General features: G+C 37.3%; 1 long non-coding RNA gene across 1 annotated transcript; it reads right to left on the bottom strand.

Annotated features, from left to right (window-relative positions):
* Positions 1-22270: 22270 nt before the first annotated feature.
* LOC118855302 lies at positions 22271-62831 on the bottom strand. Its single transcript, XR_005010736.1, has 3 exons — positions 62674-62831; positions 37133-37181; positions 22271-22338 (listed from the first exon to the last, which is right to left on the bottom strand). It is a non-coding gene; the product is annotated as an uncharacterized LOC118855302 (long non-coding RNA).
* Positions 62832-72089: the final 9258 nt, after the last annotated feature.

The following is a 72089-nucleotide window of genomic DNA, read 5'->3' as shown; positions in this document are numbered from 1 at the left end:
GTTAGAGAAGTAGAGCAAAAATTGGGAAGAGAAATGAGAAATATGTGAGAAAACCATGAAAAACAAGTCAATGACTTGTGAAAGGAGACCCAAAAAAATACTGAAAAATATACTGAAGAAAACAACACCTTAAAAAATAGACTAACTCAAATGGCAAAAGAGCTCCAAAAAGCCGATGAGGAGAAGAATGCCTTGAAAGGCAGAATTAGCCAAATGGAAAAGGAGATCCAAAAGACCATGGAAGAAAATACTAGCTTAAAATTAGATTGGAGCAAGTGGAAGCTAGTGACTTTAGGAGAAATCAAGATATTATAAAACAGAACCAAAGGAATGACAAAGTGGAAGACAATGTGAAATATCTCATTGGAAAAACCGCTGACCTGGAAAATAGATCCAAGAAAGATAATGGAAAAATCATTGGACTACCTGAAAGCCATAATGAAAAAAAGAGCCTAGATATGAGCTTTCAAGGAATTATCAAGGAAAACTGCCCTGATATTCTAGAGCCAGAGGGTAAAATAGAAATTGAAAGAATCCACAGATTGCCTCCTCAAATAAATCCCAAAAAGGAAACTCCTAGGAATATTGCCACCAAATTCCAGAGGTGCCGGATCAAGGAGAAAATACTGCAAGCAGCCAGAAAGAAAGTATTGGAGTATTGTGGAAACACAATCAGGATAACCCAAGATCTAGCAGCTTCTACATGAAGAGTTTGAAGGGCTTGGAATACAGTATTCCGGAGGTCAGTGGAGCTAGGATTAAAATCAAGAATCACCTACCCAGCAAAACTGAGTATCATGTTCCAAGGCAAAAAGTGGATTTTCAATAAAATAGAGGACTTTCAAACTTTCTCAGTGAAAAGACCAGAGCTGAATAGAAAATTTGACTTTCAAACACAAAATTCAAGAGAAGCATGAAAAGGTATTCAAGAAAAAGAACAAGAAAAAGAAATTGCAAAGGACTTACTAAAGTTGAAATGTTTTGTTTACATTCCTACTTGGAATATGATGTGTATGATTCATGAGACCTCAGTATTAGGGTAACTGAAGGGAATATGCATATATATGTATATATATATATATATATATATATATATATATATATATATATATATATGTGTGTGTGTGTGTGTGTGTGTGTGTGTGTATGTATATGTGTATGAGTGTACATGTATATGTATATATATATATATATACGTATATATATATATATATATATATATATATATATATATATATATATATATATACACAGAGGGCATAGGGGGAGTTGAATATGAAGGGATGATATATAAAAGAAAATAAAATTAAGGGATGAGAGATAAATATATTGAAAGAGGGATAAAGGGAGAGATAGAATGGGGTAAATTATCTCACACAAAAGTGGCAAGAAAAAGCAGTTCTGTAGGAAGGGAAGAGGAGGCAGGTGAGGGGGAATGAGTGAATCTTGCTCTCATCAGATTTGACCTGAGGAGGGAATACCATACACACTCAATTGGATATCTTACCCCACAGGAAAGAAGGAGGAAGAAGATAGAAAAGGGGGATGATATAAGGGAGGGCAGATGGGGGTGGAGGTAATAAAAAACAAACACTTTCAGAAAGGGACAGGATCAAGGGAGAAAATTCAATAAAGGGGGATAGATTAGGAAGAAGCAAGACATAGTTAGTCTTTCACTACATGAGTATAGTGGAAGGGTTTTATGTAATGATACACATGTAGCCTATGTTGAATTGCTTGACTTCTTAGGGAGGGTGGGTGGGAAGGGAAGAGAGGAGAGAATTTGGAACTCAAAGTTTTTAAAAACAGATGTTCAAAAACAAAAAAAAAATTGTATGCAACTAGGATATAAGACACACAGGCAATAGGGCATAGAAATTTATGTTGCCATACAAGAAAAGAAGGGAAAAGGGGATGGGAGGGAAATGGGGTGACAGAAGGAAGGGCTGACTGGGGAACAGGGCAACCAGGATATACGCCATCTTGGAGTGGGGGGGAGGGTAGAAATGAGGAGAAAATTCATAATTCAAACTCTCGTGAAAATCAATGCTGAAAAGTAAATATATTAAATAAAAAAAACACAAAAAAAGATTGTAGCATTAAAACTGGAAGGAACTTGATTGGCCAGGTCCAGTTGACTTCATTTACTAGGATATCTTGCTCTAGATCAGTACCCACACTATTATTCTTAGTGAGGATGCTAAGATCTTTCTTATGTAGTTCTTTTGTATAGTCTTGCATCTCTTTTTAATCTTCTTCTCTTAAATCCCTACATTTTTTGTCTTTTATCATGCCCATTTTTGCATAAAATTTCTCTTGATAGCTCTAATTTTCTCAAAAGATCTCTTGTCTTTCCCATTAGATTATTTTCTTCTATTTCTTGGTATGCTCATTTAAGAAAACCATCCTATCTCTCTTTGCTAGTCTCTGGAATTCTGTACCTAGTTGGTCATATCTTTCCCTTTCTCCCTTTCCTTCCCTTTTTCTCCTTTTCTCAGCTTTTTGTAAATCCTAATCAGATAGCCGTATTGTTTTCTTGCTCTTTTTCTTTGAATTCATTGTTGTTGTTGCAGCATCCTGTACAATATTGGAAACTTCTGTACGTAGTTCTTCAGATACTCTATCGACCAAATTTAGTCTCATATCTATTCATTATTTCTACTTTGTATTAATAAGTGATGTTATTTAGATATATAAGTATATGGTCTGATGGTTTTCCCTACATCTGTTTATTATTTGGGCTTAATTCAAATTTTCATTCATTTCATGAGACTTTTTATTTTTTGGAACATACATAACCTATCATTAGAATCTGGTGTTTTGTTATAGACTCCTCATTTCAAGGAATGTGTGTGCATTTTTCACTGCTTTTCTGTAGAGCAATGTGGTATTCCAGAATGATTGTTAGCAGCTAGATCAATGCTGTTCCTCCAGTGATCAAATGTCAAAAAACATTTAGTTCATTTCACAGGTTACAGAAGTGAGCAATATCATTAATGTTTATAATATGACCTGAAGCTCTCTTAAGGAATAATTAACACTTTAATTACCTTGAGCTCACTTTTTCTGAGATCACATTTTTTTTATAAGTGCTGTGCAAGAGGCCCAAGACAAAAAGCACCACTTGTTTCAGGTTAAAAAAAAACAAACCTCAAAACTATTGGATTCCCAGGAAAGACTATTCACAAGTTCTTCTTACCTTGTTTAACATATCAAAGTATTTTACAATCACGATATTCATTCCTGTTGACAGCAATTATCAACTTAGAAAATTGCCCTAATCCTCAGGAAGTAGGAGTGATTGCATCATAACAATTTTTATTTTATTTTATTTTTAACTATAATTACATTGGTTTAGAGAACTCCTGATGAAGAACTGCCTTCTATGCCACTCCCTACCCTCCACTCCTGGCTCTACACTTTAAAGTTTAGAGGACTGCCTGGGAGCCGTTGTATTAAATGACTTTCCCACAGTTATATAGCCAGCATTCCTCAAAGGTGGAACTTGATCTTGGGTCTTCTTTACTCCACAGGTGACTTTGCAATGCCTATGCTGCTGCCTCAAAAACCAACAGTATTACCCTTAAAAGAGAGATTCTGATATCAGTATATACAATAAACTGATGTGAATTTTGTGCTATGTCACTGAATTAATTTAGGTTAGGCCTTTCTATAAGTGAATTATGTTTGCTTCTAAAATATCTGAATCTTAAAGTGGTGCTTTCTAAAAGAAAGCAACCCGTGAAGAGCATTGACACATATTCTTGGCACTTTTTGCAAATTGCCATTTGTGTTCAGGTCCGGAGTTCACCAATCATTTTTTTTTTCGTTAGATTATTTTATATTTTTGCTAGTTAGTGGTTTGCAACAAGTAGATTAATTAGTTGAAAAAAGAGCCATTCATCTGGTGTACTCTCCTGTAAAATGCTGCTCAGAAATGGATGAAAGGTTACAATTAAAAATGCAATTGCTAAGATTAGTTATTCTTCATGTACAGATCAAATGGAAATTTACTTTCTTGAAATTTCATGCTGAAAAATAAAAGTTTGCCAGGAATGTCTGCTTATATTATACAGATTTCTTTTGAATAATAATGTATTTCATGTTTAAAACTAGAATATCGTTAAATTTGTCCTGCACAAATTGGGCATCATTGAACCATAAGTAAAATGACAGCTATATTCATTGGGTTGCTTATAAGGCTGCAAGTTGAAGTTCTATATGCTGACTCTAAGTCTTTTCATAGGCTCTCCCCATAGGTGGAATGTACTCTATCCTAACCTCCACCTCAAAGAATCCCTAGCTGTCACTAGAGCACAATTTAGGTGTTATCTACTCCACGAGGCTTTTTTTTTAATGCCCCAAGTTATTAGAACTTCCTCCATTTTGAAATTATTTTACATATACCTTGTATACACTTGTATGCCTGCCAGTAGAATGCAAACTCCTTGAGGGAACAAACTGTTTTCTTACAGTCTTCTCATCCCCAAAGCTTAGCAATGTACCTGGAAGTAGCTGAAACTTCACTAAAGTTTGCTGAATTGAATTGGTGTAGGCTTTGTGTGCATTGAATTGGTGTACAAATTTTCTATGATGTATGCAGTGGATGATTTTCTAGAGCTACTGTGGCTGAAAAGTGATCACTCTAAGGCTGACCTGGAAATAAACTTTTACGAATTAAGCTGGTCTGCTTCTTAGATAATAAACATATAGTCTGTCCATCACCTGATTCAGATTCAAAGCATTTCCTTCTGGCTAGAGACTTCCAGAGATTATAATCCACATATACACCCTTTGAGAAGTCATGTTCTTCTTCTTTTTTTTTTTTTTTTTTCCTTTATTTATTTTTAGTTTACCACACACGGTTCTACATAGTTTTGAGTTCCAGTTTTTCTCTCCTCCCTCCCCCCTCCCTCCCCAAGACGGCATGAAGTCTCATATAACTGTCATGTATAACTTCGCATTGAATTAATTTATGCTCTATTCAAGTCGTGGAGAAGAATTTTGACCAATGGAATGAATCATAAGAAAGAAGAAACAGAACCAAAAAAAAAAAAAAAAACAACAAAACCAAAAACAAAAGAGAAGCAGAAAAGGCGAGCATGTAGTGTGCCTCAGTCTGTATTCAAGCTTCGCAGTTCTTTCTCTGAATGAAGATAGCATTCTCCATCGTGAGTCCCCTGGATTTGTCCTTGCCCCTTTAGGTTGCTGAGAGAAGCGCAGTATGTCAGGGTTGGTCCTCACGGAATCCACATATCTGTGGCTGTGCACAACGTTCTCCTGGCTCTGCTCCGCTCACTCAGCATTATGTCGTGTAGGTTTTTCCAGGTTGTTATGAAGTCTGCATCATCCCCATTTCTTATGGCACAATAGTATTCCATCACCTTCATATACCACAGCTTGTTCAGCCATTCCCCAATTGATGGGCATCCCTTTGCTTTCCAATTCTTGGCTACCACAAAGAGAGCTGCTATAAATATTCTTGTACATATGGGTCCTTTTCCCGCTTGCGTGATTTCTTTGGGATACAACCCTAGAAGTGGTATTGCTGGGTCAAAGGGTATGAACATTTCTATAGCCCTTTGGGCATAGTTCCACACCGCCCTCCAAAATGGCTGGATCAGCTCGCAACTCCACCAGCAATGCAACAATGTTCCAATTTCCCCACATCCTTTCCAGCATTTATCATTCTCCTGATTTGTTATTTTAGCCAATCTGACAGGAGAGATGTGGTATCTAAGAGTTGTTTTGATTTGCATTTCTCTAATCAGCAGCGATCCAGAGCATTTTTCCATATGCCTGTAGATAGCTTTAATTTCTTCCTCTGAAAACTGCCTGTTCATATCCTTTGACCATTTCTCAATTGGGGAATGGCTTGTATTCCTATATATTTGGCTTAGCTCCCTGTATATTTTAGAAATGAGGCCTTTATCAGAGATACTAGTTGCAAAGATTTTCTCCCAATTTTCTGCTTCCCTCCTAATTCTTGTTGCATTGGCTTTTTTTGTACAAAAACGTTTCAATTTGACATAATCAAAATTATCCATTTTGCATTTTGTAATGCTCTCTATCTCTTGTTGGGTCATGAATTCTTTACTTTTCCACAAATCTGATAAGTAAACTATTCCTTGCTTTCCCAAATTACTTAGAGTATCAACTTTTACTCCTAAATCATGAACCCATTTTGACTTTATTTTGGTATATGGTGTAAGATATTGGTCTATGCCCAGTTTTTGCCCTACCATTTTCCAATTTTCCCAACAGTTTTTGTGAAATAGTGAATTATTAGCCCAGAAACTGGCTTCTTTGGGTTTATCAAAGAGTAGATTGCTAAACTTGTTGATTTCACCTACTTGTGTACCTATCCTATACCACTGATCCACACCCCTGTTTCTTAACCAGTACCAGGCAGTTTTGATGACTGCTGCTGTGTAGTACAGTTTAATATCTGGTGTGGCTAAACCACCATCCCTAGCATGTCTTTTCATTAATATCCTAGATACTCTAGACCTCTTGTTTTTCCAAATGAATTTTGTTATTATTTTGTCCAGCTCAGCAAAAAAAAATTTTGGTAGTTCGATTGGTATGGCACTGAATAGATAGATTAATTTAGGTAGAATTGTCATTTTTATTATATTAGCTCGGCCTAACCATGAGCAACTGATATTTCTCCATTTATTTAGATCTGATTTTATTCGCGTGAAAAGTGTTTCATAGTTATGTTCATATAGGCCCTGGGTTTGTCTTGGCAAATAGACTCCCAAATATTTTATAGTGCCTTCAGTAACTTTGAATGGAATTTCTCTTTCTATCTCTTGCTGTTGGGCTTTGTCAGTAATGTATAGGAATGCTGAGGATTTATGTGGATTTATTTTATATCCTGCAACTTTGCTAAAGTTGTTTATTATTTCAAGTAGTTTTTTACTTGATTCTCTAGGATTCTCTAGATAAATCATCATATCATCTGCAAAAAGTGATAATTTAGTTTCTTCTTTTCCTATTCTAATTCCTTCAATTTCTTTTTCTTTTCTTATTGCTACAGCTAATGTTTCTAGAACCAAATTGAATGATAGGGGTGATAATGGACATCCTTGTTTCACCCCTGATCTTATTGGGAATGCATCTAGTTTATCCCCATTACAAATAATGCTTGTTGATGGTTTTAGGTAGATGCTATTTATAATTTTGAGGAAGGTTCCCCTTATTCCTATGCTTTCTAGTGTTTTTAATAGGAATGGGTGTTGTACTTTGTCAAAGGCTTTTTCTGCGTCTATTGAGATGATCATATGGTTTTTGCTAGTTTTGTTGTTGATATGGTCAATTATGCTAATAGTTTTCCTAATATTGAACCAGCCTTGCATTCCTGGAATAAATCCTACCTGGTCATGGTGTATTATTCTCGTAATGAGTTGCTGCAATCTTTTTGCTAATATTTTATTTAAAATTTTTGCATCAATATTCATTAGAGAAATTGGTCTATAATTTTCTTTCTCTGTTTTAACTCTACCTGGTTTAGGTATTAGTACCATATTTGTGTCATAAAAAGAATTTGGTAGGACTCCTTCTTCTCCTATTTTCCCAAATAGTCTGCAAAGTATTGGAATTAGTTGTTCTTTAAATGTTTGATAGAATTCACATGTAAAACCATCTGGCCCTGGAGATTTTTTCCTAGGGAGTTCGTTGATGGCCTGCTCAATTTCTTTTTCTGATATGGGGTCATTAAGAAATTTCACTTCCTTCTCTGTTAGTCTGGGCAGTTTATGTTTTTGTAGATATTCATCCATATCTCTAAGGTTGTCAAATTTATGGGCATACAGTTGGGCGAAATAATTCCTAAGTATTGTTTTGATTTCCTCTTCATTAGAGGTGACCTCACCCTTTTCATTTTTTATACTAGTAATTTGATTTTCTTCTTTCTTTTTTTTAATCAAATTGGCCAAAGGTTTGTCAATTTTATTGGTTTTTTCATAAAACCAGCTCTTTGTTTTATTTATTAATTCAATAGTTTTCTTGGTTTCAATTTTATTAATCTCTCCTTTGATTTTCAGTATTTCTAATTTGGTATTTAATTGGGGGTTTTCAATTTGCTCTTTTTCTAGCTTTTTCAGCTGTATGCCCAGATCATTGATCTCCTCTTTCCCTATTTTATTCGTGTAGGCATTTAGAGATATAAAACTTCCCCTAAGAACTGCTTTTGCTGCATTCCATAAGTTTTGGTATGTTGTTTCATTATTGTCATTCTCTTGAATGAAATTATTGATTGTTTCTCTGATTTGATCTTTGGCCCACTCACTCTTTAGAATTAAATTATTTAGTTTCCAATTAGTTTTTAGCTTATTTTGCATGGTTCTTTATTAAAAATGATTCTTATTGCATCATGATCTGAAAAGGATGCATTGACTACTTCTGCTTTTCTGCACTGGATTGTGAGGTTTTTATGCCCTAGTACATGGTCAATTTTTGAGTATGTGCCATGTACTTTTGAGAAGAAAGTATATTCCTTTTTATCCCCATTCAGTTTTCTCCAGAGGTCTATCATATGTGCCTTTTCTAAAATTCTGTTTACCTCCTTAACTTTTTTCTTATTTATTTTGAGGTTAGATTTATCAAGTTCAGAAAGGGGGAGGTTGAGGTCTCCCAATATTATAGTTTTGCTGTCTATTTCTTCCTGTAACTCCCTTAACCTCTCCTCTAAGAATTTGTATGCCTTACCACTTGGTGCATATATGTTAAGCAATGATATTGCTTCATTGTTTATGGTGCCTTTCAGCAGGATATAATGTCCTTCCTTATCTCTTCTAATTAGATCTATCTTTACTTTTGCTTTGTCTGAGATTAGGATTGCTACACCTGCTTTTTTTACTTTAGCTGAGGCACAATATATTTTACTCCAGCCTTTTACCTTAACCCTATGTGTATCCCCCTGTTTCAGATGTGTTTCTTGTAAACAGCATATTGTAGGATTATGGTTTTTAATCCATTCTGCTATCTGCTTCTGTTTTGTGAGAATGTTCATCCCCTGCACGTTCAGGGTTATGATTTCTATCTGTGTCTTTTTCTCCATCCTAATTCCCCCTGTTTATGCTTTTATTTCTCCCTTTCCCCTTCTCCTCCCCAACAAAGTTTTGCTTTTGACCGCCGCTTTCCCCAGTTAACCCTCCCTCTTTATTCCCCTCCCTTATCTAACCGTTACCCACTTGCTACTTCTCTTCTTCCTTCTGCCCTCCCCCCTCCCTTTTTCCCCCCTTTCCCTCCCACTTCCCGTAGGACAAGTTAGATTTCTAAACTTATCCGAGTATGTTATTCCCTTCTTGAACTAGATCAGATGACAGTAAAGCTCAAATACTGCTCTTCTCCCTCCCTTCTTTCCCTCTACTATAATATGTTTTTTTGCCACTTCCTTTGGTGTAATTTACCCTTTTCTACAACCTTCTTACCACTTCCCTCATAGCCCTCCCTTTATATCTCTTATTTATATTTTATATCTTTACATCAGTCAATTTATACAGGCATTCACAACCTATGTATATCCCTTTCATTTGTCACAATAGTTGTACCATTCACAAGAATGACTTACATATGTATATGTATATATATATATACATAAAAAACATACATAAGATGATATAATCCCACATAAAGATGTAAACAACCTAAGCTTATTGGTTAATGAAGTTTGTGGGGTTTTTCCCCCTGGTTACCTTTTTATGTCTCTCTTGAGGTTTGTATTTGGAGATCAAATTTGCCATTGAGTTCTGGCCTTTTCATCAGGAAGGTCTGGAATTCCCTTATTTCATTGAATGTCCATCGCCTTGCCTGGAAAATTATGCTTAGTTTTGCTGGGTAGTTGATCCTTGGTTGTAGTCCCAGCTCCTTTGCCCTTCGGAATATCATATTCCAATTTCTCCTGTCTTTTAATGTGGAAGCTGAGAGATCCTGCGTGATCCTGACTGTAGTTCCACGATATTTGAATTGCTTCTTTTTGGCTGCTTGCAGTATTTTCTCCTTAAGTTTATAGCTCTGAAATTTGGCTACAATATGTCTTGGTGTTTTCAGTTTGGGATCTCTTTCAGGGGGTGATCGGTGAATTCTTTCAATGACTATTTTGCCCTCTGGTTCTAGGACCTCTGGGCAGTTGTCTTTGATAATTTCTTCGAAGATACTGTCAAGGCTCCTTTTTTCATCGTGGATTTCCGGTAGACCAATAACTCTCAAATTGTCTCTCCTGGATCTATTTTCCAGGTCAGTTGTTTTGCCAATCAGATATTTCACATTTTTTTCTATTTTTTCATTCTTTACATTTTGTTTTATTACTTCTTGATGCCTCATAGATTCATTAGCTTCCACTTGCTCAAGTCTAATTTTAAATGAGTTAGTGTTTACATTTTGCTTTTGAGCATCCATTTTCAATTGGTTGATTTCACCTCTCAGGGTGTCCTTTTCTCTCTCTAGATTCTGAATCTCCATAGCCATTTCGCCAATCTTATTCTTTAGGGACTTGATTTCGTCAGTGGATTTTTTCTCCCTTTTTTCCATTTTTTCCATATTTTCTTTTAGCTCCCTAATTTGGTTTTTAAAATCCTCTTTTAGCTCTTCCAGCAGTGCTTTTTGGGCTGGAGACCAGATCATATTAGCTTTTGAGGTATCTGATGTATCTACCGTGTCATTGCTATCTTCTTCTAAGTCGATATTTTGATCCTGCCTGTCTCCATAAAAAGAATCTATTGTCCTCGGTTTTTTTGTGTTCTTCTTCATGTTGGATTGCCTTTTGCTGGCGTTAGAACGAATTTCTATCTGTGAGTCTCAGGGCTTTCTGTCCCAGCTTTCTTATTCTGGGGGTTGTGAGTCTAAAATTATAACCTTCAGTTTCCTGAGGTGTGGGGGAGGGGTCTGGCTCACTGGCGTCTCACTCCCTATGGGTGCTCTCCAGCACTTGCTTTTCAGCAATGGTCTCAGCTGTTTGTTGTTTGAGCTGATGACTGGCGCTTCCCCTGGGGGAGCAAGATTACGTCTGGGCTCCTGGCTTGGCCCCCTGCCGACTCTTCCCCTCTGGGACTAATGAGCTTCTAGTATTTGTCCTGTGAAGCCCCGCTACTCTCTCCTCTGTTTCAGTTCTCTTTTTTTTTTTTTTTTCCCCGAGGAATTCTCTGGGTGAGGGGGGGAGGGGTTAGAGCCTTTTTCCTGGCCATTGAGTCTTCCGGAAGTTCAAGAGGCCGAAATCCTGGGTTTTGCAAGCGGCAGGACTGGGTGTTTTCGTGGCTGGTGGCGTTGCGCTGCCTCTCGTCGCTCCCAGAGACTGCCGTCCTGTGTTGGGAGGCCTGGGGATCTCTGCCGGTTTTGGGCGCCCAGCTTTCTCCCAGCCCGTCTCCCACGTGGATTTCCCAGCCAGCCGCTTCCGCCTTGGTCTGGAGCAGCTCCGCACCGGGCACTCTCCGAGCTTGCAGGTTCGTTCCTCCGGCCTTTCAAACTCTCCCGGCTCGGAAATTTGCCCCACGCAGACTGCTCGCGGTTTCTGACTCTCTCAAATCTGCTCAAATTCACTTTTTTATGGGAATCTGACAGACCTTGTGAGAGAGCTCCGGTAAGAGGCTGCCTTCATGCGGCCATCTTGGCTCCGACCCCCCCATGTTCTTCTTCTTATGATGAAACATCAGGGCAGGATTTGAGTGGAAAACTCTGCCAAGGCTTTTTTTGTTTGGCAGTTCATTTCAGCTAATTATATTCATTGATTCCCCCTTTGAACAGAGAACAGTAAAATACAAGTTCATCTCTTTGTTTTTTTCAGGCATGGAATATGCTATCTCACTAGTTCTATAGCTACTGCTTCCCATTATAAGTTAATGCAATGATAAATATTATCTATAATTTTCTTCCATATCTTTTCCCCCTTCCTCTTCTTATATTCAGGTATGAATTTTATTTTGAGAGAACAACTTTTATTTATTACAAACTGCATTTGCAATTGAAAAACTCAGTTCCTGGTTTTACTTACATGGCCACTCCTGTTATTTTCATGTTTTCTTCAAGGTTTTAAGATATGCTTCCAGGCACATCTCTCTCACCTTCAGGTAAATTTGAAAACTCAGACTAATTTTATTAGTACCTGATTGTTACTAAATCAGAGTTTTAAGTTTTGACAATCATTTCTCCCTTCCTTATATCCTAGGCACTAAATAAGTTATTTTTTTCACATCTTCAGAATCAGTTTGAATAAAACTTGAGGAGCTTGAAATGAATTGCTCAAAAAAGAAGGTCTTGCCCATAACACATGTAGAAGGATTATAGTAGAGAATTGTAAAAGATGGACATTTAGTTATAGTAGAAAGAATAAGGAGAAAGCAGTATTCTTCTAGAGTGCTGGCAGGAGGGGAGAGATCATGGAACCGTGGATTTAGAGAGGAAAATGATCTTAGAGGACATCAAGTCCAAATCCTTCATTTCACAGATGAGACAAGCAAAGTTTATGTGACTTGCCCAGGGTCACACAGCCAGTAAATTTCTGTGCCAAGACTGAAATCATCTGCCTGCATCTGACTCCCCCACAGTATCCACAAAAGTACTTATCTGCCATCAAGATTCACAGGAGTAGTCAAAGATGTAGATGGATAAAAAGTAGAGTGCAACTTAATGGAAGCCAAGGGACAAGAAGATCAAGAGAAAGAAATGGTGTCCCACGATGTCAAATGACACAGATAAGTTAGAGAGGATGAATATTTTTAAAAGGCACATTTAATTTAGTGATAAAGGCTTCAAGTTTATTCATATTACCGATTATTCATGCTCTTGGCTTTTAGATAGATACTATTTATCATTTTTAAAAGGTTCCATTTGTTCCTATGCTTTCTAGTGTTTTCAGTGGGAATAGGTGTTGTATTTTGTCAAAAGACTTTCTGCATCTATTGATAATATCTTGTGAACTTTGTTGGTTTTGTTATTGATATGGTCAATTATGTGAGATTTTTTTTTTTAAATTTTGAACCTGCCCTGGCTTCCTGCTATAATTTCTACATTATCTATCTATCTATCTATCTATCTATCTATCTATCTATCTATGTGTTATACAAACACAATTCATAGTGTACGGTTTTGTAATATGTTGCTATAACTTCCTTGCTATTACTTTATTAAAAATTTTTGCTTTGGCATTCATTAAGGAAATTGGTCTATAGTTTATTCTCTCTGCTTTTGCTCTCCTTAATTTAAGTATCAAAACCACATTTGTGCCAAAGAGGAATTTGGTAGGATTCACTCTTTACCTATTTTTTCAAATAGCTTATATAGGATTAGAATTAATTTTTACTTAAATTTTTGTTAGAATTAATTTGCAAATTCATCTAGTTTTGGTGAATTTTTCTTAGGCAGCTCATTGATGACTTGTTCAATTTCTTTGTGTAAGATTGGGTTATATAAGTATTTTATTTCCTCTTCTTTTATTCTGGGCAGTTTATATGTTTGTACATATTCATTTATTTCAATTAGACTGATGGTTTTACTGGTATGTGGTTGGGCAAAATTGTTTCTAATGAAGTGTTTTAATTTCATCTTTATTGGTGGTATATTCACCTTTTTCATTTTTTCTATTAATAATTTGGTTTTCTTCTTTTTATTTGAAATGAATTTAACCAATGGTTTATATATTTTGTGGATTTTTTTTCTCATAAAACCAGTTCCTAGTTTTATTTATTATGATGCCTAGACTTTCTTTGACCATGACTTCCAGGTAATCCAAGAATTCTTGAATTATCTCTCCTTGGTCTCTTCTCCAGTTCTTTTTTTCCTCAAAGGAATAATTGACATCTTTTAATTTTTATTCTTTTTATTTTGATTGTTTCTTTATGTCTCATGGAGTCTTTAGTTTCTATTCACCAAATTCTAATTTTTAAAGTTTTTTTTTTCCTCAGTGGGCTTTTTTTTAACCTTTTTTCCATTTGGCCAGTTCTGCTTTTTAAGAGTTCTTTTCATCAGTGAAGTTCTGCACCTTTTATTTTAAATCATTTAACCAATTCTTTTTCTAAAGTTATTATTTTCTTCTATATTTTGTGTCTCTTTTACCAAGCTGTTGTCTTTCATGTTTTTCTTCCTTTGCTCTCTTTTATTTACACATTTTTCCTCTCCAACTCATATTTGATTTTTCAAATTAATTTTTTTGTTCGTTGATTAATTCTTGTTGAGCTTGTATCAAATTTGCCTTATCTTTGATGCTTTGCTTGTAGAGATTTTTATGTTGTTTTCTTTTTCTGAATTTGTGTCTTGATTGGTGTCACCATAGTAGCTTTCTTACTATCAGGTTAATTTTTATTTTTTGCTCTTTTTTCCAGCCTAATTCTTAATTTGAACTTCATGTTTATGTTGGGCTCTGTTTCCCTGGGGATAGCGGTGGGGGTAGCATTGTCCCCAGATTATACATTTTTTGTGCTGCTGTTTTTAGAGCTAGTTCTGGGGATTTGAAAGTTGTTGGTGCTTCCAACACAGTGTGATCCAGAAAGAGGGTTTGGTTACTGCTCTAGTTTTCACTGTAGTCCTTAATCAGGAAGTGCCTCTGCTTCCTTTTGCCTGAAGCTGTTACTGTTTCTCTGGGCATCCCTTCCCTTTTGATCAAAAATGCTCCTTTCTGTGCTGCAACTGTGACCTAGAAGTGGTCATGAAAAATGGTACTTGCCAAACAACACTTGGTCCTCTACCCAGTGCTAGAACAGAAGTCCCTGTCATCTTTCTGACCAATTTTCTAATCTCCTTAACTGTATCTGAGCTGAGAGCTCTTGATGCTGCTATGGCTGCTATCACTGTCCCCAGGACCCACAACTGATATTGCCACCATGTGTGCTCCAGGACAGCTTCCACCCCAGTATTATAGACCACTTCTGATCTCCTACATTGTCTTGTGCTGGGAAAATATCTCACTCTCACCTTTTGTTTGTTTTGCTAATCCAGAATTCAATTTCAGGTATTATTTTAAAGTTGTTTCATATGAAATGTTGGAGAGCGTGGCTATAATGCTTCCTCTACACTGCAATCTTGTCTCTACCCTCACTTCTTTCATTTTTGATGTGAATTTTTATACCAGATCATGGATCCATTTGGGGATTTTGTGGCATATGGTTTGAGATATTAATATAAACTTAATTTCTTTCAGATTACTTTGCAGTTTTCCTCTTGTTGAATAGATTCCTTGTCCCAATATTTGGAGCTTTTGAGTTTATCAGACTCTATGCTGCTGGGTTTATTTGCTTCTATATGATGTATAATTTTACTATGACCAGTTCTTTTATTTTTAAAAATTAGTATCGACTAATTTTGATGATAATGACTTTTTAGCATAGTTTTAGATCTGGCATTTCCGGGCCCCTTCCTTCCTACTTCTTTATTCCTAAGGTCCTTTTGGGATGAACTGATGTCTAGCCATATGTCTAACCTGTGATTATTAAGTCAATTATTCAAATTCAAGAGAAGATTTACTGCTATTCAATTCTACTTTTATGATATTTGGTATGATCTTTTAGTTGTTTTAGATCTTTTTGGAACATGAAGGCATCATCTATTGTCTAATGTCTCTCCTCTGTTTTTTCGGTTACTTGAAAATTTGATAGTAATGCTCTGTATGCCCGTACATGACAATCCCCCTCCTGTTCTTTATGTCTAACACAAGTAGTCTCAATGCCTGTAATGCATTTTTCCCCTCATCTCCTCCATGGAGAATCCCTAGGCTTCCATCAGATGGTAGCTCAGTATGCCTTGCTACATGAAACTTTGCTAATTAGCATGCTCCCTCCTGAATTACTTTTTATGTAGCTCTGGGATCCATAACCTCTCAAGTAAACTACAGCTTTAGCTTGCTAATTGGGCTTCCTGCTTTCAGTCTTTCCACTCTCCAATTTATCTTCCACACAGCAGCCAAATCAAAGTGTTTGATACTGGATGTTATTATCTTTGTAGTGGACCCCATCAGTACAACATTGTTATTTCCTCCAGTAGTTTTAAGTCACCCAGGAGTAGGAGCTGAGAAGTTAGCAGGGTAGGAATAGTAAAAGGCCAAAGGGTAAATAGATCCAAGGAAAGAAGATTTTACTTTTTCCATCCATAGCCTGATTCTGAGTCCTGACTCCCAACATTTGCTAGTTGTGTGCCCGTAGGCAAATCAGTTCAACTCAGATATGGGAAAGTGAAACAATGGGAATGAAATAACTAGTAAGTGATCAAATCGTAAGTTCTGGCTTCAATTACAGACTTCTTGCTGCTACATCATGCTGCGTATAACATTGCTGTAGAGCATTTTTACTTTGTTTGAATATCCCATATAATATAGAACCATCTGTAACATAGAACTATTTACATTTTCTGTATATTTATGAAATAAAGTATTTTGAATATATATTTAATTTCAGTTTGACTCAACTTCATACTTTCTTGAGATATATGAAGTTGGACAGAAAAAATACCTTAATTTTCACTAATCTTTAACTGAAATTTAGCATTTCTTCAAACTATGAATTTAGGCAGCACCAAATTATGCTGAGAAGGAGTTCACAGGCTATAACAGACTGCCAAAGGTGTCTGGGACCCCTTTCCCCACAAACCAAAAGATAAGAACCCCTGTACTAGAGACAGATTGAGCATTTTGTTTTCATTTTTCTATTCAAAATCTTAATTATAATGAAGAACGGCATTCGATTTCATAATTTTTATCTTTCATTCCTTTGCTTATTCTTTATATGCCATTTATAAGCTAAAGATAACCATAGGAATGTACACTTCATATTATTGTCTTTGTAAGCAAGATGTCATGAAGCTTATATACAAACAAAACAGATAGACATTTAGTGATTTTTTTAAACCTATGCATACCAGTAAGGTGAGAATAAATGAAAGATGTCATCGTTCTTGAAACTCATCCTCATCCATAGATGTAATTATTTTAAAAACCTATGTAGATGTATCTATTGATGTTTAAATAAGAAACCATTTCATCTTTAATTGTGATTGTGTGAAAAGAGGTTATTTTTTAAAGTTTGTGCTGGGAATGTGCAATAACTCCTATACTTTTGTGCCATTTTTTTCACTGTTTCAAGGATGGGTAATTTCAGAAGTTACTCTGGAGACTTGTTTGTAAAGCTGAAATACTGGGAGCCAACTCTGTATTTCCTGCTTGCTTTGTTTGTTATTGCAAGGGCAGACATATTTGATCTGTCATGTTTTTTTGTTTATTTTGTGCTTTTTTTAGATTTGCGATCTTGTTTTTCTGTTTAGACACATCTGGATGTTAAGTGTTGTATACATTAAACATCCACTTGATAGATTAAATTTTACACTTTAGGGAATGTAGAGGAATTTCAAATGGGTGAATATACCTTGAATGCACCTAAATATCACAGAAAGGGTAGCATCCTCAGTCAAATGATTAAACAGATTGTCTATTAATAAATCAAAGCAAGGTGATGCAGTCTATTTTTGAATATGGTAATTGTTAAAGTTACTCAAACTTCTTCAGCAATGTAATTAAATTTAAAATTGTCCCCCTATTTCCTCAATTCATTGGTAAGACTAAAAGGAGAAAAATGAAATAAAATCAAATGGGTGCTAACTGAATTTTAGTGCAAACAAAAGGTGAAAGTTTTGTTTTAATTTAAACTTAACTTTAAATTGATTTTATTAACATCATTTGCTTTTTCCTTCACAATCATTTCTGGATGTATTATGGGACAATGAAAAGGACAGGTTAGGGACTTTCTAAATACCCAGAGATTGAGACACAGAGAATGACTATAAATAGTATCACCAATTTGATGAAATAGCTGGAGATGAGGTGAAGAGGTTGAGAATGAACAACCACAACTTTTCAGAAATATCTTCCCAGGAGGCATGTTGGGAGGGGATAATATTTCTCAGCCCACTTTCAAAGAAAGTTGGGTCCAAAAAGAGATGCCCTCATCACTTCCTCCAGTAGTATTCAAAGTAAAAAAAAAATGTCTCCCCAAAATGTACTATTTTAAGAGACTCATTAATTGCCTGAATGAAAGTGGAACTTACCAGGCCAAATTCATTTTTTATCACAGTGTTATAATGTTAAGTGGCAGTGTTTGGGGTTGTTAATGGAAATGATACTTATCTCTCTAACTGGAAGGCAAAAGTTACTGACTAATTATCAGCCATTTGTTGCTTATTTTAATTCCTGAGATGACTGTTATAGAACAGGTGAGAGTATTCATTTCCACATTAAAGTTATTATGACTCTCAATATGCTTGTCACAGAAACCTAGTCCAATTCATTTCTGAACAAGACTCCCCTTCACAATATATCTGAAAAGTAGTTATTCTATATTCGCTTGAAGGTATCCAATGAGAATAAATTAGTCAACTAATAGTTATTAGGCACTAAGTGTATTCCACAAATGGTACATAAATGCAAAAAATGGTTCTTAGTCTCAAAGAACACACAAGGGAATGGGGGAGGAGAAAACAGGCAAAATATGTATAAACAAGATATAGGTAGGATAAATTGGAGATAATCTTTGAAGAAAAAAAGTAATATTTTTAAAGTTTTTTAAATTCAATTTTATTTTAATCCAAAATTCTCTCCTTCCCATGTTTTCCTACCTTACCTATTGAAAATGTAAAAGAAGTAAAACCCATTACAAATAGTCAAGCAAAACAAATTCTTACTTTAGCTAATTTCTCAAAATATGCTTCAATTTACATTGAGTCCATCCCTTCTCTATCTGGCAGTGGGTAAAATATTTTATCACAAGTCTTTAGGGAATGTGGTTGGTCATTGTCTTGGTGATCTGAAATATTTTTGTTGATTGCTACCATTCTGTGTTTTATGATCTCATTGAGCTCTAATATTTCATGTTTAATACTATAACATTCCATTTTTTATTTTTTAGTATTTATTTTAAGTAATCAAATTCTTTAAATTTATTTTTAGTTTTCAACATTCAACAAATTTTCTCCCCACCTCTACCCTGCACCACAACCCAAGGGGGCATGTATTCTGATTGCCCCTTTCCCCAGTCTGTCCTCTCTCCAATCACCTCCCTCCCCCTAACATTCTCTTTCCCTTTACTTTCTTGTAGGGCAAGACAGATTTCTAATACTCCATTGCCTGTATATCTTATTACCCAGTTGCACATAAAAACAATTTTTTTTAACATTTGTTTTTAGAACTTTGAGTGCCAAATTTTCTCCTTTCTTCCCTCCTCACCCACCCTCTATTGAGCAATTCAATATAGGTTATACATGTATCATTATGTAAAGCACTTCCATAATAGTCATGTTGTGAAAGACTAACTATATTTCACTTCATCCTATTCTGTCCCTGCTTTATTCAATTTTCTCCTTTGACCTGGTCCCTTTTCAAAATTATTTGTTTTTGACTACCTCATCACCCAATCTGCCCTCCCTTCTATAATCTCCCCCCTCTTATCCCCTTCCCCCCTACTTTCCAGTAAGGTAACATATCCAATTGAGTGCATAAGGTTATTCCCTCCTTAACCTAAATCTGATGAGAGCAAGGTTCACTCACCTACCTCCTCTTCCCTTCCATTACAACAGCTTTTTCTTGCCACCTTTATGTGAGATAATTTACCCCATTCTATCTCTCTCTTTCTCCTCCCAATATATTGCTCTCTCATCCCTTAATTTTATTTTTTTAGATATCATCCCTTCATATTCAACTCACCCTGTGCCCTCTGTCTACATATATATGTATATTCCCTTCAATTGTCCTAATACTAAGAAAGATCCCATGAGTTACAAATATCATCTTTCCATGTAGGAATGTAGACAAAACAGTTCAACTTTAGTAAGTCCCTTATTATTTCTCTTTCCTCTTTACCTTTTCATGCTTCTCTTGATTCTTGTGTTTGAAAGTCAAATTTTCTATTCAGCTCTGGTCTTTTCATTGAGAATACTTGAAAGTCCTCTATTTCATTGAAAATCCATATTTTGCCCTGAAGTATTATACTCAGTTTTGCTGAGTAGCTGATTCTTTGCTTTAATCCTAGCTCTTTTGACCTCCAGAATGTCCTATTCCAAGCCCTTAATGTAAAAGTTGCTAGATCTTGTGTTATCCTGATTGTTTATTCCACAATACACAAATTGTTCCTTTCTGACTGCTTGCAATATTTTCTCCTTGAACTGGGAACTCTGGAATGTGGCTACAATATTTCTAAGAGTTTTGTTTTTGGGATCTTTTTGAGGAGGCGATCTGTGGATTTTTTCAATTTTTATTTTACCCTCTGGCTCTAGAATATCAGGGAAGTTTTCCTTAATAATTTCTTGAAAGATGATGTCTAAGCTCTTGTTTTGAACATGGCCTTCAGGTAATCCAATCATTTTTAAATTCTCTCTCCTGGATCTGTTCTCCAGTGGTTTTTCCAACTAGATATTTCACATTGTCTTCCTTTTTTTTTCATTCTTTCATTTCTGTTTTACAATTTCTTGGTTTCTTATAAAGTCACTGGCTTCCACTTGCTCTATTCTTATTTTTAAGGCAGTATTTTCCTCAGTGGTCTTTTAGACCTCCTTTTCAATTTGTCTAATTCGGCCTTTTAAGGCATTCTTCTCCTCATTGGCTTTTTGGAATTCTTTCACCATTTGATTTAGTCTATTTTTTAAGGTGTTATTTACTTTAGTATTTTTTTGGGTCCCCTTTAGCAAGCTGTTGACTCATTTTTTGCAGTTTTCTTGTATCATTCTCATTTCTCTTCCCAATTTTTCCTCTACTTCTCTTACTTGATTTTCCAAATCCTTTTTGAGCTCTTCCATGACCCAAGACCAACTCATATTTTTTTTGAGGCTTTTGATGTAGGATCTTTGACTTTGTTGACTTCTTTTGATCTTCTTTTTCACCAAAGAAAGATTCTATAGTCTAAGTCCTTTTGTAATGCCTGCTCATTTTCCCAGCCAATTACTTGACTTTTGAGCTTTTTGTCAGGGTATGACTGCTTCCAGAGTGGAGAGTGCTATGTCCCAAGCTTCAGGGGTTTTGCGCTGTTTTCAGAGCTAGCTCTATTCTGAGGTGGTATTATTTTTTTGGAGGGGGGAATCCTGTCCTGGCTTGTGAACTACCAGGAGGACTCACTCTCCCCATCCACCACAAGCTCTGCCACCCCAGTGCTCCTCCTCCATCAAGGATCACCAACCGGGACTGTGCCCCAGACCCAAGCAGGGTAAAGCAAGAGAAAGCTGCCTTAGCACAAGCAAAGAGATCCCTGCACTCTAGCTCTGATCAGCTACTTGATTCCCTCTATTGTTTGTGAACCTAGAGCTGCATATGCAGTCCTTGCTGTTGCTGCTGTCTCCACCACTGCTGCAGCCACCTTTATCACCCGAGGGCTGGGTCTGGACCACACACTTCTCTCACTGAGGTCCAACAGTTTTCCCATTGACCTGGTCAGTGTAATTCTTGGAGTCAGTAGTTGGATTATCTTGTAGAAGAAATTGTCTCCTAGGCTTCTAAAGTTGCTTGTTGTATTTTTTGGTTGTCTCTAATTGTTAAGAAATTTTTCTTGTATCGTGCTTTAATCAGCTTCCCCAACTCCAACCATTATTTCTAGTTCTGCCTCTTAGGATTAAACTGTACAAATTCATTCTTGAACTTGAAGAGCCATGTGACAGCTTTTCAAACATTTGAAAACTGCTGCCATGTTTTGCCTATAAAATCTCTTCCTCAGTACTAACATTTTCAGTTCCCTTACAATCAGTCCTTGTAAGGCATTTTTCCAGTCCTTTTAGGATCTTTTTTTTTTGAGCATGTTCTGCTCACACTCCATATCTTCTCTCCCTTTTCTATACTGTAGCACCTTCTTTTGGTGCAAAATACATTGTTTTGCATGTGATTTGATACATTCAGTCTCAACCTCTCTTGTTCTTTTTCCCTTAATACAAGCTAAGTTAGAATTTGTTCATTTTGAGCAGGTGCTAACTGTTCTTTCTCTTTTCTCTTAGTCCTTACTTCTCTGATCTTCCTTGAAGTTGCTCTCCTGCCCTCACATTGGCATGAATTTTCCAAGCTCAGTTGTTTGAATTGAAATGGAAATTATCTGGTCAAGCTCATTTATTGTGGATGTCTAATGGGAATTTTGTATGTTTCTAGCCAAGAGGTTAATTTTAACATTAAAAACACCAGAATTAAGGAATGTCTCAAAGGACCAAGCTACATCAATTGCCATAGTGATTTTTCCCCTCATAAGACAAAGAGAATAGAGAGTAGGGTAAAAGTTTTATTTCAAAATAAAATTATAATATTTTTGCATCATGCTTGATACCTGTAGTGTTAATCTGGAGTCCATTAACCATCAAAGAGTCCATTGATAGATTTCAGGGTATCTATGAAAATTCCTAAGGGAAAAAATGGGTTGGTTTGCTTTGTCATTCTATATGTTTTATTTTATTTATTTAAAAACATTTTCCTGAAAAGTGGCCCCTAGATTTCACTAGACTGTTAAAGATGTCCATAACACAAAAAAGATTAAGAAACTTTGGTTTAGTGAAAAAGCCAAAGTCATTGGATATTTCATAATCAGCCCTTTATTTCTCATCATTGCTCTTTAAAGGTGAGGTGAGAAGTGATAAATTAAATTAAATTAAATGTGTCCTGATTCTTACTAATACTGGCTCTGCTTCTTCTGATAAACTTTACCCAAATTATGACATCATGGTGTTAAGAAAGCAAAGATGAAGCAATTGGCTCTTCACTTAATGGTTAACTTCCTGGGGATTGTTGTGCATTAGAATTCATTTCTCGTTTTAGCAGGGTGGATTTGCTCAAGGCTTTTCTTCAACAATTAGACTGTGAATTCCTTAAAAGCAGAGACTGATGTTTTGCTTTTGTTACTGCCTTTATTTGTATCCCTAGTCCTTAGCAAAGTACTTAACATAGAGTAGGCACTTAAACATTTGTTGACATGACTTGACTTGAAAAAAAAGAATTTGAATATAACAGATCACAAAGAAGGCAGGGGCTTCAGTCATCAGGGACAATAATGAACACACAAACACATGTATGTATACATATATATGTGTGTGTGTGTATATGTCCCTTGTTGTTTATGGCTTCCATATGAGGAATCAGAATAGAACAAATTGTTTAGACAATTATAAAAGGTATTTCACTCATTTAATTCAGTCTAATGAATATTCTTTTTCAAACCACTGTAGTTTTCATTAAAGATGTTTTTCACATATGTGATTACTGGTATGCTATCAGCAAATAGGAATATTTGGAGAGCCTTGCCATTAGTAGGAAATACATCTATTAAGACTTCATATAGACATATTCCATGACAATAGAAAACACTTTACATAAGTACATGTCTTCAAACTTTATCACATTATGTTATCTCCATAGTTGCATCTGTCATAGAATTTTATGTGATTTTTCCATGCATGAGAAACACCTCAATGATAGAAAAACTAATATTTTTCCTTTTGAGTCAAAAGTTTTTTTTAAAAATAATTCAACAAAAATTAACAAATTGGGGCTTTATATTCTCAGGTAGTTGTATGACTTAAGATGTGAGTTGGTATAGAAAAAATATGAAAAATTGTTTGTCCTTTATCATGCTTTTATCGAGAAAACCCTTGACATATATATGTGCACACACATATATAATTCATTCTCATAAAGATTTCATAGAGACAACTGATTTTTTTAGTCACCTCTTAGGAAAAATACCATGTGTGTTCAGGAGTTGAAAAATGAAAAAAAGTGTACCTCCTAATAATGGTGTGTAACTTTGACTTGGAGAAGAACACAGTCTTGAATAAGTAAATAAATAAAAGTTTATATGACCCAAATAGCAATAGCAAGATAAATAGTGGCTGTAAGAAGGCTTTGGATAATATCCAAAAGTTCTTTCCAAATATTTAAATTCCTTCTCCACCTATGGCAGGATTAAGTATCTCTATTATCTTTTATGAAGAACAAATGTGATTATTCCACTTCTGATTACTATGATACTTTACATTGTCAAGAAAATTGTTGAGAACAGAAGATTCATCATAGTATTCATCACTCTAATAAGCCTTGGACTACAAAAATGTTGACATATCCATGGAACACACAGTCTTTAACCTCCACACAAATTTGAGGATATTAATGTTTCTTCAAAGGTATATCATAACATTATCCCTAAAGTTAGACAGGTGATACAGTAGAAAGAGGATGCATTTCTGGAGTCATTCCTCTACACCAGGGACACTTTTTTTGTCATTCAAAGGATCTATGAACATGGAGCAGAAAAAAAATTGATGAGATCTTTTTTTAAAAAAAAAATCCTATTGTTATGTGTTTCAAACATTATTCTGAGAAAGGCTCCATTGATTTTACCAGACTACTAAAGCAGTCCATGACACAAAAAAGGCTAAGAACTTCTGCTCTAGATAGTCTGTCTAGAAGACACTATGTTTCAATCCCACTTTACTCCATGTAGATCCTATTTATACCCTCACCTCCAACTCCATTCTACTGGTAATCCGGACTCTACCCGGGGTTCCTTTTTTGTGATAGGTCAGATTTGGCTTATTTTGCCAGAACTAAGCTCTCTAGGACATGTTACCTGCTTGCAGATCACCCCTTCCACTTATTCCCCACAAGTAACCTGGACTCTACCCTTGAGTTTCTTTAATCTCATGTTTTGATTTATCTTTTTAGGTCCAGGCCTTTTCTTCTTGTTCTTTGCATGGGGCCTAGTGCCTTTCCTCTCTTTCCAGCTCTCCCTGGTTACTTTTCTTTCCTCATTAGCATATAAGTTCATTGAGAACAAGAACTGTCTCACTTGTTTGTATTTTTACTCTCACTTCTTGGCACGGTAGATAGGACATAGTAAGTTCATAGCCAGTACCTAATAGTTTTGATGATTGCTGCTTTATACTATACTTTTAGATCTGGTATGTATAAGCCACATTCCTTTGCATTTCTTTTCATTAATTCCCTTGATGTTTTTGACCTTTTGTTCTTCCAGATGAATTTTGTTATTTTTTCTAGCTCTTTAAAATATTCTTTTTAGTAGTTTGAATGGTATGGCACAGAATAAATAAATTAAATTAGGCAGGATTGTACTAGCTTAGCCTACCCATGAGCAACTGATATTTTGCAATTATTTAGATCTGACTTTATTTGTGTGAAAAGTGTTTTTTAATTGTGTTCATATAATTCCTGGGTTTGTCTTGGCAGGTAGACTTCCAAATATCTTATGTTGTCTTCAGCTATTTTAAATGGAATTTCTTTCTATCTCTTGGTGCTAGGCTTTGTTAGATAGATATTGAAATGCTGATGATTTATGTGGGTTTATTTTATATACTGTAATTTTGCTAAGGTTGTTCATTATTTCACATAGTCTTTTAGTTGATTCTCTAGGATTCCATTAGCATAACATTATACCATCTGGTAAATGTGATAGTTTTGATTTTTCATTGCATGTTCTTATTCCTTCAATTTATTTTTCTTCTGTTATTGCTAAAACTAACATTTCTAGCACAACATTGAATAAGAGTGGTGATAATGGACATCCTTGTTTCACCATGATCTTATTGAGAAAGCTTCTAGCTTATTGCTATTACATATAATGCTTGCTGGTTTTAGCTACTTATCATTTTAAGGAAAACTCCATTTGTTCCTATGCTCTCTAGTGTTTTTAATAGGAATGGTTGCTGTATCTTATCAAAAGCTTTTTCTGCATCTATTGAGATAATCACGTGATTTCTGTTAGTTTTACTATTGTTGTGAACAATTATTCTGATAGTTGTCCTAATATTGAACTAGCCCTTCATTCCTGTTATAAATCCCACCTGCTCATAATATATTATCCTGGTGACCAATTGCTATAATCTCTTTGTTGATATTTTATTTAAAATTTTTGCATCTATATCCACTTTGGAAAATGGTCTATAATTTTCTTGCTCTGTACTGGCTTTTCCTGGTTTAGGCATCAGCACCATATTTGTGTCACAAAAAGAATTTGTTAGAACTCCTTCTTTCCTTATTTTCTCCAATATTTTATATAGTATTGGAATTAATTGTTCTTTAAATGACTGATAAAATTCACTTGTGAATCAGTCTGGTCCTGGAGACTTTTTCTTAGGGACTTCCTTGATGGCTTGTCCCATTTAGTATTCTGAAATGGGGTTAAGTGTTTTATTTTGTAAATATTTATCCATTTCACTTTGTCAGATTTATTGGCACACAGTTGGGTAAAACAGTTCCTAATTATTGTTTTAGCTTCCTATTCAATGGTGGTGAATTTATCCTTTTCATTTTTGATACTGGTATTTTGAGTTTCTTCTTTATATTTTTAAATCAAATTAACCAAAGTTTTATCTATGTTAATGCTTTTTTAAATAAAACTAACACTTAGTTTTATTTATTAGTAAAATAGTTTTCTTGCATTCAATTTTGTATTCTCTCATTTGATTTTCAGAATTTCTAATTTAATATTTAATTGGAGATTTTTAATTTATTCTTTTTCTAGCTTTTTTAGTTGCATGCCTAATTTGTTGATTTTCTCTTTCTCTATTTTTATTAATTTAAGCATTTAGAGATATGAAATTTCCCCTAAGGACTGCTTTGGCTGCATCCATAAGTTTTGGTATGTTTTCTCATTATTGTTATTCTCTTTGATAAATTTTTTTATCATTTCTATGATTTGTTGTTTGAGTCATTCATTCTTATATTATCATATCAAAATCAACTTCTACCCACACCATCTGTATGTGTACATATATATATGTATATACATATATATATACATACACACATGTATATATACGTATATATAATCTTCTAACTGCCCTAAGAAAGATACACTTCTCAAGAGGTACAAGTATCATCTTCCTGTCTTCCTGTAGGGGATATTGAATAATTTTTTTTCTTTTCAGTTTATCTTTTTATGCTTCTCTTAAGTCTTGTATTTTAAGATTAAATTTTCTGTTCAGCTCTGGTCTTTTCATCAGCACTGATTGAAGGTCTGCTAGTTCATTGAATATCCATCTTTTCCCCTGAAAAATTATGCTCACTTCTGCTGGGTAGTTGATTCTTATTTGCAAACCAAGCTTCTTTGCCTTCCAGAATACCTTGTTCCAAGCCCTCCAGTTCTTTAATATGGAAGTTGCTAAATCCTGTGTAATCCTAACTGTGGCTCCACAATATTTGAATTATTTCTTTCTGGCTGTTTTCAGTATTTTCTCCTTGACCTGATAATTCTGGAATTTGGCCACAATATTCCTCAGCGTTTTCATCTAGGGATCTCTTTCAGGTGGTGATTGGTGTATTCTTTCAATGACTATTTTACCCTCTAGTTCCAGAATATTTTCACTGGTTTCTGTGATAATTTAGTGAAAGCTGCTGTCCAGACTCTGTTTTTGACCATGGCTTTTTCCATTTGGCCAATTCTACTTTTTAAAAAGTTGTTTTCTTCAGTGGATGTTTTCCCCATTTGGACAATTGTATTTTTTTTAAAGGAATTGATTTCTTAAGTTGATTTTTGTCCTTCCTTTTCTAAGCTTTTGTTTCTCTTTCATGCCTCTGATTTCTTTTTCCAGTTTTTCTTCTACCTCTCTTATTGACTTTTAAAATCCTTTTTGATCTCTTCTAAGAAGGCTTTTTGGACTTTAGGCCAATACGTATTCCTCTTTGATGTTTCCCAAGTAGGCATTATGACATTGTTGTCCTCCTCAGAGTCCGTTTTTTGATCTTCCCCGTTACCATTGAAGCTCTCTATGGTCAAGGTTCTTTTTTGCTTTTTGCTCATATATTTTGCCTATTTTGTCACTTTTAAAGATGAGTTTGCTCTTGGGGCACAGGAGACACTGACCCAAGCTACTTGTGCAGGTGGCCAGGGGCCTGGTCACTGGTTTTGTACACTGGGGTCTCAGGTGCTGGCAGCTTGCTCACTGAATTGGGTGGCCTCATCTAATTGTGCCTGTTGTTCCTTGGTTTCTGGGGCTGGCAATTTGCCTTTTGTGCTGGGGCTAGAGGCCTCACAGCTGGACTGATGTGCCACTGGACATCTAGGTCAGGACTGAGAGGCCTCACTCATAGATCCATGCTGTGGCTAAGAGCCTTTCATTCACTTTCCTGGACACCATCTACCCTGGACTGTGCTCCCCTTTTGCCCAAGTGAGACAGACCTCTCCTGAAGTCCAAGTTATGTTAAACTTGAAAATAATTTTGCCTCACCTTTTTGTAGGTTCCATTGCTCCAGAATCCCTTTAGAGCCTCAATTGAATCTTGTTTCTGAGGGAAACTGGGGAGAGCTAAGACAGCTTCCTTGGCTTCTCTCCACCATCTAGGCTCTGCCACCCTCCTCCACTCATTCTTTAGGATCTGATTATTTTATTCCCAATTAAATTTTAGTCTATCTTTCCATGGCACTTTATTACATGTAATTTTTGTTGCATCATGATCTGAAAATGATGCATTTAGTATTTCTTTCTGTCCTGGATTTTTAGGTTTCTATGTCCTAATGCATAGTCAGTTTTTGTTTAGGTTCCATGTACTGCTGAGAAAAGACAAATTCCTTTCAATCCCCATACAATTTTCTCCAAAGGTCTAGTGTATCTAACATTTCCAAAATTCTATTTACCTCCTGTAACAACAATTCAGCTAGCAGCAGCTGTTGAGGTGTAAGACTCAACAAAACTAACAACAAGAGCTATTAGTACATTTGATCTGCTTTACTAAGGAAAGTAATATGAAGGGGTTAACAATCTTACTTTAATCCAACATACAAATATAATTCACTTAGTTCAGGAGGAAAAGCCAGCAACTTGAACTTCAGAGCAAATACAAAAAAATTACAAACAAACATAATATAAACAGACCAAATCACAATTCATAGTTACAAGGAAAGCATCAACATTTGGGTTCACAAGCCAGGTGCTTTTAAAATGGCTGCCCAGAGTTTCATGCCGCTCTTCCAGTGACTGAGAGCTCCAAAGGAAGATACCAACCTCTTGAGTTTATATATTCTGTTTAGGGTCAAAGGGTGTCACACATGCAATTCACCCATGTGACCTAAAAGCATCACAAACCTGGGACTCAAACCTATGCAAACCAGGCTGTCCCTTGAGGCAAGGAGGTCATCAAAGACTCCTAATTTAATCAAATAAAGAAAGGCCAGACTCATCAAGGGCACTTGATTAAATGAGTGCTAAAAGAAAAACAGTAAAAAAGTCCCACCTTAATTAATATTACACCTCCTCAATCTCTTTCTTGTTTATTTTAAGATTAGATTTATGTAGTTTTCAGATGGGGAGCTTCAGTATAGTTTTGCTGTCTATTCCTTCTTGTAATTCACTGAATTTCTCCTCACTGATTCAGGCAGCTAGGGCTTGTTCCACCTGGCTCCAGGTCTGGTTGGTCTGGGTGTGTCCCACGCTGGGATCTGCTCAGCTCTGCTACCAGCTCCATGCGACAGACTTTACCCCACGACCATCCAGGCTGTCCTGGGCTGGAGCCCTGCTTCTCTCTGCTTTTTTGTGGGTTCTGCAGTTCTAGAGTTTGTTCTGAGCCATTTTTACACTTGTTTGGAGGGTCCTGGGGGAGAGCTTTAGGTAAGTCCCTGCTTTCCAGCCACCCTCTTGGCTGCGACCCACATTGATCTCCTTTTTAATCTATTTTATTCATGTAAGCATTTAGAGTTATAAAACATCTGCTAAGAACTGCTTTTGCTGCATCCCATAAATCTTGGCATGTTATCTCATTATTGTCATTCTCTTGAATGAAGTTATTGTTTCTATGATTTGCTCTTTGGCCCACTCATTCTTTATGATTAGATTATTTAGTTTCCAATTGATTTAGTTTATTTTTCCATGGTGCTTTATTACAAATAATTTTTATTGCATTGTGATCTGAAAAAGATGCATTGACTACATCTGCCTTTCGGCACTGGATTGGGAGGTTTTTATACCCTAATACTTGGTCAATTTTTGAGTATGTGCTATATACCACTGAGAAAAAAGTATATTCCTTTTTATCCCTGTTCATTTTTTTCCCAGAGGTTTATCATATCTGCCTTTTCTAAAATTCTATTCACCTGCTTAACTTCTTTCTTGTTTATTCTGAGGTTAGACTTATCAAGTTCAGAGAGGGGGAGGTCAAGGTCCCCCCCCCCCAGTATAGTTTTGCTGTCACTTTCTTCCTGTTACTTCCTTAATTTCTCCTCTAAGGATCTGCATGCTAAAACCACTTGGTGCATATATGTTAAATAATGATATTGCTTCATTGACTATGGTGCTTTTAAGCAGGCTATAGTGTTCTTCCTTATCTCTTTTAATTAGATCTATGTTTGCTTTTGTTCTCTCTGAGATTAATACTGCTACCTCTGCTTTTTTTTTACTTTAGCTGAAGCACAATATATTCTACTCCAACTTTTTACCTTTACCCTGTGTGTATCCTCCTGTTTCAAATGTATCTCTCATAAAAAATTTGTAGGATTGTGGTTTGTAATCCATTCTGATATCTGCCTCTTTTATGTGAGATTTCATCCCAGTCACTTTCACTGTTATGATCACAAGCTGTGTCTTTTTCTCAATCTTATCCCCTCCATTTATGCTTTTATTTCTCCCTTTTCCCTTCCACTCCTCAAAAGAATGTTGCTTTTACCACCGCCTTCCTCAATTTACCCTTCCGCTTGATTCCTCTCCATTATCTTACCTTTTTCACCTTGCTACTTATTCCCTCCCTTCTGACCAGCCCTCCCTTTTATTTTCCCTTTCCCCTCCTACTTCTGCAGGACAAGTTTGATTTCTATACTTATCAGAGTCTGTTATTTCCTTCTCGAACTAAATATGGTGTGAGTAAAGCTCAAATACTGCTCTTCTCCCTCTCTTCTTTCCCTGTACTATAACACATTTTTGTGCCTCTTCATGTGGTGCAATTTACCCTTTTCTACTACCTCCTTCCCTCTTCTACCAGAAGTAGCTCTCAAGTCTATGCATATCCTTTTTGACAATCATAATAAATGTACTATTCTCAAGATTGAAATATATATATATATATATACATATATATATGTATGTATGTATGTATATAAAACACATTAAAAACAATATAATCCCACATAAGGCTGTAAATAATTTACCTTATGGATTAGCAAGGGTTTTCCCCCTCTTTACCTTTTTATGTCTCTCTTTAGTTTCATATTTGAAGATCAAATTTTCAATTGAATTCTTTCCTTTTCATCAGGAAGGCCTAGAATTCCCTTATTTCATTGTATGTCCATTTCCTTGCCTGAAAAATTATGCTCAATTTTGCTGGATAGTTGATCATTGCTTGTAGTCCAAGCTCCTTTGTCATTAGGAATATCATATTCCAATTTCTCCTGTCATTTAAGGTAGAAGCTGAAAGATCCTCCATGATCCTGACTGTAGTTCCTTGATATTTGAGTTGCTTCCTTCTGGCTGCTTACAGTATTTTTCCTTGAATTGATAATTTGGGAATTTTACTATAATATTTCTTGGAGTTTTTAATTTGAGATATCTGTCAGGGGGGGATTGGGGGATTCTTTTGATGATGATTTTACCCTCTGATTTTAGGACCTCAGTGTGATAATTCATCGTGATTTCTTAGAAGATACTTTCCAGGTTCTTTTTTACATCGTGGCTTCCGGTAGACCAACAATTCTTAGATTGTCTCTCCTGGGTCTATTTCTCAGGTCAGTTGCCTTTCCAATCAGACATTTCACATTTTCTTCTATTTTTTCATTCTTTAGATTTTGTTTCACTGATTGTTGATGTCTCATAGAGTCATTATCTTCTACTTGCCCAATTCTAATTTTTAATGTATTGTTTTCTTCCTTTAGCTTGCCTATCTCCTTTTCCATTTGGTTGATTTTATTTTTCAATGAGACATTTTCTCCATTTATATTTGGATCTCCTTAACTGTTTTGCCAATTTTACTTTTTAAAGATTTGTTTTCATCAATAATTTTTTTTCCATTTTTTCTATTTTTTCTTTTACCTCTCTAATTTGGTTTTCAAAGTCCTCCTTGAGTTCTTCCAGGAATGCTTTTTGGGTTGGAGACTAGGTCACATTCCCTTTTGAATTTTCAGATGTGGGTATTTGATCTTCCCTGTCTGCATAATAGGAATCAATGGTCTTTGGCTTTTTAATGCACTTTTTCATGGTGTTTTTTTTTTTCCTCTTGGCTTCTAAAGTGGATCTCTGCTTCTGGGGCTCAGGGGGCTCTATCCCAAGCTTCTTGTATTATGAACTGTGGGCCTGCTCCCTGGCTTTGTGTACTGTGGCCTATGGCTTTGTGAGGTGTGGGGGAGGGGTGGTGTGGCTGCTAGAAGTCTCTTCTTCCCTGGGACTACTCTACAGCACAGATAGTCTCGGCTGTTGTCTGTGCTGGTGTCTGCCACTTCCCCTGGCTGTTCAAAGGCATGTCTGGGTGTTGATCTTTGCTAGCTCCACCCCCCTGGGGCATAGTAACTCTCATTGTTCTGCTGAGGTCTCCTTCCACCACCACAAGAATGGCTCTCTCCCCAACTACTCTCGCTAAAAGGCTACAGAATCCCCATTTCTGGCTCCTCTGTTTCTCCTGAGGGAGTATTCTCTGGGTGATGAAGGGAGGGAGAGATGATTTACCTGACCATTATGGCTCCTGGAAGTTTAAGAAGGTAAGTTTCAAATCTTTAGACTGTGGGCTGGTGCCCTCCATGGTAGCTGCTTACACGGCCACAGGTTCTGCATCAGTGTCTCCTGTAGTTCCAACAGACTCCCATCCCAGGCTGAGAGGCCTGTGTTTAGTCTATATTTTATAGTATTCTTTTCTTCAATAATTTTTTGGGGTCTCCTTTAGCAAGCTGCTGACTTGTTTTTCATGATTTTCTTGCATCACTCTCATTTCTCTTCCCAATTTTCCCTCTACTTCTCTTACCTGATTTTCCAAATCTTTTTGAGTTCTTCCACGGCCTGAGACCAATTCATATTTTTTTGGAGGCTTTGGATGTAGGACCTTTGACTTTGTTGACTTCTTCTGGCTGTATGTTTTGGTCTTCTTTGTCACCAAAGTAAAACTCTATAGTCTGAGTCCTTTTATGCTATCTGCTCATTTGCCCAGCTAATTACTTGACTTCTAAGCTCTTTCTCAGGGTATGACTGCTTTCAGAGTGGAAAATGCTCTGTCCCAAGCTTCAGGGGTTTTAAGCTGCTGTTTTCATAGCTACTTCTATTCTGTGGAGGTATGAAATTCCTCTTCTGGCCTATGTTCTGGTCTCTGAGTGCAAGCACTCCTTTATGCCATGTAACTACCAGGAGGACTCCCTTTCCACAGCCACTATAAGCTCTGTCACCCTGGTGCTCCTCCACCCTCAAGTTCTGCCACCCAGGACTGTGACTCAGATCCAAGCACAGCAAAGCAAGAGAATCCTGCCTCAGCACCAACAAAGAGATCCCTGCACTCCTGCTCAGATCAGCTGCTTGATTTCCCCCACCTTCTGTATGCCTGGAGCTCTGGAAGCAGCCACTGCTGCTACTGCTGCTGCCACAGCTGCATCCTACTCCACCACCCCAGGGCTTGGGCTGGACCACACTATTCTCTCACCCAGGTCCAGCATTTTTCCCACTGACCTGCTTTGTTTTCTTTGGCATTTGCGGGTTGGGAAGTCTGGAAACCACCACAGCTGCCAGTGATTCAGTGCCTTGAGGCCTGCTCTGCCCGGTCTACTCTGGACTGGTCTGTCCTGGGGTGGCCCATGCTGGGCTCCCAGCATGGTATGTTAGACTCTTTTCAGTGACCAACCAGGCCTTCTTGGGCTGCAGACTTGTTTCACTGTCATTTCGTGGGTTCTGTAGCCCTGGAATTTTTTTTTCCTTTTTTTATTGCCCTTTTTAATTTATTTTATTGTTCATGGCCATCCTTTGCAAGTATCATGATAGGGAACCTTTGAAAATTTTATAAAATGATGTCTTTCTTCACAAGAGTTTGGATTACAAATTTTCTCCCCATTTCTACCCTCTCCCCACTCCAAGATGGCGTATATTCTGGTTGCCCTGTTCCCCAGTCAGTGCTCCGCTCTGTCACCCCACTCGCCTCCCATCCCCTTTTCCCTTCCTTTCTTGTAGGGCAAGATAAATTTTTATGCCCCATTGCCTGTGTATCTTATCTTCTTGTTGCATGCAAAAACATGTTTTTTTTGTTTTTGAACATCTGTTTTTAAAACTTTGAGTTCCAAATTCTCTCCCCTCTTCCCTTCCCACCCACCCTCCCTAAGAAATCAAGCAATTCCACATAGGCCACATGTGTATCATTATGTATAACCCTTCCACAATACTCATGTTGTGAAAGACTAACTATATTTTGCTCCTTCCCAACCCATCCCCCTTTATTGAATTTTCTCCCTTGACCCTGTCCCCTTTCGAAAGTGTTTGTTTTTGACTACCTCCACCCCCATCTGCCCTCCTCTCCATCATCCCCCCATTTTTTTATCTTCTTCCCTCTTCTTTCCTGTGGGGTAAGATTCCCAATTGGGTATGTATGGTATTCCCTCCTTAGGCCAAATCTGATGAGAGCGATGTTCACTCATTTCCCCCCTCGTCTGTCCTCTCCCCTCCTCCCACAGAACTGCTTCCTCTTGCCACCTTTATGGGAGATAATCCATCCCATTCTATCTCTCCTTATCTCCCTCTCTCAGTATGTTCCTCTCTCATCCCTTAATTTGATTTTATTTCTTTTAGATGTCTTCCCTTCATCTTCAACTCACCCTGTGTCCGCTCTCTCTCTCTCTCCCTCTCTCTTTCTCTCTCTCTCTCTCTCTCTCTCTCTCTCTCTCTCTCTATATATATATATATATATATATATATATATACACATACACACATAGATATATACATACATACACATTCACCCATTTATAACATTTATACATATATATACGTGTATATATATATGACATTTATATATATAACATTTATACATAAACATATATGTATGCATATTCCCTTCAGCTACCCTAATACTGAGGTCTCATGAATCATACACATCATCTTTCCATGTAGGAATGTCAACAAAACAGTTCACCTTTAGTAAGTCCCTTGCAATTTCTTTTTCTTGTTCTTTTTCTTGATTACCTTTTCATGCTTCTCTTGATTCTTGTGTTTGAAAGTCAAATTTTCTATCCATTTCTGGTCTTTTCACTGAGAAAGCTTGAAAGTCCTCCATTTTATTGAAAATCCATATTTTGCCTTGGAGCATGATACTCAGTTTTGCTGGGTAGGTGATTCTAGGTTTTAATCCTAGCTCCATTGACCTCCAGAATATCGTATTCCAAGCCCTTCAATCTCTTAATGTAGAGGCTACCAGATCTTGGGTTATTCTGATTGGGTTTCCACAATACTCGAATTGTTTCTTTCTGGCTGCTTGCACTATTTTCTCCTTGATCTGGGAGCTCTGGAATTTGGCGACAATATTCCCGGGAGATTTCTTTTTGGTATCTATTTGAGGAGGTGATTGATGGATTCTTTCAATTTCTATTTTGCCCTGTGGCTCTACAATATCAGGGCAGTTCTCCTTGATAATTTCTTGAAAGATGGTATCTAGGCTCTTTTTTTGATCATGGCTTTCAGGTAGTCCAATAATTTTTAAATTATCTCTCCTGGATCTATTTTCCAGGTCAGTGGTTTTTCCAAGGAGATATTTCACATTATCTTCTATTTTTTCATTCCTTTGGTTCTGTTTTATAATATCTTGATTTCTCATAAAATCACTAACTTCCACTTGCTCCAATCTAATTTTTAAAGTAGTATTTTCTTCAGTGGTCTTTTGGACCTCCTTTTCCATTTGGCTATTTCTGCCTTTCAAGCATTCTTCTCCTCATTGGCTTTTTGGAGCTCTTTGGCCATTTGAGTTAGTCTATTTTTTAAGGTGTTGTTTTCTTCAGTGTATTTTTCGGTATTTTTTGGGTCTCCTTTAGCAAGTCATTGACTTGTTTTTCATGGTTTTCTGGCATCACTCTCATTTCACTTCCCAATTTTTCCTCTACTTCTCTAACTTGCTTTTCCAAATCCTTTTTGAGATCTTCCATGGCCTGGGACCAGTTCATGTTTTTCTTGGAGGCTGTTGGTGTAGGCTCTTGCACTTTATTGACTTCTTTAGGCTGTATGTTTTGGTCTTCTTTGTTAGCAAAGAAAGAATGCAAAGTCTGAGACTGAATCTCGGTGCGTTTTCGCTGCCTGGCCATCTTCCCAGCCAATTAACTTGACCTTTGAGTTTTTCAGTGGGGTATGACTGCTTGTAGACTAGAGAGTTCTATGTTCCACGTTTGGGGGGGAGGTGCCAGCTCTGCCACACCAGCACTGCTCCTTCCCCAACCCACAACCAGGACTGGGCTTAGATCTTTGGCAGGCTGTGCGCTCCTGCTCTGATCCGCCACTTAATTCCTCCCACCAGGTGGGCCTGGAGCCAGAAGTAACAACAGCTGCTAGCTGCCCCACCTCCGCTGCCCCCGGGGCTGGAAGCTGAAACCAGCGAACTCCTTCTACTCCTGCAGCTTTTCCCACTAACCTTCTCCGCAGTCTTTGGTGTTTGTGGGTCAAGGAGTCTGGGAACTGCCGCAGCTCACTGATTCAGGGCGCTACGGCCCCCCTCCGCCCGACTTCTGGTCTGGATGGTCCCGCAGTTCAGGCTGGGTTCTGCTCCACTCAGTTCCCAGCTCCCAGCTCTCAGCTCCCAGCTCCCTGTGGGATAGACCTCACCCAGAGACCATCCAGGCTGTCCTGGGCTGGAGCCCTGCTTCCCTCTCCTGTTTTGTGGGTTCTGCCATTCTAGAATTGGTTCAGAGCCATTTTTTATAGGTTTTTGGAGGGACTCGGTACGGAGCTCACACTAGTTCCTGCTTACCAGCCCTGGAATTTTTTGAAGTAATTTTTACAGGTGTTTGGAGGGATTTGGGGGAGAGCTCAAGTGAGTCCCAGTTTTCATGTCTCCATCTTCACTCTGCCCCCCACCATTGATTTTTATTTTAAAATTTGACCCAATGTTCTACTTTACCAAGATCTTTTTTCATCCCAGTTCTTTCATTCTGTGCTAGGTATCTTTCCTGGCTCTCTATCATCTCTTATACCAAGGTAGGTGATGTAGTGGATAAGAGTCTAATTTTAGAGTCCGTGTTTAAATCCTTCCAGAGCTACTCACCAGCTATGTTACCATGAGAAATGTATTTGCCCGTCCCCAGTCTCCTCATCTGTAAAAAAGAAATAATAATAGCACTTACTTTATCAGATTTTTATGAGAAATAAATGAGAACATTTATGTAGAAGGCTTTGCAAATTTTAAAGTACCATATAAACATTAGCTATTATTGTTCAAGTTAATGATAAAAAATGTTTAGTAGCATCAGATCCTATGAGTGATGCCTTTAAGACTTCATTCCAAGTTGGCATCAAACTATGAATTCTCGTTGGGTCTAGCCATTCAACCAGTTCCATAACTGCTTAATTGCAATGGCATCTATCACAATTTATTTATCTTTTCTACAACACTAGTTTGAGACATCTTGTTATATGTTTTGTCAAAATCTTAATAAATTGGCCAACACCTCATCCCATATGAAAAGTTAAGGTCAAAATGGGTACATGATTTAGACATATAGGTTGATACCTTAAGCAAATAAGGAGAGTGTGGAATAGCTTACTTATCAAATCTATGAAAAAAGGAAGGATTTATTACCAACAAAGAGAACATTACTGGATATTCAATGGATAATTTTGATTACATGAAATTTAGAAAAAAAGTTTTTTTAAAGGCAATGCAGGCAAGGTTGGAAGGAAAGCAGGAAACTGGGCAAAAATTTTACATTGTTTCCCTAATGAAGGTCTCGTGTCTCAAATACATAGAGAATTGAGTCAAATTTATATGAATACATGTCATTCCTCAATTCATAAATGGTCAAAGGATATAAATAGGAAGTTTTCAGATAATGAAATCAAATATTGCATAGCCATGTAAAAATGCTCTAAATCACTATTGATTAGAGGTTTGCAAACTAAAATAACTCTGAGGTACCACACCACATCTATCAGATTTGCTAATATGGTAGAAAAGAAAAAATGACATAATTTGAAGGGATATGGGGAAATTAGAACATTAATGCACACTGTTGGTGGTGTGTAGTGATCCAGCTATTTTGGAGAACAATTTGGAACTGTATCCAAAGGACTATAAAAGTGTGAATGCCTTTTGTTCCAGCAATACCACTGCTAAGTGTATATGCCAAAGAAATTAAATAAAAAGAAATAAGACTTATATGTATACAAATATTTATAGCAGCTCTTTTGTGGTTGCAAAGAATTGGAAATTGAGGATGTGTCCATCAAGTGGTTGTGGTATATGATTATGATGGAATACTATTGTGATATAAGAAATGACAAGCAGGATGGTTTCAGAAAAACTTGGAAAGACTTACACAAAGTGATGAAAAATGAAATGAGCAGAACCAGGAGAACATTTTGCATAGTAACAGCAATATCATATGATGACCCACTACAAGTGACTTAGCTATTCCCAGCAATACAAAGATCTATGACAATTCTGAAAGACTTATGATGAAAAACGCTATTCACCTCCAGAGAAAAAACTGATGGAATCTGAATGCAGATCAAAGAATACGGTCATTTTATTTTCCTTATTTTTCTTGGGGTTTTTTGGTCTGTGTTTTCTTTTATAATATGACTAATGAGGAAATATGCTTTGCATGACTGAACATGTATAACCTTTATTAAATTGCTTACCTTCTCAGTTATGGAGGAGGAGAGAAAGGGTGGAAGAGAATTGGAGCTCAAAATTATTTTAAAAAAATGATTAAAATGTCTTTATATGTAATTGGGAAAATATCAAAATAAAAAAAAATCTTAGTAATTTTATGAAACAAGTTTGGAAAGCAAGTATGGTACCAGATTTTTTAGGGTCTTGATGGCAAGGCTAAAGAATTTAATTTATACTCAGGGGACAACAGAAACCACTGAAGTTTTATGAATAGGGGATGATATGAAAGATTGTTCTTATAGTTATAAGAAGGATGAGTGAGGAAGAGAAGAGAAAAGAGAGGGGAAGTACTATTAGGAAGCTATTGCATTTGTATGGTAACAATAATCTATAAGTATTGTGTCAGTGTCGTTGGGAAACAGAGGTAAACACAAGAGATATTGAAGAGGTAAAATTTATAGTCCTTGGTAACCATTTGTATATTAGGGTTAAGGTCTAGGAAAGAGTGAAGAATAAACCCAAGATATTGAACATGATAGAACAGTTAAATGGTGGGGGCACCAACAGAAATAGTCATTGGAAGGTAGAGCAAGCATGAGGAAAAAAGATTAAGTTCTCTTTTTAACATATTGCATTAAACATCCTCATGGTTCATATCCAGGTGGTGGTGACATTTAGTAGTTGGTAATGCAGGTCTGGAGGTAAGAAAAGAGAGGTAAGATCTCAAGGTAGAGATTAGGGAGACAGAACTATATAGAGATCAGATAGTTCAAGCTCAATGTGTGAATGAAATCTACAAACAGGGTGAAACAAGGGATGAACAATTAAACAAAAAGGAATTTAGGCTGTGAGGCATTTGAATTTCTTGTTGAGAATGATTTGTGAAAGATACTGTCTTCATAGAACTTTTAGAAGATGAAAGATATCTAACTTTGTAGATTGGGTAAAATGTTCCTGGCGACAAAGGGATGAACTTAAATGAGTTCTGGTGGTATTCTAAACCCCATTGTTTTGTGATTCTATTCACATCAATTTCCTTAAAGATCCTCCCAGGTCTGAACTATATTCCCAAAAGATATTCAGTGAGGGAAAGGATGTGAATAAAATTGAGCAGAGGAAAAAGACATTCCAGCATTAGTTTTTATCAGATCATAAATGCAATACTTTCATTTGGACTGAAGGCTGAGAAGTTTGTCAAATCAGTCCCTCTGCCTCTGACTGCAGTTTCTGGAAAATGAAATAGAAATCTTTCTAAGGACTGTAATATGCTGTAAGACTTCTTGTTTATTACAAAAAGTGGAACAATTTAGAATGTGGAGATATGTGTGTGTACATGCACACATACATACATATACATATATCCATATATTCACTATATAGGCAAAAATATTTGCATACCTACACATATATATTCATATGTGTGTATACAGCCAATGAGGGCATGTATTTTGCTTGACTGCATATTTGTTAAAACATTTTTATCTCTTTAAAAATTTTAAACTTGAATGCTAAAACTTAAATACATAATAAGAAAAGAAAAAGAAATATATTATAAAGTTAAATATAAAATAAGAAAAGAAAAAATGTCACATACACAGAACATAAGAAAAAAGTCAAGATATATAGGAATAAATTTTCTTTTCAGGAAAGTCTATAGGGGCAGCTAGGTGGTGCATTGAGTAGAGCACTGGCCCTGGAGTCAGGAGGACCTGAGTTGAAATGTGGCCTCAGACACTTAACAAGCTGTGTGACCTTGGGCAAGTGCAAGTCACTTAACCCCAATTGCCCTGCATTCCCCCCTCCAAAAAAAACACCAAGAAAGCCTACATATTAAATACTATGCATTGTGTTAAAAGCTGTCCATCTTTTCTTTGCTTCCTTGTAGATTTCTTTTGTTCTCTGCTGTATACCTTTCCCTGCCTCTTCCTTTCCCCTCACCACAGGCTACAATAAATGGATGCATTTATATACGTATATATATATATATATATATATATATATATATATATACATACACACATACATATACAAACATACATGCACACATGCATACATAAATACATGAACACATAGTTTCCCTAAGAAATTCTATTGCTAATCTTTGTTTTTTATGTTTGTGCAGATATTTTATTTCCTATCCTTCCTGACTCCTCTACTTTTCTTCTACCTGCTACCTTGCTTTCCTGTTTATTTAACCTAGCCACCCTCCAATGATCCCTCCTCATCCTCCCATTTCCATAAATCTAAACACCCTTTAGTATACCCCTTTGACTTAGTCCCTCACACTTGCTTCTATAAATCCCTCCCTTGTCCTTCCAAGGATTTCTCCCTTATCTCCTTACTCCAATTTATCTAAAGATTTCTATATCTTCCCTTTACATATTCCCTCACCCTTCCCTCTAAAGAACCTTCCCTTATCCTCTCTTCCCTCCCTATCCCTTAGTGTTTTATTTCTTTCTACATTTAGAAGACTTTTATACTCTCCTAAATGTATATGTATTCTTCCCATTTGAACCCATTCCCTATGGATGAAAGTAGGTTTCCAGAACTACCATATTTCCCCATGTATAAGCTGCTCCTATGTATAAGACACACCTTAATTTTTGGGCCCGAAATTTGAAAAAAATGTATTACGTAAAGTTATTGAATTCATTTCGTTCATCTGCTCATAGCTTTCAGGTATCTTTTGGGCAAGTCTGGCGTGTGTAGGCATGCTTAGTCCATTCTGTTTCATGAACCTGAAACAGCAATTGTGTCCTCCTTTGAAATTAGTAACTTCTTTTACATCAGCAATTCTTCTTGCCTCATGCTGAACTATCTTTGTGGACACAGGAGTTCCAATTCCTCTTTGCTCTTCAATCCATATCTTTAATTCCCTCTCTAAATCAGGCCATTTTGCTGACTTGCCTCTCATGGCATTCTTCTGCCGTGGTGTTTTCAGTAGGGTTTCTTCTTTCCGTAGCCAGTCTCAGATTGTTTTCTCAGTTGGAGGAGGACCAAACTTATGTTCAGCAGCACGATTTCCATTCATGTTTGCAAACTGGATCACTTTTAACTTGAATTCAGCACTGTATGAAAATCTTTTCTGAGCCATTTCTGGGCAGAATGTGGCAAAACATAACCTAATATGCTGGTAACAAAGGCAAAACAATGAGCGCAAAGACAACAAGCATGAAAAAGTGGGAAATGCAAGTAAGAAAAAAATCTACAACAATGAGCACAAAAACAAGCATGAAAAAGTGGGAAATAAAAGTAAAAAAAATCTACAGCCACTGCATAAGATTCACTCAGTTTTAGAACCCAAATTTTTCATAAAAGGGTGTGATTTCCACATGGAGAATTATGGTACCAGCCCCCCTCCCCCATCTAATTGTTCTGTATTGGTTCTTCCTTTCACACCTCATTTGTATTATTTGTTAAAATTTAATGTTTTCTTTTTCATTTTTAATGAGGTGGGGAGTAGGAGGGATAGAAAATGAATTTCTGGTTTTTTTTAACATAAAGGTGGGACGGTGATAAACATATGTAATTTTGTACATACTCTCAAATGATGTCATTGGATTACTAGTTTTAGGTGGCGCAGTAGATAAAATGCTGGGCCTGAAATCAGCGAGACTCATCTACATGAGTTCAAACCTGGCCTCAGACACTTCTGAGCTGCGTGACCCTGACCAAGGTACTCCATCCTTTTTGGTTCCGTTCCTCATCTATAAAAAGAGCTGGAGAAGAAAATGGCAAACCAGTCCGGTATCTTTACTAAGAAAACTCCAAATGTCATCCTGAATGGTCAGACAATGGAAAGGACTGAATAACAACAACAACGGCAAAAGCAGCGGTAGCATTCTTTTATCTGGTTACAAGAGACCTCTCATGAAGTAAGCATAATCTGTAAATGTATGTAATGGAAAAATGAAACATCAAGAAAATTGAAAAGAATTAAAATAAAATAATAATTGCTAGCATTTATATAGCATTGTAGTATTTAAAAAGTGCTTCATGAATATTTCCTCATTTGATCCTCACAAAACCCTGGGACTCAACTGCTATTATTATTTGCATTTTCCAGATGAGAAAACAGACAGAAAGAGGTTGCTCAGGATCACAAAGCTAGTAAGTGTCTGAGATCAGATTTGAACTCAGGTCTTCCTAAATCCATATCTGGTACTCTGTCTACTATTCCACCTAATTACCTCCACAAGATATTTCATAGCTCTTTTTGATAAGTGTGTAAGAGAGAAAAAAAGACAGGACTCCCAGGGGTATAGCCAAGATTGCAGAGTCAAAAAAGCCCTCAGCTGAGGTCTCCCAATATTCTCCTCTAAAGAACTTTGAAATAAAATTGAATTCTGAAGTGGCAGAGGGAAGAAAAGGTCACATGAGATGTCCTTTCAGTCTAACATTGGGGAGGAGAATGACCTAGAACTTACGTGGGTGAAATAGCGGTGGTGGAACTAGGTAGTGGTAACAGAAGTAGTAGCAGCTTTGGGAGTTCTCAAGCTCAAGATGGTAAAGGGAACTGACAACCATTTAGAAAGAGATTACAGGGGCCCCTGCAATAAGCCTGGACACAGAACCAGATGCTATTTGTCAACTCTGTGGCTTACAGCCGCTTCTGGGTCATAGCTGAAGGGCAATGAGCAGCACTTTCTATCAAGAGGGAGTGGAAGTCCTGAGGGAGAATATCTCTTTAGATTATACGATGGTATGATTGGAGAATCCTTGAGAATCAACTAAAAAAAATAGTTGAAACAATTAACAACTTTAGCAAAGTTGCAAGATATAAAATAAACCCATAGAAATCATCAGCATTTCTGTATACTGTCAACAAATCCCAGCAGAAAGAGAGAGAAATAGAAATTCCATTTGAAATAACAACAGATTATATAAAATACTTGTGTCTACCTGCCAAGAAAAAACAAGGGATCATATTAACACAATTACAAAATGCTTTTCACAATTGGCTCATGGATAGGCTAAGCCAATATAATAAAAATGACAATTCTACCTAAGTTGATTTACTTATTCAGTGCCATGAAAATCAAAGTAGCCAAGGATTATTTTTATACAACTAGAAATAAATAGTAAAAAAAAAACATCTGGAATGGCAAACGGCCAAGAATATCAAGGGAATCAACAAAAAAATAAAGGAAGGTGGCCTAGCAATTCCAGATTTCAAACAATATTACAAAGCAGTAATCATCAGAACAATCTGGGACTGGATAAGAAATAGAGTGGTGGATTAGTAGGATAGATTAGGTACATAATATACAGTAGTAAATGACCACAGCAATTTAGTGTTTGACAAATTGAAAGATTTAAGCTTTGGGGGTAAGAAAAATAATTGCTGAGAAAAATGGAAAGGAGTACGGCAGAAACTAGGCATAGACCAATATCTTGTATCAAATACCAACAAAAGGTTAAAATGGATAGATGATTAAGACATAAAGGGTAAATCATAAGTAAATTAGAGGAGCTTGGAAAAATGCACCTGTGAGACATGGAAAAAAGAAGAAATTTATGACCAAACAAGGGATAACATCATAGGATGTAAAATGGATAATTTTGATTAAATGAAATTTTTAAAGTTTTTGCGTAAACAAAACTAATGCAGACAAATTAGAAGGAACATAGGAAACTGGGAAAAATTTAGAGTAGGTTTCCTAGTAAGAGCCTCATTTCTCAAATATATAGGCAACTTTGCCAAATTTAATAAAAAACCATTCCCCAGGTGATAAGTGATTAAAGGATATAAATGGGCAGCATTCAGAAGGAGAAATCAAAGATATTAATAGTCATGTGAAAAACTGCTCCAAATCACTACTAATTAGAGAAATGTAAATTAAAACAACTCTGAAATACCATCTGACATTTATTGCATTGGCTGACATGACAGAAAAGGAAAATGAGAAATGCTGGTGGGGATGTAGAAAAATTGGCACACATGCAATGTTGGTGGAATTGGAAACTAGTCCACAAATCCTGGAGAAAATCTGGAACAATGCCCAAAGGGCTATAAAACTGTGCATACCCTTTGATGTAGCAATACTACCAGTAGGTCTATATTCCAAAGACATCAAAGAAAAGGGAAATGGACTGATTTGTATGATGTGTATGTGTGTGTATATGTATGTGTGTCTGTGTGTATGCAGATACACACATACATATACATATATATACATACATACCCACATACATACACACACACACACACACACACACACACACACACACACATATATATATATATATACACATATATGTATACACACACACATACTCCTTTAGTCATGGCAAAAATTTGGATGTCAAGGAGATGGTCATCAATTGGAGAATGGCTGGTCAAGTTATGGTTATTATGGAATACTATTGTGTAACAACAAGTGATAAGCAGGATGCTTTCAGAAAAGCCTGGAAGACTTAAATAACTCATGCAAAGTGAAGTGAACAGAACTAGGAGAACATTGAACATATTAACAGCAATAGTGTAATGATGATTAACCATGAAAGACTTAGCTGCTTTGATCAAGACAATAACCCAAGACAATTTCAAAGGATCCATGATGAAAAATACTATCCACCACAAGAGAGAATGCTGATGACTTTGGAGTGCAGATTTAAGCATCCTTTTTTACTCTTTATTTTTATTGTCTTGTTTGCATTTTCTTTTGTATCATGGATAATACAGAAATGTGTTTCGCATGGCTTCACGTGTTTGACACAATTTCTTTCTCATACATGTGGGACAGGAGAGAATTTAGAGCTCAAATTTTTAAAAAATTGATTTTTAAAAATTTTTCATGTAATTCAGAATTATTTAATGAAATAAATAAAAATAATTTTAAAAAGAAATTGATTTATTTGGATGAGTTAATCTATACTAGAGGATTATAGGAACCCAAAGTTCTGGGCTCTTCTCATTTTTAAAGTGGTTTTTCACTTATCCACCAGAGTCATTTCCCCTTAATTTCCATCCCATTATGTAACAAAGAATCCTCTCATTTCATAGATTAAGTAATTGAGTAGTTAAGTGATTTGTTTACAGTAACAAATGTAATGAAGGTAGTATGTGCTGGAGATAGGATTTCAACTCAGGTGCTTGAACTCTAATTTTAGTACTCTTTTACTTAATTACACTATTTTTGCAGTTGATAACACTTGCTATTTCACTTGAATTTATTGTTTATATTTCTAAGGTGATTATAATTATTCTTTTATTCAAAAATCTTAAATTACTTTTAACACTTCTTTCTAAAAATCAGCACCTTTGTGTGGTTGAACTATTAAATGTTAAAATATTAATGTAGTGTAGAAAAATATCATTCCTCTAAAGTCTCACAGAAAATTGGTAAACTAATAAAATTGAAATGAAATTAATCTGGGAAATAATACAAATGAACCTTCTATTTAAACTTCCAGCCTTAAAAGATATATTAAAAGATAACCTTTCTTAATAAGACTCACAGAATTATTTCTATTTTTCAAAATTATTGAAGATTTAAGAAAAAGAAAATTTAATGTGCTGTTCAACAAGCATATTACCCAATGCATTGGACTTTTAAATTCTTACAGTGTAACGTAAGCAATTTATGCAAGGGAAAAAACCCAAGGTTACTGACCTCTTCTCAAAGGTAGATAAAAATAGCATCACTTGTCATAAAGTTAATATCAAATCCTGCAGAATTGCTATGAAAAATACACCTTTTAGCATTGCTTTCCAATGAAATCGAAGAGGACCTTACTTCTATGTGTACTGGAATAGAATTGTATTGTTATTAAATATGGTTCCTAGGAGTAGGCCATAATTTTTGACTCAACAGTTTGGTTTTGTTATAATAGGTCATGATTTGTAGGAATGTGGTGTCTGACTTCTCTTTGGAGAATCTGTAAATCAGTATGTTCGATTTTCTTAGCATTGTTTTTGTTGGCTTTAGAAAGCAGAGCTCTGTGGCTAACTATGGTTATAACTAGGGCATGCGCTTTGAAGGTGTGGACTATTTTTATTTTGTTTTATTTCACTTTAGTATCCCCAGCATCTAGCTCAGTGCCCATTACACAGAAAGAGTTTACTAAATATGTGTTTAACTACAAAAACAGAAACCAATTTTGAACTATGTTTCTCGATAGTAGTAGGGGCTGAATAAAGACATATCGAACTGAATTGAATTGAAAAATTAGAAATCAAAATGTGACTGCATCGAAGACAGACCACAGAAGGGGAGATCAAGGTGAAAACCTGGTCTGTAGGAATTCCAACATTCTAATATCTCAAACAGAACTTAAAGCCTGCTTAACCCTTCATGGTTTTCCTTTTTCTGATTGATCTTTTTTGATGCTTGATCCTTTTTTCTCTTATTGGCCAATAAGCCCCTCCAACTCACCTCTAATCATATTATTTCCCTAACCTCTGTCATCCAGGTACACTTTCCTAGGGACAAATCAAAGCTTATAGCCTACTTTGCAATATTGATCATCATTACTAACTCTAACCTACTTCCCCTGAGTTCATATGATCTCTTTCTCATTTCTCCCACTGGGCCTTTAGAATCTGTTTTTTGGAGAAACACAACCTGTGAGTAGTCTAAACTGCCTGAATGGGCAGCTGGTATAGCCTGCTGGGTAACTCAGCTTGTCCTCTCCCCAAAGGAAGGGAAATTTTGATGGCCCAAAGCTCCCCAGTTAACTTGAGGTTTACTGGCTAGATTCCTCCCTCCCTCCCTCCCTCCCTCTCTTCCTTCCTTCCTTCCTCCCTCTCTCCCTCTCAGTTTCCTTCTCCCTTTCCCTCTGCCTCTTTCTCTCCCCCTGTCTCCCTCCCTCCCCCACCCCCTCCCCCACCCCCTCCCTCCCTACCTCCTCCCTCTCTCTCTCACTCTTCTCTCAAATACCAAACATCAAATCCATTTCACTCTGGAGCTCATAGATTGGACAACAATAGGTCTCTGCCCAAGCACCACTTAATGGCTATATTTTGGGCCCTCCTGGCTCAGAGTGAATGTCAATAGTAACTGTTTCTCTTTTGGCCAGCAACCCTGAGGGTCTTCCCCTCCCAGTTTGATTTTTTTTTATTAAAGGGGCCATCCCTCAACTCCTTAAAGAACCCTATTCACTGAATGGGTGTTACCTCACTCAAAGTGAGAACTTGAAGAGGCCTTAGCCTAAAAGGTCCAGGGTCTCCAATTGCCATCTCCAGTTGTTCTGATGAATATCTGGCCACTTGAACCTTATATCTCTGGAGGAGAAAGTGAGGCTGGTGACCTTGCACAGCCCTCCCTCACTCAAATCAAAGTCAACTGCAAGTCATGTCATCATTTCCCTGATGCCATGGTCTTCTTTGAAAACAAAGGACAAACAACAACAACAAGAAGAATCCAACTTTAATACACACCCCTTCAGCTTTGACCTCTTCCATATGTACTTATTGTATCTTCTCAATTTTACCTGCTTTCCCTCCAACATGGCAGCGAGCAGTTCCTAACTTTAGCTGGCCCTTCCAACATGCACCACTTTTATTACTAATATCTTGCCTATATCACAAGCACTGAAAATACATTTGCTACTATGCCTATTATCACTTTATCAAGTGATAATAATAATTGCTAACATTTATATAGTACTTTAAGGTATGCAATTTGCTTTGCATATGTTATCTCACTGGATCCTCATGATAACTCTTGAGAATCAGGCAATATTTTCATCCCCATTTTACAAGGGAATGAATTGAGGCTGACATAATTTAAATGATTTTCCTAGGATCTTAGCTCTAGCATTTCAATCAGTTTTCCTGACTCAAATTTCAGTGCTTTAGCATTACACTAACTTTGACCTTTCCAGAACACTTTAAGGTTTGCAAAGCACTTCACACAGGAGACAATTCAGACTTCTATGGCTAGCTTGGCCATAAAATCACTTGTTCTTCACAATAATTTATGATGTAAGTGCTATGTCTATTTTAACCTCATGTTTGTCAGGTAAATAAAATAGTGTTGAGAGATTTTATGTGACTTCTTCAAGGTAACACAGCCAGTGATTTTTTGAGGAACCTTCTAAGCCAAATCTTCCTGATTCCAAGACCAATTCTCAGTCCATTGTGACTCTTAGCTTTCATGTTGTTATGTCCAGATCTTGCAGGATCAGAATTACTGGAGAAAGTCTCCTTTGGAGTTCATGATATCTGAGGGATTGAATTACTTGTTTCTGAATTTTATCATTTTTGTTTAATATTTTAGTTTTCAACACTGATTTCCACAAGATTTTGAGTTAGAAATTTTCTCCCCATTTTTACCCTCCCCCCATTTGAAGAAGGCATATATTCTGATTGCCTCATTCCCCAGTCAGCCCTCTCTTGTGTCATACCACTTCCCCCACTCCATCTCCGTGCTTTCTTGTAGGGCAGGATAGATTTCTATGCCCCATTTCCTATATATCTTGTTTCCCAGCTGCACGCAAAAACAACTTTTTTTGAGCATCTGCTTTTAAAAATTGGAGTTACAAATTCTCTCCCCTCTTACCTCCCCACCTACCCTCCCTAGGAAGGCAAGAAATTCAACATAGGTCACACATGTATCATTATGTAAAACACTTCCACAATACTTATGTTGTGAAAGGCTAACTATATTTCCTTCCATCCTATCCTGTCTCCCTTTATTCAATTTTCTCCCTTGACCCTGTCCCCGTTCAAAAGTGTTTGCTTCTGATTACCTCCTCCCCCTATATGCTCTCCCTTCTGTCATCCCCCCATTTTTATCCCCTTCCCATTACTTTCCTGGGGAGTAAGATATCCAATTGAGTGTGTATATTTCCCTCCTCAAGTCAAATCCAATGAGAGCAAGATTCACTGATTCCCCCTCACCTGCCCCCTTTTCACTTCCAACAGAACTTCTTTTTCTGGCCACTTTTATGTGAGATAATTTACCCTATTCTATCTCTCCCTTTCTCCCTCTCTCAATATAGTCCTCTCTCACCCTTTAATTTTATTTTATTTTTTAGCTATCATCCCTTCATATTCAACTCACCCTGTGTCCTCTGCCTATATATAAGTATATTCCCCTCAACTACCACAATACTGAGAAAGGTCTGATTTACACACATCATCTTTCCATGTAGGAATGTAAACAAAACAGTTGAACTTTACTAAGTCCCTTATGAATTCTCTTTCTTGTTTACCTTTTCATGCTTCTCTTGATTTTTGTATTTGAAAGTCAAATTTTCTGTTCAGCTCTGGTCTTTTCATCAAGAAAGCTTGAAAGTCCTCTATTTTATTGAAAATCCATTTTGCCTTGGAGCATGATACTCAGTTTTGCTGGGTAGGTGATTCTTGGTTTTAATCCTAGCTCCTTTGACCTCCAGAATATCTTATTCCAAGCCCTTTGATCCCTTAATGTAGAAGCTGTTACATCTTGTGTTATCCTGATTGTGTTTCCACAATATTCAAATTGTTTCTTTCTGGCTGCTTACAGAATTTTCTACTTTACCTGGGAATTCTGGAATTTGGTGACAACATTCCTAGGAGCTTTGTTTTTGGGATCTTTTTCAAGATGTGATCAGTGGAGTTTTTCAATTTCTATTTTACTCTCTGGTTCTAGAATATCAGGGCAGTTTTCCTTGATAATTTCTTGAAAGAGGATTTCTAGGCTCTTTTTTTTTGATCATGGCTTTCAGGTAGTCCAATAATCTTTAAGTTATCTCTCCTGGATCTATTTTCCAGGTCAGTGGTTTTTCCAATGAGAGATTTCACATTGTCTTCCATTTTTTCTTTTCTTTGGTTCTGTTTTATAACATCTTAATTTCTCTTAAAGTCACTGGCTTCCACTTGCTCCAATCTAGTTTTTAAGGTGGTATTTTCTTCTGTGGTCTTTTGGACCTTTTCCATTTGGGTAATCCTGCTTTTCAAGGCATTCTTCTCCTCATTGGCTTTTTGGAGCTCTTTTGCCATTTGGGTTAGTCTATTCTTTAAGGTGTTATTTTCCTCAGTATTTTTTTGGTTCTCCCTTAACAAGTCACTGAATTGTTTTTCTTGGTTTTCTTGCACAATTCTCATTTTTCTTCCCATTTTTTCCTATACTTCTCTTACTTGCTTTTCCAAATCCTTTTTGAGCTCTTCCATGGCCTGAGATGAATTCATATTTTTCTTGGAGGCTTTTGATGTAGGCTCTTTGACTTTGTTGACTTCTTCTGGCTCTACGTTTTAATCTTCCTTGTCACCAAAAAAGGAATCTAGAGTTTGAGTTTGAGTCTGAGTTTGAGTCTGAGTTCATTTGCACTGTCTGTTCATGTTCCTAGCCAACTATTTGACCCTTGAGCTTTTTGTCAGTTTATGACTGCTTGTAGAGTAGATAGTACTTTGTCCCAAGCTTCAGAGTCCAAGTGCTGCTGTTTGCAGAGCTACTTCTACTCCACCATCACTGCAGACTGTATCACAGCAGCATTCCTCCTTCCCCAAGGACTGCCAACCAGGACCGCATTGCAGAGAGAAGCCGGGCACAGTAAGAGAAACTGCCTCTGTGCCCATAAAGTGCTCCTTGTACTCCTGCTCTGATCTGCTGCTAGATTCCTCCCCCATGTGAGCCAGGGACTCTGGAAGCAGCTGGTTCTGGAGCTCTGGGAGCAGGCTCAAGAGCCTCCTGCTGCTGCCACTGCCACTGCTGCACCACCTCCACCACCTCCAGGGAAGGGGCCAGACCACTCTAAACTCAATTCTGCAGTTTCCCACTAACTTGCTCTTTGGCATTTGTGGGTTGAGAAGTCTAGTAACTGCCAGAGCTCAATGATTTGTGGCACTAAGGCCTGTTCTGGCTGGCTGACTCCAGGTCTGGTCTGTCCTGGTGTGGCACACGCTGGGCTGTGCTCTGCTCCCAGCACCGTGGGATATACCCTTCCCAGTGACCATCCAGGCTCTCCTGGACTGGAGACCCGTTTCCCTCTGCTATTTTGTGGGTTCCACACCTCTAGAATTTGCTCAGAGCTATTTTTTACAGGTGTTTGGATAGATTTTGGGGACAGCTTAAGCAAGTTCCTGCTTTCCAGCTGCCATCTTGGCTCTGCCCTGAGGGGTTGAATTATGTAGTGAAAAGAACTGTTGCTGTTGGTGTCAGAGTACTTGGATTCAGAGTGTCACTTCTGACCTTTACTATCTGACTTTGGGCAGGTCATCTAATCATTTTGGGCCTTGATTTTTTTTATCTGTAAAATGAGGGGTCTGGACTACATTGCATCTGAAGTCTCTTTCAGCTCTGGACCATAATCCTTAGTTTCTGACTGGTTAATCTCTTACCTTTCTTTATGATTCTGGCATCTGAGTGAGTCTTCCTCAATACCCTTTAGACTGGGCCAGTTACAGATATTTCTAGGTTTCATCAGGGTAGGATATGTCGTACCTAATGGTTCTTATGAGAACCATTCACAATGGTGGATTGTTGTCCTTCTCTTTTTGAAGAGGATTAAAATGACAACACTACGTTGGGGCCAAGGTACAGTGTGTCTGATTGTGGATGATCAGACCAATATGAGCTTGGAAGGCTTCACAACAGATCTGGTACAAATAGTCCACATCAACATTTGGAGTAGAGATGTCTCTAAATTTGCACATCTCACTTTTCTTTTGAGCTACTGCAAGTCTGCTTTGCTCAAAGAGCACAATGCCTTCTTTGATGCAAAAGTGCCGTGCTGAACTGTCCTTTACCAGTGTCTCCCATGTAACACAATTGGTTCCGAAGGTCTACAGAGAAACCATGAGAATGTTCTTGTATCACTTCTTCCAACCTCCATGTGAGCACTTGTCTTGTAAAATCATCTTTTGGGAAAATGTATGTTTGGTATTTGAACAACATGACTGGCCCATCATAGCTAAGCTCTCTGCAGCAGACTTTGAATGCTTGGCAGTTTAGCTCCAGAATGGAACTCATCATCTAATACATTATCTTGCCAGGTGATCTTGAGAATCTTCCTAAGACAATTCAAATGGAACTGATTCAGCCTCCTGGCATGTTACTTGTATATCATCCAGGTTTCACATACATACAACAATGAGGTCAGCACAAAGGGTATGTAGACCTTCAGTTTGATAGTCTAATACCTCTTCCTTTGGAGACTCCCAAACACTGAGCTAGTTCTGGTCATGTGTGCATCAAACTCATCAGCTGTGTGTAAATCCATGGAAAGGATACTGCCAAGGCAATTGAACTTATTTACAGCATTCAGTGTTTCTCCATTTGCTCTAACCAATGGCTCCATGTATGGATGGTGTAGTGCTGACTGTGTTTTCTTGGTGTTAATTGTTAGGCCAAAGTTAGCACAAGCAGCAGAGATTTGATCCATACTTTGTTGCAACTCAGACTCATGAGCTACATTGAGTGCACAATAATCTGTGAACAAAAAATCATTTACCAACTCTCCCTCCACTTTAGTCTGAAGTTGTAGCCTTTTCAAGTTAAATAATTTACAATCTGTGTGGTAGCTGATCTTGATGCTGTGTTTGTCTTTGTTGAAGTTGTCTGACAACATTGCTGGAAACATCATGCTAGAAAGCATGGGAGTAAGCACACATCCTTGCTTTGTTTCATTGGACACTTGGAAAGTGCAAGAGCATCATCTATTTTCCAGGAGCCCAACAAGCATGCCACCATGAAAGTGACAAACAATATTGGTAACCACTTGCAATAAGAGTTACATATGGCAGTCTATGGTCCTATGATCACAGATTTGAGAAAGGTAAATCAGAGGGCATTTCATTCAACACTATTTTACGAATGAAGCAATTGAAGCCCAAAAAGGTTAAGTAATTATTCCGAGGTCACAATGATTCTGCATGTCAAAAGTGAGATTTGAACCTAGGTTCCCTGACTCCACAACCAATGCTTCTTTTTCCTCCATAACAGTAATGTTGTGAAATAAAACATAGACTAAAAAAGCTCAAGAAAAATATAGTGAAAAAAATGTTGCTTCAATCTGTATTCAGGTACCATCAATTCTTTCTCTGGGAATGGATAGCACTTTTGATCATGTCTTTCAGAATTGTCATGGATTGTTGTATTGCTGAGAATAGGTAAATCATTCACAGCCGATCATCTTGGAATGTTGCTATTACTTTATATCCAGTACATTTCACTTTGCATCAACTCATCTAAATCTTTCTAGGTTTTTCTGAGAGCATCCTGCTTATCATTTCTAACAGTATAATAGTATTCTATCATAATTACATACCACAACTTATTCTGCCATTCCCCAATTGATGTGTATCCCCTAAGTTTCTAATTCTTTACCCCCAGAAAAAAAACAACTCCTATAAATATTTTTTGCATATATAGGTCCTTTTCCTTTTTTTTCATCTTTTGGGATACAGAACTAGTAATGATATGTCTATGTCAAAGGGTATGAATGGTTTTATAACCTTTTGGGCTTCCAAATTGCTCTATAGAATGGTTTAATCAATTTACAACTCTGACGACAGCACATAAATGTCTAAGTTTTCCTACATCCCATTCCACATTTGTCATTCATCATTTCTATGCTATTATGTAATCTAATAGGTAAGAGATGGTACCTCAGACTTGTTTTAATTTCCATTTCTCCAATCAAAAGTGAGTTAGAATATTTTTTCATATGGCTATAGATAGCTTTAATTACTTTATCTGAAAACTGATTACATCTTTTGACAATTTATCAATTGGGGAATGACTCTTATTTTTATAAATTTGACAGAATTCCCTATATGTTTGAGAAATGAGGCCTTTATTAGAGAAACTTGCTTCAATTTGTTTTTCATAGTTACTATTGCTACCTGTATTTTCCTCCATCCTATTCTCTCTACCCCTGTTTACTCTATTCTCTCTCTCCTTTCATCCTGTCCCTCCTTGAACGTGTTTCGCTTCTGATTACCCCTTCCACCACTCTGCCCTTCCTTATGTCACCTTTCCACCTCTTATCCTCTTCCCCCCTACTTTCCTATAAGGTAAGATAGATTTCCATACCAATTGATAGTGTATGTTATTTCCTCCTTAAGCCAATTCCAATGAGAGTAAGGTCCACTTGTTCCCTTTCACCTCTCCCCTCTTCTGCTCCACTGTAAAAGCTTTTTCTTGCTGATTTTTTGTGAGATAATTTACCCCATTTTACTTCTCCCTTTCTTCTTCTGCTAGTACATTCCTCTCTCACTCCTTAATTTTATTTTTTAGATATCATCCCTTCATATTCAACTCACCCTGTGCCCTCTGTCTATACATACATACATACATATATATATATATATGTATATATATATATACATATATATATATATAGTATATGTATGTATGTATTCCCTCCAACTACTCTAATAATGAGAAAGGTCTCATGAATTATCAATATAATCTTTCCTTGTAGGAATATAAACAGTTCAACTTTAGTAAGTCCCTTATGATTTCTCTTTCCTATTTACCTTTTTATGCTTCTCTTATGTCATGTATTAGAAAGTCAAATTTTCTACTGAGCTCTGCTTTTTTCTCAAGAATGCATTAAATTCCTCAACATCATTGAATGTAAATCCCCCTTACCATTGACTACACTCAGTTTTGCTGGGTAGGCGATTCTTGGTTTTAACCCTAACTCTTCTGACCTCTGGAATATCATATTCCAAGCCTTCTTTTCCTTTAAGGTAGAAGCTGCTAAATCTTGTGTTACCCAGTTTGTGATTCCACAATACTTGAATTGCTTCTTTCTGGCTGCTTCCAATATGTTCTCCTTGACATGAGAACTCTGGAATTTGACTATAATATCCCTGGGAGTTTTCATTTTGGAATCTCTTTCAGGAGGTGATTAGTGAATTCTTTCATTTTCTAGTTTACACTCTGGTTCTAGAATATCAGGCCAGTTTTCCCTGATAATTTCTTGAAACATGATGTCTAGAATCATTTTTTGATCATGGCTTTTAGGCGGTCCAGTAATTTTTAAGTCATTTCTCCTGGACCTATTTTCCAGCCCAGTTATCTTACCAGTGAGATATTTCACATTGTCTTCTATTTTTTCATTCCTTTGGTTTTGTTTTGTAATTTCTTAATTTCTCATAGAGTCATTAGCTTCCATTTGCTCCATTCTAATTTTTAAGGAATTATTTTGTTCAGTGAGTTTTTGGACCCCCTTGGCCAATTCTGCTTTTTAAGGCGTTCTTCACCTCATCGCCTCATTTGGACCTCTTTTGTCATTTGGTCTAGTCTATTCTTTAAGGTGTTATTTTCTTCAGTGTTTTTTTGGGTCTCTTTTAGAAAGCTGTTGATTTGCTTTTCATAATTTCTTTTGCATCCCTCTCATTTCTCTTCCCAATTTTTCCCCTGTTTCTCTTCCTTGATTTTCAAAAATCTTTTTTGAGCTCTTCCATGGCCTGAGACCAGTTCACATTTTTTTTGGAGGCTTTGGATGTGGGAGCTTTGATTTTGTTGTATTCTTCTGAGTGCGTGTTTTCATCTTCCTTGTCAACAAACTAAGTTTCTATAGTTTGAGTCCTTTTCCATTGTTTGCTCATTTCCCCAGCCAATTACTTGATTTTTAACTTTTTGTTAAGGTTAAGCTCTACATCCAGTGTGGAGAATGTACTGTCTCAATCTTCAGAGGTTTTGTGCAGCTGTTTTCAGAGACACTTCTAGGGACCTGTAAGTTTTCAATTCTTCCAAGGCGATATGATCTAAGAAGAGACACTTACTCCTTTCCTGGCCTGTGCTCTGGTCTATGACCATAAGCACTTTTTTCTGCCCTGGAACTGTGAGAAGGTTCCATGTCTACTGTTGCCACAAGCTCTGCTATGCCAGTGCTCCTCCTTGCCCCAGGGCAACCACCCAGATCCACATATGAGCAAAGTAACAGAGTCCTGGCTCAGTGCCAGTAAAGAGACACCCACAATCTCCTTCTGATCAGTTTTTTGGTCTCCTTCCTGTCTGTGGGCTGAGAGCTCTGGAAGGAGCTGCTGCCTCTACCTCTGCTTCATAGTCACTGACCTGGGGCTGTGCTGGGGCCAGGGTTGGACTGTGCTCCTCTCTTACCCATGTCCACCAGACCTTTCCTATTGACCTTATAAGTTGTCTTTGGCATTTGTGGGTTGAGAAGTCTGGAAACTGCCACAGCTTCCAGGGATTCAGACCCTTGAGGCCTTCTCCGGGTTTACTGGGGCCTGGCCTAAGCTGGTGCACTTGTGCTGAACTGCGCACCTCCCACAGCCCAATATAACAGACTTTTCCTGTTGGCCTTCCAGGTTGTCTTGGGCTGGAAATTGATCTCTGTCTCTGTCTTCTTCTGCTGCCCTAGAATTTATTATAGTCATTTTTACAGGTATTTGGAAGGGCTTGGGGTAGAGCTCAAATGAGTCCCTGCCTTTACTATGCCATCTTAACTCTGCTCTGCCCCCAATGCTCTTTTCACTGTTATCCTGCTTATTATCTTATATTTTTCTAAAATTTGATATATGTATCCCAAAGGGAAATTGAAGCTCTTTGAGAGGAAGGACTGTTTTTTTTAAACTTTTGTATACCCAGTAACTGAGGGAAGCTAGGTGGCATAGTGGATAGAGCACTGCCCTTGGAATCAGGAAGACTCATCTTCATGAGTTCACATCTGACCTCAGACACTTGATTAGCTATGTGATTCTGGGCAAGTCACTTAACCCTGATTTCCCAAGTTCCTCAAGTACAAAATGATCTGGAGAATGAAATGGCAAACCCCTTTAGAATCCTTACCAAGAAAACCTCAAATGGGGTCATGGAGAGTTGACAGGACTGAAAAATGACTTAACCCCTAAGAACTAACAAAAGATGTATAAATAGAATGATTCTTGAATTTAATTGAATCCAGATCAAATTAATCTTTTTTTCACTACTTTGTCAAATGTTGACTCATTCTGTGGGCACTGCAGTGGTCAGATCCTCATATTCACATAAACTATCTTATAACCGTGCCCCTTCCTATACTTTTACAGTTGCTTTCTGAATCCAAATTTAGTATTATATTTATACCTAATTTAATTTTATCTCATTTATCTGGCCCATTCTTTCAGCCTGTAGAGCTATCTTTCAAAACTTACTCTTACCTCCATTATCTTAGCTATCCTCTTCAGCTTCATGTCAAATGCAAATTTAAGAAACTTTCTATCAATGCCTTCATTGTTATGAATGCAAAGTTATTGCTAAAAATGTTGTCCAGTGAAGGTTAAAGGACAGACCAATTTGGGGCTCCACTAGACACATCCCTCCATGATGTCATTGATCCATTTACTACTACTGTTTGAGGTTCAGTAATTCAACAAACTTTGGATTATTATCTTACTCATGCCTTTTTATCTTTGCCACACAGATAGTATGTAAGAACTTGGCAAATGTTTTATTGAACTTTAGCTTACTATATCTATCATGTGATTTATCTCTAATCACTCCAAAACCCTGTTAAAGTTTAGCCTGAGGAGAATATGCAGTTTTCTTTTTTTTTTCTTTTCTCTATAAGTCTCTCTTAAAGAAACAAAAGTGAGAAACATTCTTAGTCACCAATAAAAATAAGCAGATTATGTGTGTATTTGTGTGCATGTGTGTGTGTGTGTGTGTGTGTGTGTGTGTGTGTGTGTGTGTGACAGGGAGAGGGAGAGAGAGGGAAAGAGAAAGAGAGAAAGAGAGAGAGAGAGAGACAGAGAGAGAGAGAGAGAGAGAGAGAGAGAGAGAGAGAGAGAGAGAGAAGGAGAGAGAGGAATTGAATTTTAATGCAAAATTATCTGAGGGCACAGTGAGGTTACATGTTAACCACTACAAAAATCCAATTTTTCCAAATTGGATATTTCATCCCTATATAGTAGAATTCAGTTGTGTGTGCAATTACTTCAGTTTCCTGGGGAAGTGAATCGCTAGAATAGCATCTATGCATAATTAATACACATATATAGATTTTTTTCACTCCAAGCTTTCTCTCAAAGAGGTGTTTCTGAGGTATTTCAATTTTAAGTAATGATCTCAGCTTTGTTTTTACTGCCTCTTTGAATTATTCTGCCAGCACAGAATGATTCAGAGGGCAACTAGCGGGAGCCAATTCTGAGATCCCTTGCAAGAAATGAATTAGCTTCTAAAGTGTGTGTGTGTGTGTGTGTGTGTGTGTGTGTGTGTGTGTGAGAGAGAGAGAGAGAGAGAGAGAGAGAGAGAGAGAGAGAAGACAGAATGTAGAATTCCTTGAGGTTGAAAAAGACCTTACTGTTACAAGGAGCAGCATGACAGGATAAAAAAGGATGATATCTATGGCTGCTGCATACTCTCTACTTTGTGTTCCTTTTTCATCTTCTTCAGAGATGTTGGTATATGGTTTTGGAAGTTGAAGGCATGAGTGCTATGAGCATCAACATATCAAGTAGGAGCTGAGACAAGACCATCATGGCTTAGAATCATCTGTGATCTGGCTGCTACCATGGATTCTTATTTGCCTGATGGCTAGGAAGCTGATAGAAAAACTCTCTTTCTCACTTTTCCCTTCAATCCATTATCCCAAGATCCTAGAACATGAATGTTCTACCTCACCCCACACACCCTCCTTTGTTCTCAGAGGGCTCAAGTGTATGGTTATCCATTTTCTTGTCAACACTGAAAATTATGGGGGTAGGGGAAAATGAACAGTGTGGTGTATCATTGGTAATGACTGTTTCCACAGAAGAGAGTTTGATTGTAAGAAGCTAAATGTTTTGAAAGGTGCCCTGAGAGTATAGAATTCCCCAAAGGGTGGCAGCACTAAGTAAGATATAGTGTATTTTAATATTAGATCATCCTTTCATTTTGACAATTGCTTTTTGAGGGGATGAGGGGACTATTAGTTAAGTATACAGCCATTATTCACATTTTATCTGATGAATTCTCTTTATTAAAGGCTCGATTCCCATGCCATTTCTTCCATGAAGTCTTTCCTAAAGTCACTATGTCCTATGCTGAGGTGGAGTTGAGTTCTTCCTTCTCAAATTTCTCCTGGAAATTTTCCTGAATTTTTCCCCACTGCTTCCATTTTATCATAGTAATCTGTACAATTTTTCTTTCTCTTATGTTTTGAGCTGGGCCTAAAACAGGCCAATCTTCTAGTAATTTGTGTATTAAAGAGTATGATTTATGGATTTACTATTTCAGAGCAAGGGTGGCTACATCTACTCTTCAGGGCCTATGGACATCCCTCGGGGGATGGTGTGTCTTTTCTTTAATACCATTGGCTGAAGACTCTCTGGATATGTTTCCCCCATTGTTAGGTACAAATAACTTTTCCCAGTTTCATTTAACCAAATAATATAATTTAGCTTTTACGAAGGGATATTTACTTTGAAGATATACCAATAGCAAAAGTATAAACTCCCCCCCCCCCACTGTCTTAAGGAAATAGTCTCACCTATACCATTTTGGGGTACTAAGGTCAGACTTAGGAGTATTTTAATAGCATTGGTCTCATCAAGTTCAAGTCCAATTGATCTTGCTGGTAGATGAGTTCTCATCTCAACTACCATTAGGCCTTGAAGATTATCGTTTGCTCCTTGAGGAGTATTGGGATAGTTGTAAAAACCTGCATGAAATTGACTCACAAAATCCTGTACCATGGGTAGCCTGTTTTTCTGACCTTTCAAAACTAAAAAGTAATAGCCTTCAATCCCTTTGCCTAAAATAAAAGAACAAATTCCCAAAGAAATAAAGAACAGAAGCTTGTGCTCTAGGAACTCCATGTCGGCCTCAGAGAGAGAGAACTGAGTTTGCTGTATCTCCCCAGGTGTTCTCAGTGAAAGAATCCAACCAGGAGATGAAGAAGCCAAGGTCCACAAATGCCTGGTAAATGCTTCCCCAGGTCTCTACTGCCAGTCAAAGAAGCTGCTATCCACTACAAGTTTAGAAGACTGGAATGAGTCTGCTCATACCAGAAAATCTCTCCAAATCATTCTCTTTATACAGCCTCAAGACCCTTTCAGGTGCCCCAACCACATCTACATGGGAAATGGCATCAGCCAATACACTTTGTACTCTGTGCAGCCTCATAAGGACTTTCTTTTGAATTGCCAGTTGCATTCATTTGATATTGGAACACAATGAGACACTTAACATTGAATAGTTAACAGAAAAGAAATTTACTTAACCATTGCAGGAGAAGGATATTCAACAAGAATATGCACTGATGATATCCCTTGATTTGATTTAGCTAAATGAAGCTCCATTGGCTGAGATGTCCGCTGTGGTCTACCATGGTGCATGAGTATTCCTGGAGCTCCTTGTTGCTCTTTTGTCCTCAGTTGACCAAGAAGAGATGGCAATAGCCTGAACCTTTAGTCCCCTGAATCAATCAAATGTTGAGCTTGGCTTCAATTCATTTTATGGTAATACTAACCAAATGTGCATGGAGTGGAGGTTGGGCAAGGGTAGAATATTGATCTCACAACACACTGCTGTACCACTCTCTAGAGTTTTCTCTTTTTATTTTTAGTGCTTTGCACATAGAAATTTTTCTTTCTTGCTTTCTCTCCATATGTCTTTCTGTCTGTATATCTATCTATCTATCTGCATGTGTATGCAGAATATATTAAAAATGAATAGAGGTGATTCATCTAGCTGAAAACATGGAGCAAACTTTACCAACCAACATACTTTCTCACAGAATTTAGGGAGGAGGAGCCTAACAGCAGCAAGTATTTAACACTTTATAGTTTGTAAACATTGGCTATAATGGTTATAAAGAATTAACGCACTAAAATTTCCCCTTCCAGTTCTGTGGTTTGCAAGATGTGATAGGAAGTCTTCTTTTCCTTGTGTAAATGAAGGTCTTAATCACAAACTGTAAAATTGAACTGTTCGAAAAATATTTTGAGATTTTCAGGAAAAATTAAATACTCAGTGGGCATGAGAAACTATTGGTTTTGCTTTTTGTTTCTATATGACAGAGAATGAACTGTAGTGAGGTGAGGACATACTTCAAAAAATTAAATTTCTTTGAAAAAAATCAATATACATTGGGGTTAAATGCAGCTGTAAAAGGCATGGAAGTGTGCATATAGTTTCTGCTTATTTGCCATTTCTAAAGTCACATTTGCTTTTTAAATTTACATGTCATGGAATGAACACTGTCCAAAACAGGGAAGATGTTTTGGCAGAATTGCCAGAATCTTTCTAAAATTTCTACTGCGAAGGATAACAATAATCATGATATGTGCATGGAAGTCATTGGTAACAACCAGCAAATGCATTTTTATAATTATTTAACACTGTTTAAAGATCAAATGTTCTTTTAAAATGTTATACTACTTATTAAATATGCTGAATTAGCATTTTTCCTCACTTAAAATAAGTTAATGTTCACAGTGGGATCTTTTAGCAATACTCTGGCATGGTGTTACACTCCTCTAACATCTGCTACTAGGGGAAGTTGAGGCTGGTGGATTTCTTGAGTTAAAGAGTTCTGAGCCATGGCAGGGCTAAACCCAACTCACTGGAATTATGTCAGACTGAGTGTCTTCCCTGGAACCTGAGCCAGGGACTCTTCTTTCCTGCAAGTGCCCACAGCCAGCAGGGTCCCCACTGTTTGAAACATATTTACATTGTCTAGGAATAAACAATACTCATCAGGAAGCTGGGAACATTTTAATTATAATTTACATTTATTCCCCCTGAGTAAATAGGTCCCTCCTCTGAACAGAGTACAGGAGAAAGTACAAAGAACTCTGATGGAGGCCAATCCTTTGATACAGCCTCCCTTCGAATCTCCTTCCATGTTCTTCATTGGTCAGATACAACCCCCTGACTGCTTACGTCATGCCCTCCTCTAAGCATGTGTACAAGCCTCTGACCTTTCACCCTACTGAACTGAGACCTAACCTCTGCCTGATCAGAGCTCCAATCCCAAGCAGCTCCAATCAGTCACCTGACCTACATTCTGCCAAAGCTAGGGGGAAGGGGGAGGAAGAGGAATGCTCCCACTGTGGAAAGAAAACCACTCCCTCATTTCTTCAACCACCCCTCCGCCACTGCACTCACCAGCTGTGTGCCACAGCCCAGGACGCATCTGATCAGCGTGATGCTTGGCATCCCTTGACAGTAGAAGGTCTTTTAGTCTTCTCCTCCTCAGCATTCAGATCCCCACACTGTCTCTGAGATGAAAAGTTTCTAAGTCTGAGTCTGCCTTCCAACCCCGGCTGCCCATAGGGCTTGTTGTTTGCAGATTCCGCAGAGTTTGCCTGAAGTTGTTTGCCCTTCACTCAGGCCAAACCTTGGCAGCTGGTAGTCAAATCTTTCCTAGGGTCATCTTAGGTTGTTTGGAGAAAAAACTACTTTATCCTGACTTTTGTTTATTTCTGCTGCTCTAAATTCTCTCTTAGGCAATGTTCTGTCTTTTTCTGTGGAGGAAATTTGAAGAGCATAAAGTTTTCTGACCTAATCTGCCATCTTCCCAGAATCTTCTCAGGACTTAAGTTTCAAAAAGAGGACTTTGTATCTTATCATAGAGACAAGGAGAAACTACTAAAGCTTCTTGTACAGAATAGTTACATGTACAGTCTAATGCCTTAGGAATATTAATGTAAGTTGCATGTAGGAAATTGGCAAGGGGAGAGACTGGATGTAGAGAGAAGACTTAGCAGCTATTAAATCTATTTAAGTGAGAGATAATGATTGTACATCATTAAGAAGGGGGGTGGTAGTGTTAGGAACATACTCACCTTGTCTAGGAATAAGCAAGACTTGTTGGGAAGTCAGGAACATTTTAATTATAATTTACATTTATTCCCCCTGAGTAAATGGGTCCCTCTTCTGAACAGAGTACAGGAGAAAGTGCAAAGGACTCAGATGGATCCCAGACCCTCACCTCAAATCTCCTGCCAGGCTCTTCACTGGCCAGATACAACCCCCTGACTGCTACATCATGCCCTCCGCAAATGGCTCATTTAAACATGCGCACAAGCCTCTGACCTTTCACCTGACCTACCTGAGGCCTGGTTTCTGCTAAAGCTGGGGTGGGGGAGGGGGAAAGGTACACCTTCAATGCTATGGAAACAAAACTCCTCCTCCCATTTCTTACAGTAGTGCTGAGAAGAGAGAGAAAGGAGGGATGTGAAAAACATTGAGGAGGTCAAAATCAACAAGATTAGATATAGAGGATGCGTGACAGAGACAAACAGAGATTGTTTCCTGTGTCGCACATATGGGTGAGTGAAAGGATGCGAGAGTCCTTTATAGAAAAAGGGAAATGAAGAGAAAGGACAGGTTTAGGAGGAAAGAGAATTAATTCTGTTTTGAATACTCTGGGCTTTGAAATGTCTATGGGACCTTCAAGTAAAGATGTTAGTCAGGCAGTTGTATTGGGGTCTAGCTGTGTCAGTGTGGAGGTTTACAGGTGCTGGGACCCTGAAATAGCAACACATGGGTCCTTCCTGAATGAATTGGAGACAAACCTTCTTTCAGCTAAAGAAAAACAAAGTTTATTAAAAATCTGCCACATTGGATAAACTCTTAAGGAATCTGAGCATTTGTGGCACTTGTACTGGCAAGCTGGCTGGATTGAATCTGAGCACCTTCATGGAGACAAGATGGATCTTATATACAGAAAAACTGTGGGAGTGATCTAAGAGGTGGCCAAGAAGTCTGGGGTGACTGGAGGAGGGGTCCAGGGAGGGTCTCAAGGAAGAGTCTAGGGAAGATCTTGATAGGAGTGGGGTGACTAGAGGCCAAACACCAGGAAGCAAGATAATGGAATTGAGAGAATCAAGGATGGGAAGTAGCTGGAGGTAATCCAGAGATTACAAACAATGGAGGGCCACCTAGGGTAAGGGTAGCAGGCTTGTGGCCTCAGGTCAACACCAGATCAAGTGGGAAGATTCAAGGAGAGTTCAAGGGGGTTCCCAAAACCTACAACCCTTCACTGTGACCCCAAAATTCAAAGACAAGTAATGAAGGTCCTGCTTCCAGTGAATTTGACCCAAGTTTTCTTTCAGCCAAAGGCAAGGTTTATTAGTACACCAATTGGGTGGGTGAGATTTCAAGAATCTGTGCTACTGGTCCAATTTTAAAAATCTGAGCATTTGTGAGGCTTGTATTGACAAGCAGGACCGATTGAATCTGAGCCATTGGTCAGACTCTTAAAGAATCTGAGCCATTGGGTAGGCTCTTAAGGAATCTGAGCAATTTAATGGTGGTGGTGGTGGGGTGGCAAAGATGGACTTTATATACAGAAAGACTGTGGGAAGGATCTAGAAGTGGCCAAGCAGTCTGGGGTGACTGGAAGGTGACAAAGAAGGACTGGGAAGGTCCAGGTGTCCCAGGCAAATACCTTGAAGGGGTTTAGATGGAATTAAGGGTGGAAAGTGGCCTGGGGCCATCTGGACAATGAAGGACTGAGCTAGGTTAGAGGTAATAGAGAATTGGAGTTTTGGGCATAGGTCACAACAGGAAGCTAGTTGAAAGGGTTACTAGGATGGGCCAATGCCTCTGGTGATTGCCGGAGACTTGGCCATGTAGGAAAGTTCTAGGAAAGTTAAGGGTGAGGAAGGTGTTTTCCCAGGCCTGTACCCAGTCAGGTGGAGATGTGGAACTGGATTTAAGAAAGAGATCAGAAAAGGATATGTAAAAAGGAATATGTAGAGAGAAAGAAAAGAAAGGATAACAGCACAGAGCACTCAGTTACACCCATGTATAAAGGGGTAGGATATGGATTATAGTCCTACAAAGGAAAGAGGAAAGGATAGGTGAGACTCAGAGAAAGAAAATGACAGAACAGTATCATGAAAGCCCAGGGATAAAAATATGGGAAAGGGGAAGGGTGAGACCAAGTATCAAGAAGGAAAATGATGAAGCAAAAGTCACAAAATTTAGCAACAAAGAGATCTCTGCTGACCTAGGAAAGAGCATTGCATTGGGTGGTGGGAATGAGAAGCCAGACAAAGGATCTGAGAAGTGCATGAGACATGAGAAAGTTATACTCTTGATAAAACATGTCAGAAAATTGTGGAAAATAGTGCTAGCAAAAGGGTAAATGAAGATTAGCACTAGTTGGAGTGATGAGGAAAAACGTCACACAGGAGTTGGCATTTGAGTTTGACTTTAAAAGACGAGTAGTATATTGAGCAGGTAAAATTGGGCAGGGAGGAAATAATGGGGATTATAAGAGCAAATGCATAAGCTGAGAGTATGTGGAATAGACATAAGGCAAGAGATGTAAGGCAAAAAAATATTGTAGACAGCCTCAGATGCAGGCTAAAAAATTTTGGACGTGACTCACTATATAATAGTCACTAGAGATTTTTTGAAGGGAATATTCTCTGAATAAGGAAGTTTAATCCAACAATGAAATAAAGACTGAATTAGAGGCTGAAAAGAGTGGAGGCATCAAGATTTGTCAAGATATCATGTAGTAGTTTAAGTAGGTTGTAAAAAGGACCTCTGCCATGAATGTATGAATGAATGAATGAATGAAAAAGACTTTATCGAGTGCTTACTTTGTACTAAATACTAGGCTCAGGATTAGGAATATAAGTAGAAAAATGAGAAATCTCTGGGAACTCACATTCTTACAGGAGGAGAAAACATACAGATATTACAAGTTTTACTTCAGTTTTAAGCTATTAAATAATACTTATTACTAAGCTACAATAATATTAACAACACGATATGCTCTTAATATAATCACATAATATAAATCTAATATTATATTAATGTTATCTGTATTAAGCTATAAATATTTAAGCTTTAATTGCTTAAAGTTGAACTAAGACTTTTGGGACCCCTTTTATAGCAGGGTTCAGCTGCATGGCAGATGGAAAAGCCCAGTGACTCTCTGGGCAAGGCAGCAAAACAATTCTGAATAACCTTTTTTGAGTCTCATTTCCTTTGATTCTGACAATCATTTGAAGTCAAGGATGTTGTTGGCAAGAACTTTCTTTTCTGGGTCTTCAACATCTCTTGCTAGTTGTTGGATCCCATCTTCAGAGGGATTGTTTTCCTCTATGTAATTACAGGGTTATTTTTTGGGGGTGGGGCTTGATGTTATTTCTGGGGCTCATGGCTTCAGAATCCTGAGTTGCTGCTATCATGATGGCAGTAGGAGCAAGGAAGTATTGATAATAATGAGATGGAATGGAGGTAAAATAAGAATCAGTGACAGCTTGGGTATGAGAGATTGCAGTAGTGGGAAAAAGGAAATATGCTATCTAGGACTGGCATCTGTCGTACTCAGTGAATGGTTGTACCATTGTCAGAAATGATGAATTTAGAAGAAGGAGCAATTTAGAGGAAAAATAACTATTAGACACAATGAATATCAGCTGACAATGGCACTCTTAGCCAAGCGTGATAGCCAACATTACCCTATCTTGGGAAATTCTTGATATTACCTGAAGCAGAGAGAAGAGAGAAATCAAGAATTGTAGATAATACATGATCTCCCCTCCCCATACACTACTCATTGTACCTCACCTCCTTATCATACTCTATACCCCATCTATTTAGTGACTATATCATTAAGGCAGAATTCATGATTTCAAAGAAAATCATGAATATGCTTGAATGGTTGAGAATCGCAGGATATAAGGAATTCTCTAAGTAGAAGGCAGAGGAGTTAAAACATTTATTCAAGCTCCAAAATAGCAGATCCATGGACCAGTGTCCCCAATTTGATATCCTGGCAAGAACCTTCCAAAGCCAATATGCCCATCTCACAATAGTGACCAGGAGGTTACAGAAAAATATGATGGTAGCAAGCCAAGCCATATTGGTACTTCCCCCCAATGCTAGGGCCCTCCAGTAAGAAGATTATCCACTGGCTTCAAGCCCCTGCTCTGTGCTCTTGGGTATGCATGAGGGTCAGTCCTGCTTTCAGTAGGTAGCACCTGCTGCCACCGCCACTGCTTCTGCTGCTGCTGCTGCCTGCTGCTACTGCTGCTGCTTCTCCTTTTCCTGCCTCCACTATGTCTCAATCTCCAAGCTGTGTTCTCTCCTTATATATCATCCTATTGACTAGAACATCATCTGAGTGACCAAAACTCAGGTGCCTATCATTGGCTCTGGTCTAAGCCACACCCCTAGGACTCTGAGAGCCCCCCCTGAAGCCTATTCAAATGGGCGGGAAAGATCTTCTCACTTACTGATTGCCTTTACAGTGGCCTACAGAGTATCTCTTTCACATTTCACCAGCGCTTCAAACTTTTTATGTCCCAAATTAAACATCATTGTTATTATTATATTTATTATCATAAAGTTATTATTAAACTCCCCATCCCACCCACCCCATCATTTTCCTTCTGGCTTCACTATCTTTTAAAGTGGAGCTATAAATCACCACATACTCCATGTTCAAAAACTTGTTGTTATCTTAACTCATTCATCTCTCTTCCTTCTTCTCCAATAATTTTTAAAAAAATCTTGTTGAATCCACCTTAGAGGTAATATTTTATATCTTTCCTCTCCTCTCTATTTATAATGCTACCACACCCAGGGCAAGCCTTTATTATTATTTTCCTGGACTATGGCAGTAGCCTTCTCAGGGACTTTCTCACTTGCACTTGGTGTGGTCCATTTCACCTTCACACCTAAGACATTTTTATTTTTCTTGCACTTAAATCTCATCATATTACTATTCTTTTACTGAAAACCTTTAATAGTTTTTCTGCTACTTACTGAATCAAGTTAAAATGTGATAAGTCCTTGGTACTTTAAACCTTCCATAATCTTGCAATCTCCTACCTTTCTAGTTTTATTTCATAATACATCTATCAGCTTCATGACTGAAGTAAAATGCCCTACTTTTTCTTCCAGACACACCTTGGCCTTCCCCATCTCCAGATCTCTACTCACATTCTTCAGTATTCCTGATATGTTCTTCCATTTTCCACCTATTGGGTTCCATCTCTTCTATGCCAACTCAATGGTAATAATAATAACAATATTAATAACTAGTGTTCATAAAGCACATTGAAATTGGCAGAGTGTGTTATGGATATTTCATTTTATCCTCATAGCCACCCTGGGAGCTAAGCACTATCATTATCTTCATTTTACAGATGAAGAAACTGAGACAGAGAGAGGAGAAAAGACTTGCCTGGGGTTACACAGCTGAAGAGTGTCTGAGGCTGGATTTGTACCCAAGGGCTCCTTAATCCAGGTCCAGTGCTTTATCCACTCTGCCACTCAGCTTCTTCCTTTTCATATGTGACTAATTTCATGAAGTTTTACCTGATTTCCTAATGACCCATTATCTCCATTTTTCATTAAATTCTTTGTATCTCTCATGTACTTATCCATCTTTCCTTCTTCCCTTCCTCCTTTCTTTCTTTCTTCCTTTTTTCTTCCTTCCCTCCCTCCTTCTTCCTTCCTTCTTTTGTTCCTTTGCTCCTTCCTTCCTTCTTTCTTTCTCTTTCTTTCTTTCATCTCTGGAACTATGCTTTCATTTATTCTTCTGGAAAGAGAAACTTTCTTGACCATTGAAGATATTTATCTTCTCTGAAACTCAGTCTTAGATAGTTGCTTACAACACTTAGAAGTTAAGTTACTTATTGAGGGAAAAGAAGCTATCTATATGTGTCAGAGGTAGGATTTGACACCTGGTCTACCACAGTCTGAGGTCAGCTTTCTAGCCACTGCACAATGCATTATTTTGTATTATAGTTACCTAGGGATATACTCTACCTAAATTGTAAACTCCACAAGGCCCAGTTTTCATTTCTTAACATAGTAGCTAGCATAGATTTTTAAATGTATTATACTCAATGCATATTTACTCAATTTAAATTTTAATTGCATATACCTTGAAAAGAAATACATGTATCCTCATTAACTATGAAGGCTGTTCTCTTGTATAATTATGATGATGGACAAATTTTTGTATTGCTGGAGCAAAATCTGAAGCCTTGGGTCAGCAATGTAAAAGCATGTGAAAAGAAATGTTTATATTTTCACACATTAAACATACAACATAGAACTCAAACTCCCCAGTTTGAATATAGCTCAAATTTCATATAAGGGCTTTAACCTTTGAAAAATCTGGTTGAACCAATTCATTTTGATGAACATTTATTTAGTACCCATTGTGTGCAAGGCTCTTGTCCAGGGGATGGAAAAACAGTTAAAAATAAATTAGTCCCTGCCATCAAGGAATTTATATTCTACCAGAGGTATGGATTCCACCTGTATGTAGATGATTAAATACAAAGTAGTCCCAAGAGGGAGAGAGCATTAACAACATGCAAGGATTGTGAAAGGTCTTGGGAAGGAGATGGCTCTGAACTATGCTTCAAAGAAATATAGGATTCCTAATGAGTAAGGAAGTAGGTGAGAAGTGTTGTGTTCTTAAGCCCATTTCATAGATCACTGGATCTTAGACCTAGAGCTGGAAAGGACTGCAGAGGTCAGCTACTCCAACCTACTGATTTTTTTATTTGTAATTTTTAAACATTTATTTAATCTATGTTGAAATCTTTCAAAAGGATGGTTTGCTTATTACAAATCTGGAGAAATTTATTTTATTTTTAACAATATTTTATTTTTTCCAATTACCAATAAAGACAATTTTAATATTATTTTTAATATTTATTTCCCCCAACTACATGTTAAAATATTTTTTTTACATTTTTTTTAAAGTTTTGAGTTCCAAATTCTATTCTCCCTTCTTCCCTCTCCTAGCCCCTCCCTGAGTTGGTAAGCAACCTACTGATTTAAAAAAAAATGAGTTCTAGGGAGAGTAAGGCATTTGATCGAGGTCAATCAGGTAGTAAACTGAATGCTAGGGATGAGATTCAAACCTAGTTCCTCTGACTTAGGTGTGTGCTGGTAAAATTGTAACAATTAGGTATCACAAACATAAAATGTTAAAGAGGATGCACTTTTAAGTTTAAACTGCTTTATTTACATTTACCCCATCACTTCCTTAAGCCTAGAGACAATTAACAATACAATAAATCCATCATCAATTTGTGTCATTTGTCAACATCTGAAACGTAAATGTTCACACTGAAAATATCACAACTGACTCTTGAGAGCTGATTTGAACTGGTTTCAGCACAATCCTGAAAGTCTGACTCCACAACAACATTCTTCATAATTTACCCTGTTGCCTCCTCTCACTTGTAAAGTCAAATACTTAGGGAATTCTAGATTTCCCTTCCCAACAAAAAATGGATATCCTGAGTTTGAATTTGGTCCTGTGACCTTGGACAAGACACTTAATCTCTTAGACTTTCAGTATCCTCACCTTTACAAGTGTGGCTTGGACTAGATAGTATCTATTGTGCTTTCCACTGTGAGCTAATCTGTGATGCTTTTCTGACATGCTGAGACTTAAGCCCAAATTTTAAAAATCTTCCTTTGGTCCTGTTTCCACATTCCAAGATGTCTCATGCATTCCATTTGAAGTATTTTTTGTGTGCTTCAGAATGCTTTTTTTTTAAAGAAATTAAGTAAAATGCTAAGGCTGTAAACTATCATCTCTTCATCTGTCTGGCTTCAGGCACTTAGCAAGTACATATCATTTCTTAACTATTATAATTTGTCCTGTTGTCCTGAAATAAATACTACATGTTATCATAGCAAATTTATATGTGGAAAACAAAAGTGCCAAGATTAACAACATGCCTACAGAAAAAGCTCAGTAAGCTGGCCTTTGTTTTAAAATGACCTTTATTCTGTCACAGTAGAATAGTGTGTAATTTTTAAGCGCCTTAAACAACATTTGCCCTGGTTATGATCTAGGCAAAATGTCATAAGCACTGCAGAATTAGTTATCCAGTCAGCACACATGTTCAAGGTGGAAAACACATCTGCTGAGGCATACCTAGTAAGCATATGTGTCTTTAAGAATGTCAAGGATGGCCCATCTGCCAGACATTGCTTGGGATAAATGAACCATGCTCAATACAAATAGCATACATCATTTTTCATTGTCAGGGTACATTTTAGAATCGGTAAAAGTGGTTGCATGTTACATTTTGCCTAAAATTAGCTGTTATATTAATACTTAATCAAATTTTGGATGATAATTTTGCAAGGCTTTGGATGGAAAATTTTTGCACAATAAATATGATGGCATGTCAGGATACTGTATTTAGACTAAAGTGGCATTAATTTGTAGTCTTTTAAAAATCACTTTATTGTCCTAAAATGGTACAGGGAAAGATATAGAGATCTACAGTGCATTTCTTGAATGTAAGAACAAATGGTAGAGATTCGCTGTAACATATTACTGTATTCTTGAGTTGCTTCTCTAATGTTAGGAAGTTTTTCAGGCTTAAGCAACATCTGTAGCATCTGCTATGTGTAACCTCTGCTTCTGTGTGCATTTTTATTTTTTTTAATTCATTTGGCTCTTAAAGGCAGATGGAAGTTGAATATACATCCTGTCTCCAGTACATTGGCAAGACCTTTTCCATATTTTTAAACTCAAACATTGCCAAATAATAAAAAGAGTTCTGATT

Source organism: Trichosurus vulpecula, chromosome 6 (genome assembly GCF_011100635.1).
Source record: "Trichosurus vulpecula isolate mTriVul1 chromosome 6, mTriVul1.pri, whole genome shotgun sequence".
Taxonomy (NCBI): Eukaryota; Metazoa; Chordata; class Mammalia; order Diprotodontia; family Phalangeridae; genus Trichosurus; species Trichosurus vulpecula.
The sequence above is the reverse complement of the archived record's forward strand: the minus strand, read 5'-3'. Positions and strand labels throughout refer to the sequence as shown.